This window comes from Carassius carassius, chromosome 31 (assembly GCF_963082965.1).
Source record: "Carassius carassius chromosome 31, fCarCar2.1, whole genome shotgun sequence".
Taxonomy (NCBI): Eukaryota; Metazoa; Chordata; class Actinopteri; order Cypriniformes; family Cyprinidae; genus Carassius; species Carassius carassius.
Window position 1 is genome coordinate 8,261,197 of NC_081785.1, and position 72,089 is coordinate 8,333,285.

At 36.6% G+C, this 72,089-nt stretch overlaps 1 protein-coding gene across 1 annotated transcript; it reads right to left on the minus strand.

The window, feature by feature from the left end:
* Nucleotides 1-5,598: 5,598 nt before the first annotated feature.
* On the minus strand, nucleotides 5,599-57,219 carry LOC132111458 (VPS10 domain-containing receptor SorCS3-like). Its single transcript, XM_059518763.1, has 27 exons — nucleotides 56,557-57,219; nucleotides 39,588-39,655; nucleotides 34,462-34,561; nucleotides 34,214-34,372; nucleotides 33,933-34,006; nucleotides 31,505-31,569; nucleotides 28,533-28,651; nucleotides 26,788-26,877; nucleotides 26,524-26,703; nucleotides 25,543-25,689; nucleotides 24,405-24,507; nucleotides 21,434-21,510; nucleotides 21,176-21,267; nucleotides 18,879-18,986; nucleotides 18,467-18,584; nucleotides 17,502-17,635; nucleotides 16,563-16,676; nucleotides 16,222-16,393; nucleotides 15,053-15,239; nucleotides 14,663-14,796; nucleotides 11,450-11,573; nucleotides 11,186-11,298; nucleotides 10,327-10,458; nucleotides 9,207-9,306; nucleotides 7,239-7,344; nucleotides 6,793-7,028; nucleotides 5,599-5,903 (listed from the first exon to the last, which is right to left on the minus strand). Exons 1-27 carry the CDS (start codon nucleotides 57,133-57,135, stop codon nucleotides 5,842-5,844), a joined length of 3,693 nt encoding a protein of 1,230 aa, XP_059374746.1. The 5' UTR covers nucleotides 57,136-57,219; the 3' UTR covers nucleotides 5,599-5,841.
* Between the last annotated feature and the right edge of the window lie 14,870 nt (nucleotides 57,220-72,089).

Consider the following 72,089-nt stretch of genomic DNA (forward strand, 5'->3'; position numbering starts at 1 on the left):
CATAGATTAAATTCATCTAAATGAACACTAGAAATGTACATCATTTTTCAGCACTAATTAAAGATGATTTATAGCAGTAGAATAAACAATGAGCAGATGTTAGTTTTACAGTTTGATGGCATTGAAATGATTTAGATTGGTAGTTAGTTGTCATTATTATTCAGTATAATTCCATCATAAGTCCACACTGTGGTGTGGGAGTCTGAAAGTCCTCAGTGGAGCGTTAACACATACACACGCACATGCAATCTCATTCATAGTATGTGTAATATATCAGTGGTGACAGGCTGAAATAGTTGTGTCTGCTTCTTTATTAGAATGTGTAATTGATTTACTGACCCTTGTATGGGCCATAAGACACCATCATTAGTCACAGAGTAGGAGTTACCATGTGTGCGTGAGGATATGTGTCTGTGTGTGTGAGAGAGAGAGTGTAACGGGTCCCAGTAGGACGTTAGAGACAGTCATTAGTCAGACTAGACTCCTTCTCAGTAGTTACACACTGGGGAGTCAGTAGAGAAATTCTGTACTAGTGAGATGGATTCACCCCTCTGTCCATGTTTACTGCACTTTTGTGTATGAGACCGCTTTAGTCCACAGATCTGAGAACAGTGCTTTACTGCATTAATCACTGAGCCTTTTCACTTAGCAGATACTCAACATTAAACTCAGACTTAATAAAAACACACGGCGATAACGAGCTGCTTGATGTAATGGAAATGATGATAAAGAGCACGAAGGGCGGCTGTTTATTTCCCAGGGTCCCTGGTTGGCCCTGATCGTTCTGAAGCACCTGGACCCAGAAGTCCTGATTTAAGTCTTTAAACTGTTTCCTGGTCAATAAACACATCCTGATACACTTGACATCATTAGTAGTGCTTGCTAAGGATGGCAGCACTGTTGCTATTACTCAAATATTTAATTTTTTGAGTATTAAAATTGGTAATGTAACTAAACATGCCCTGTGCTATGGCTGTAAACGATACCTCAAATCATCAGATGTGGCTTGTTGAGGAGAGCTGTGTTATTACTGTTCTTATACTATTAGGTACAGTTTGCAAATAAATAAAAATAAAAGAGCAGCATTTATTTAAAATAGAAATCTTTTGTAACATTTTAAAATTTCTTTACTGCACCTACTGCATTTTCTTAATTTAAAAGATCCCAAAAAGTTATGAAGTTATTTCTTTAGGTTAGACTGCAGTAAGTTACACTGTTTACATTACAAAAAGAAGTAACAAAATCACTGATGGTCAGCAGCTCTCATCTGGTTTGTCTTTATCTTTCACTTCACCTGGGAGTGTTTATGAATAACAGACTTTATATGGGTTGGGTAGCTAATTTTTATTTTTTATTTGTATTTCTACAAATTTCATATGTAATACAACCGTATTACAAAGTCACATTGGTTTTTGTGGGATTGTGTGTGTGAATGTGTGTGTTTGTGTTGATTAAAAAAGTTGCTAAGCATAGTTAATTTAACTTTGATGTGGCTGGCTTTATCATGTTCAAACATAATGCATAATTCAGTGCATAATTTACAATTATGGCAAATACAATCACAATATATATTTTATTATTAAAAACACTGATACACAGTGATTGGGAGATCAAACCAGCGCAGCTTGAATATCGAATACAAAATGCACATAGGGAGTTATAGGCTGTTTGCACATGCAACCATTGGCCTCTGTTACATGTTAACAGAACATACTGTTCTTAATCTCTCCATTTTCAATTCCAGATGAGAATCAAGCAAATCTTTGAACTCAGAGGGATTATGCAAGTATAAATTAAAAGAATGGTAAAGCGGATGAAATTATATGTTTTGCACACATTTCCACTTTAATAAAAGATGTACTTGGTAATTTTAATCTCATGAAAACTGTTTTAAACATAAGGAAATAAATAGCATGTTTTATTTGGGCCAGTAAGCAACACACTAGCAACCACCCGAAAAAAACCCTAGCAACTGCATAGCAACACCCTAGCAACCCTGTTATTCAGAAAATCAAATTAACATATGTCCTCAAATTGATTCACTCTTAACAGTAAAATCTCTTAGGGATTCTACTGCATAAAATGCTACAATTTAAATTACACTTCATTGCCCATTAAAAATGGACATTAGGAAAATTCATTGGTCACTAGATGCCTGGTAGTAAAAATTAGGATATGAAATCCTTAAGAATATGGAATCTCACAGCAGATCTGTAGTTATACCGATTAACAGCAATAAATGTGAAACATGGTCACATTAGCAAAAAAAAAAAAAAAAAGGTCATTCTGTAATGTCTAAGGCAAGAGGAGGTTCTTGTAAATATAAGCATAATCATTAGTTTGATATCACTAATGACAACCATCTCGCTTAAAATCCTGTAATGACGCACATAAAACAGAATGCCGTTTCATAAAGTCTTTGCTATTGGAAGGTCACCACATTTCCTATATCAGTCTCTGGCTCTGATTTTATCCAGTTGGGAGGCGAGTTGGCATCCAAATTTGAAGCCTGGCAGTTATATTTGGCACAAGTGAATATATTTCACTTTAATGCCTATATGTTGAATTCATATAGTCAAAATTTCAGGCATTGCAACGTTTCCTGCTGCTCTAATGATATTTTCAACTTCTCTGTGACAACATCTCATTTCATTGTATTTTTTTATTTATTCGTTCATTTTATTATTATTGTTTTTATGTATATATAAATGTATTAAGGTCATGAATAATGATTGTGCATGAAAAAATGAACATGATTGTTTTTCTAACAGTTGCACCAGTCAGAATGGCACTGAAGTGAAACGGATGGAGGAGATGGAAGTACTCGCACCAAAACAGGCCTTTTTAATAATTCATCAGACATTAAATAATCCCTCTGACTTTATCAGTGTTTCTCCATCTCTGAAAGCTCAGGATGACCTTTGGAAAATGTTAAATCTTTTTCACACAAGGCAGTGATGAGCCTGGCAGGAAAGGTTGAAACCTAAGCAGTCCGTCAGCTACAGCAAGTACACACAAGAAATACTCACACGCGTGCACACACATACTCACACGCTGACAGCCGAAGCTCAATCACTCTGACATAGATTCAGTTTTCAGACTAGAGTGACAGCTGTCTGTCTTTTTCCAAAAGTTAACGGAAGTTGAAATACATAAACTTCAGAAAGTCTGAAACCTGAATTTTATAGCACCGCTCCCTGGCTGACAGTATAGTATAATAATGGCTTATTAAATTTTTTAGCAATTAATGTTCACACAGATCCATAAATGCACAAATAGGGAAAATTAAAACTTGCAAAATACATAATTTATTTTAGTTGAACTTGAGCAGAGCAGGACATTTTTTATCATACATTGCAAAACTAGTTTGCACAATAATGTGATGTAAGTGTCATGGGACATGTAGTTTTACAATTGCATATTCATTCATAATGGTAAATGAGATTTTAAAGGAAGCTGAACTGTCCTTGAAGGCAAAAAAAAAAATCACTCAAGTTCTAATCATCCCCTTCTCTCCCTTATCACATAAACATGATCACAAGGGCTCCTTGGACGAGACAAAGCTAACTTTGTTTCATGCAGAGTGCTCTTTTGTCCATGTTACTCAACTTTTTTTTTTAAATGCTACCATATAAACTTTTTAAAAAATGCTTAGAGTCGTCTGCGGTTGTACCTGTGTGTGCGTGGTGTGTATATGTGTGAGAGAGAGCGGGACAGAGAGCTAAAATAATGAAATAATACGACATTCTAAAGGCTACTGTGGTGCAGGATATTTAGACAGCCTTTGTCCAGACCAGCAGCCTGCACATTTATGAGTGGATATTCAATAGATGACTGTTTGTGTTTCCTTTGTGTACAGAGTCTTTAAACAACTTCAGAAGATCTGAGAGTCATAAAACCCAACACTTTTATTTATTTCCTGTTTTGTTCTCCAGATGTACTCTCTGTGTCCTTCTCAAAGTACCGAACTTTACCATTTTGATTTGGAGTTTTCTGTCAAAGCTGGTTATTAATGAATTTGCTCAATTAAATATTTGTCTTGCTGGTTTAGTTCTGGCTACACTACCATTGCTACACTGCATTTATATGATCAAACACTGACACTCCACTTAAGCACTTAAGCTGTAGGGATGTAACGATTAAAATATGTGACGATTCAATTCGGTTGAGATGTTAAACAAATCGCGATTCAATTAGGGGTAGGAGTTTATATGAATGTATGTCTGAGGTTAACTTTCTGTCTTTAGAAAAGTTATGATGGCATTTTTTTTCATCTTGCCTTTGTATAATGCCTATTAAAGTTCATAAGTGCAGCACTGTTTTGTTTATAGCGGAAACCAAGTAAATGCGTTAAGCACTACCTGCTGGCAGAGAGTGTATCTGTGTCTCGTTCACCACCAATGCAGTTTATGTTTCATGCAGATATGTTTTATGCATAGTTTCACAAAACTGAAGTCAAACCTTTTAGTTTTTGCTTCAAATTTAATGCCATTTAGAATAAAAACTGCTCATGTTGCATGCATGCAGCAGCTTTGTTTGGATCATGATTAAAATGCAGTGGTTGCCTGTAACTTTAAATGGAAAGAGCACAGACAAAGCCTTATTTTGTTTATATGAAGAGATTTATTTTATTTGTGTTATTTATTTGATTCAGGGCTTGTTTTAAAATTTGAATTTAGTTTTGTTATTTACGTCGACATTATATGTAAATTTTGTCATTTAGCAGACACTTTTATCCAAAGCATCTTACAAATGAGGACAACGGAAGCAATCAAAACCAACAAAAGAGCAATAATATGCAAGTGCTATATTAGTATATTATTATAATGTTATATTTCAATTTCACAAAGAAACTTGTACCACTTTGTCCAAGCAATAATAAAAAAATTTGTGAAAAAAATAAAATAAAACAATTGTGAATCCAATCGTGAAATCAAAATCGTGAATTGAATCGAATCATGAGTTGGGTGAATCGTTACATCCCGATTAAGTGGAATAATTTATTTCTGTGATGGCAAAGCTGAATGAAAATCCATTGAAAAAAAATCAGTGGGCAATCACTAATGTAAAAATACATTTATTCAGATTAAAGTAACTTTCAGGTAACATTCAAATATAAAACTGGCTGTCAGTTATTAGTAGTGATGAAACATGCGCTCCAAATGAGTATACCCCTAAGAATAGTGTATTGTGAATAGTAACCAAATTAAGAATATGTTGCCAACTTACAATAGTAACACAAATTGCCAAGGCACAAATGGACACATTCAGCAGATGAGGCTTCTACACAGATGAAGATACCAACCTCTATTTGTGCCATGTACATCTACTTGACTCTAAAACCATGCTCCTTATGACCTCTTAACATTGAATTAGATGATGTAAGCATCAGTATAAACATACATAAAGCTATAAGTGTATTTCAAATGATCAAATATTTAATTTTCTGTATGAAAGTGTAACATATGATTTGTGAAGTTGTTTTACAAATGTGAGGCAGTTAATCTTAATATATATACAAGTTAGCATGCGGAGAAACAAAAGGAATTGGGTGCCCCTGCTTAGGATCAGTTTCTCTGATTATCATTTTAAGACTCCTAAAGTGCTGATATAATATATAATTCTAGAAATCTTTTAATTCTAAAAGATTTTTATTTAATTTACGTCTGTAATTAATAATGCCTTGATTAACACTTAAGGAATTGTTCATTTATAGAGCTCAAATGTAAAACACCACAATAATAAAAAAGCGTAAGCACCACAATAACAGGAAAAGATAAGGGAAAAATTTATAATTGTACATGTAATACAGTTGATGTCATCAAATCTTCCTTCATCATTTTAGACATTGGTGCAGTTTGGAATCTGCCTGGTCCTTTGCCGCTCTCCAACCCCAAGTCCTCCTAAACACACACACACACACACACACACACACACACACACACACACACACACACACGAACAAACAAAGCAGAAAATCACTGTAATTGCAACCAGCAGGCAAGGGCAACTCTGTGATCAATGCTTTCCACTTCAGTGTCACAGGATCCGTTTGATTACTGTGAATCAGAAAGTCCCGGGACACACAGAAGACAATCACCTTTTCTGACAGCAGAGTAATAAAAGTGGAATGAATGAATTGGGGTTCATCCACTGACCTCACGCTTACAAACAAAAGATACACACAAAAACAAGCACGTTTCTCTTCATGCTCCTTGAGCGCAAATTGCATCTTTATGAACATTAAAAATTACAGAAAAGGACTTCCCTTGAAAAAAAAGGGCACGTTTTATTGTAGTGAATGTATACTTGTGTACTTAATTTATGTTTAAATAGCTTTAATATGTAGATAGCATATTAATAATGCATTTTAAATTGTTGTTTTAATATTTTGCCATGCTTTAAAGATATACACTTATTTAGATGTGTTGACTAACATACTAAAGCACATGTAAAGTACTTCATTATAATTTTACTGTAGTGTGCTTTGGTATTACATGTAAAGTAATATATTTTAAATGTACTAATTGCAACTTCCACTTAATTAAATGAGTCAAAAAAGCACTCTTAGGTTTAACTTAAACTGCATTTTATATATACTATAGATTTCCATTTAATTGTAAATAACATGCAGTTAAGTGCATAAAAACATTGCATTTAGTTTACACTTTATATATTCTTTAAAATAAAATATTTCCATAAAAAGCATGCCTTTTATAAGTATGCTACACAAGAGTTGTTAAGACCAAGAAAACCTATAAATATTGTGTATGGGATAATCACTTATCTAACCTGTGTTGTGAGCCTCCAGCTCTTTCTCTATGAGTTCTCTTGGAGGTGGCAGATGGCTGAAACTGTCATGTGTTCCGGTGTTGGAGGGAAATGGTGTTTGTCTTGTGTGTGCGTTGCACATTGTGAATGAAGTGGCTGTTGTACGCGTGCCGTTCTTCTCCTGTCCGACAGCACTGATCATCTCGGACTCCTTCTCATGGGTGTCCTCTGTCTCCACATGGATCCATGGGATTTTACTAGTGTTGTGGAAAATAAAAAAATTGGATGGGTTTTTGTTTTTAGTCCAAGTAGACAAGATCAAGAGGAAACAGTCACTGATGCCAATAAAGAAAGCGAGCATCATTTGTTAGCATTAGTTGGTATTTCCAGGGCATATCAAAATGACAGTATATAATTAGCCCAGATTTGTGGAGCAGAACTGGGAGATTTGGAGAGGCAAGGCTTACCGTTTGAACTTGTAGATGAAGAGAATGGCCAAACCCACTAGACCCAGAGAAACCAGTAACAGCATGGCAGAGCCACTGGGGAGAACACTTGAGTCCACCAAAGGTGCTGTGGGTAATAAACAGCATAGCTCAATGTCTCATCTCACAGTCTGTACATATAAAGTGTGCATGTGACCCCCCCCCCCCCCCCCCACACACACACACAAAATACACACAAAAAAATGTCTACGGCTTTGATTAAACAGCAAAATACTGCCAGTGGTGAGTTCCATGGACGAGAATCCATGTAAAACATTATTAGTTGGTTTCTAAGGCTGCATGAAATATTAAAATCATTTAAAAATCTAAATAAATCAAAGAGTTATTGTGAATTTACAAAGGCTGCGATTCAATTAAATAAACATATGCACTGCGGGTTTATTATGCGCTTTATTTATATGCGATTAGCTAACAGCTCCGTTCACAGTAAATGCTGCTCCACACAAACAGTTATTATTTACATGTGCGGACCGTCTCAAACTCCATCTTTGCATATTTCTATTATCTTTTGCTTATAACATTCATCTGAGAAAAATGTGCACCATTCTGTCAGATTTATAAGGTAAATCATTTATAAACCTACGCCAACCCAGAAGAACACATTATTATGCTAAATGTTCACCACAACTTAAAAAATGTAAAACCTCACTCTTGAGTTTGCATGTTTTGATGTCCACATGTTCTTGTTCAAGAAATGACAGCGACTGTAGCATTTCTATCACAAAGAAGAGGCCAAATGTTAAAGATTAAGTGGACATTTGAATTAAAGGGTTAGTTCACCCAAAACAGTTTTGGTCAATAACCAATTATTAATGCCTTATTGCTATTATATATGTATTTTAAGTTATTTTAAAGTCTTTTGTTCGCTTAGGTAAATTTTTGTTACCACAAAAATGATCAGATTACTTGAATAATCATTGGTATAATGGATTAATTATTCGATTAGCAAAATATTTGTTAATGACAGCCCTAGAATATTACTGTAATATAGAATATTTTATTACCAGTATATGCTATTGGTATAACAACAGCTAACTGCGAAAATAAAAAGTCTGTCAACCATGAATGTCTTTGCTGTCTCTCAGAGTGTTTCTGATGTGTGAACCGCATATCCATTTCAGTAATTCTAAAAATTGTCTCACTCGTTCACTGCACACACGCACACACACTACAGTCCATCTTTCAGCCCTTTGAGGGTTGACGCATGATGATTGTGACCTTTTGGCAGAATGCAGGAGGCAATCTAAACCTTTTCCTGTTTGGAGCAATGAAGACAAATGGCTGTGTCGAAAAGGGTAAAATTATATGTGGCAGAGAGACACTCTTTATGATCCTGTAATGTCATTTCAAACTCACTATACTGGTCATGCTCAGACAGGCTCCACATGATCAATATTAATTTAAGTTGGAGTATCTGTTCTCTAGGTTTTCTAGCACCAGGAGAAGGTTGAGGTATTTGACACAATGGATCGTCAGCAAAGTAATCATGTAGTGTATTTTATGTAACCACAGAAGCATAAAAGTCACCTCACATGACCACAGACAGCGCTGTAATTTACCACAAAGAGGCAGCAATGAAATGCAAAACACAATGCGGTAGACCGTTAATAGCCGCTTTCACACATACTATCTTTACTGGTAAATAACTGTTAAGAGATAATGTGTGAACAGGACCTTTTCAGAAATACCTGGTAAATTCATTCTGGCAATTTAACGGTATGAGAAGTTGTAACATTGGCAGTAAATTAGTAAATTTACTTTAGTTTAGTTTAATTAAAAAATTAGTAAATAACTCAACCACAGACAGCAGTACCAAATGAGCCCTATAACCGCAGACAAAGCAGTGCAATGCATTTTGTGTATGCAGTTTGGGTCATCAGAGAACATTGATTAAAATGTTAGGAACAGAAACTTGCGTTCAGGTCTTACCCAGTGTGAGCTGAGACACAGACACTGTGACCCGCGTGTCAGGCTTCAGATCAAACTGGATCAGGTTCTGATTTAAAGCGTTCATGAAGACCTCTGACATCTGAAACAATAGAACGATGATGGTGACCGTAATGATGTGGAATAGGAAAGTTAAAATAGTGAAGATCTAAGTGGTAAAGCCTTGTTTTAATATATCACATTATTTTATCAAATATTTAATATGCAGTGTTACAACATTAAAGCATTAAATGTGTGTGAATAATGATTTATCTTACTAAAATCGTAGTAATTATTTCAACATGTGGACATTTACTACCATTCAGTTTGGGGTTGGTAAGATTTTTTAAATATTTTTTAAAAGAAAGTCTCTTATGCTAACCAAGATGGCATTAATTTGATCAAAAATATAGTAAAAACGTAATATTATTACAATTTAAAATGTATTAATGTGATGTAAATCTGAATTTTCAGCAGCCCTTACTCCAGTCTTCAGTGTCACATAATCCTTCAGCAGTCTTTTTGATTTGGTGCTAAAAATTATTATTATTATTTTTTTCAATGTAGAAAACAGTAGTGTAATATTTTTATTGAATATTTTTGTGAAACTTTTTTGTTTTTCAAGATTCTTTGATGAATTGAACGTTCAAAAGAACAGCATTTATTTGGAACAAAAATCTTACTGAGCCCAAACATTTGAACGGTTGTCTATTTGTTTTGAGTTATTAAAAAATATTTATCAAGGCTGCAAAAAGCTTTATTTGCATAAAGATTGTGAATATGAATCTTTTCTATGCCATTTAAAATGATCATACATTTTTCATTTCGGAAAGCTGTATGTCATAACCCTACATAAACTGAGAATGCAATAAAAAATACTGCTGGAGTTTTAATTTCTCTTTGTGGTTGTGGGGCATTACAATTCAGCCAATGACATTTTTAAAGTAAGTGCTTGTAGTTTGCAGCAGTAATAAAGCCTATTTTTATTGCCACTATAATATATTTAGCCATCAGAGAACCATAATAGGTTATTTTAACAGATTGTATCAATCATCAGACCTTGTCATTTGGGGGATCATAGCCAAGCATTTTGTTTTAATATGTGTGCATGTGTGGTTCTTGCCTTATTAAGCTGTTCCTCTGTGTGTGATCTAAATGCTGACTGGTTTATCTTGGGTAGGATAAAGAGCTCAGCGGCAGTTGGAGATCCAGGAAACACAGAGACCAACAGCTGGTCCTCAGGGAAGCCGCAAACCTGGAGAAAAACACACAGATAAACACACATTTCTCATATGCTAGTAAACATTAAATTAAACAAATTTGATCAGCATTTAACATTCATGACAGGATTTAATTCATGCGTAAAAGCTAGTCATTCATTTCATGCCCATTTGAACATTAATAATATCTCAGTTAATGTTTGCAAATCATAATAAGTCATTCCAGTGAATCTCAAGATAGTTGTAATATTTATGATATGATGTTGTGTAACTGTATTGAAAGCTCTCCGTTCAAGTTGAAAATCCAGAGGTATTGGGAGACCATTATATTTGTGCTTGAGCGTCTCATTGTAATGGAGTTCTGTGGAGCAGTTCTTTGGCTCTGTTCTTTAATTGGCTGACTGGCTTTAGAGTCTCTCTGTTGCCGCATCAATATTCACTCTGAACTCCTATGATTCACTCTCGCCAGTAGCACTATGTTACCCTATCTCTCGCTCTCAGACTGAGGGGAAATCAGTTGGATGCGTGAGAGCACGTAAAGCCTCTCAGCCAAGAACGAACCTCGCTGGAGAGCCCAGAAAGAGCCATCAGGCTTTAAACCAGCAGTGTTTGAGAGAGAGGAAAGAGAATAGCTGAAGAGAGAGGAAGTGTGGAGAGCTATCAGCAGCCTTTCAAGAAATTCAGTGAGTTCTTTTCAGCAGTTCACTGACATGAACAGAGCACTCCAACAGGAACTGATGATAGGCTTTACAGTCAGTATACCTGAGAGAGTGTTGCCCTGACAACGCGCCCCACGTCCTGTCTCCATTCGGCAATGGTCGGGTTGTGCTCTTCCAGGTTAGGAGAGAACGACAGCAGTAAAGAACGGAAGAAGTCTGGGAATGAGAGAATATGGATGGATGGGAACAGAGATGAAACTCTGCCAAACATTCCTCTTAATTCTGAATAGGTCTCTGTGAAACTAAAAATATCACATTCTGTATCTCAAAGAACACTACAATGTTTGTAACAACTGGAGGTCTTTACCTTTGACAGTTATGATTTTCACATCCTGTAGGACTGTGCCTCCTGTCGACACCTGTACTGTGACAGAGTTCGGTCCCTCTCGTGTGAATGTGTGAGAAATACTTCCTTCCAGTGTGATCAGCGGCTGAAAACACACATATACGAGACGTTCGGTTCAGGATTGACTGCACTGGGAAACAGGAAAGCAAATCACAGCACTGACTGATGTGTGAGTGGCAGAATCATTTATAGCAGAAAGCAGTTACAGTGCTACATTACCAAACTCCCGCCGTGTTTCACGGTTCAGTTGTCATGTTTTTGATCTCAGGGCTTTCCGTAGATATATTGGTCTTAAAGATCTTAATCCTATTTCCTAGTATTTCTTAACAAGCTGCTCCTTCCTGAGATTTACTTGTAATTTATGGAGGGCTTGCTGATGTTTTGTATTGTTCTAGCACTAGACGAGCATGTTGGGCAGCATCACTAAATAGACTGCCATTTGTAAGTGACATTTCAACATTAATATTCATCCAAAACAATGCAGTTACATTTTAATGCTGCCTTATTTTTCATAGAAATTAAATTAGTGAATACAAAAACATTGTACTTTCAGTGTATAATGGGATAACCACATCAACTCTGGGGACCCACCGGTGGGTCCAATATTGCATATGCCTAATTCTCAAAAAAAATCAAAATAACAGCTGAAGTGGATAAGTAAATGGACAACTGTTGCTCTGAACCCACATCATGTGGTCAAAGGAGCTCTCCATGCAAGTGGAACACACAATAGTTTGGCTTCAAAAACAAAACAAATTAATCAGAAAGTTAGCAGGAACATCAGGAGTGGCCAAATCAACAGTTTGGTACATTCTGAGAAAAAAATAATGCACTGGTGAGCTCAGCAACATGAAAAAGCCTGGAACATCTATGGGCATGCATGGCTTCCAGTGGCACTGGGTTAGTGGTGTCTAATTCTGAAGTGTACGCACAGTGAGCAGCCATTTATGCTGTGGCGCTTGGGGAGCAGTTGGGGGTTCGATGCCTTGCTCAAGGGCACCTAAGTCATGGTATTGAGGGGGGAGAGAGCACTGTTCATGCACTCCCCCTACCCACAATTCCTGCCGGCCCGAGACTCGAACTCACAACCCTTCGATTGCGAGTCTGACTCTCTAACCATTAGGCCACAACCTCCCCTTAATACAATCACACCGGTGCAAGTATATTCAGCGAGTCATATCATCAGCTACTAAATTCAGATCAGTGATCGCTTGCTGGCGCTGAGCCAGAGATAGATGCGTTTTTACAGCGCTGCGAATTATAACCAATCACACATGATTCTGTTGAGCTTTTGAATGCATTGGCCAATCAGAGGCGTTCAGATGAGTCATCGCAAAAATTCCGGTGCTTCCTTCACTCGCTCACTGACTGGAGACCTCTTTCTGGCGAATTCTCTCATCAGAAACAACAAAGTACAGATTGAGATGTGTGTATGAATCTGTAAATTAAGATATTGATTTCACAGTGTTAACAGGTTCAGTGATTTCAATGGGAGTTTCTGAGAGGGATTGAACTCTAGACTGTCAGTGAAAATTATCTTTGATAATGTAAATGTTATTTGCTCTCTTTCTGAACAATGAAAGATTAGTAGCAATTTTTATATCACATTAACTTTCAATGTAAATTTACATTTAATATAAAATCAGTCGTATTAAAAATATGTTATGGCATGACACCTATATCTGTTACAGACAGGGTTTTATAATAAATTACATAATTAGGCTACTTTGACCACTGCATATTATCATTATTAACATTCTTTGAAATGTGAAAATCGAGATATTTCATTACATAGTTCATGCGTCTGGGAATGTTTCTAATAAAAATGAAAAAATAAATAAATAATGCTTAATAATAATTTGCCAATATGCTGTTGTGGCTGCTGTGTGTCACATGACGACCCCCATATGCCTAGACACAATTAATTATGAAATTTGCACAATATTTACGCTTGCAGAAATATACTTCTGCGTGCAGACAGAAGAAGATCCATCAATGTGCATTTGGTTTGTTATGTTCAGATGTTCGGTAACTTAGCGGTCATGTGAGGAGTTTTCTCTCTTCTCTGTGTCAGAGGTTATTTATACATATATAATACATACTTTAAAATATATTTTATTTTGTGATGCAAATCCAAATTTTCATCAGCTGTTACTCCAGTTTTCAGAGTTATGATCCTTCAAAATATAATTCTAATATATTGATTTATTACCAGTGCTGAAAACAGTTTTGCTGCTTAATATTTTTTTGGAACCAGTGACATTTTGTTTAGGATTATTTGATGTATAGAAAGATAAAAAGAACATCATTGATAGTAAATCAACATATTGGAATTATATGGCATTGAAGACTGGAATAAAGGCTGATGAAATATATATATTTATACACACACATAACATACATTTTATCTATATATCTAAAATAAAATAGGCTCAGTATATATGACCCAAAGTAACTAGTAACTAACTACTTGAGTAGATTTTTTATCCGATACTCTTTTACTCTTACTCAAGTAACTATTCAGACTAGTACTTTTACATTTACTTGAGTAAATATTTCTAGAAGTACTTTTACATCTACTTGAGTACAGTTTTTGGGTACTCTACCCACCTCTGTTCATAGTACAAATGGACAATGACCCAAAACATACAGCAAAAGCAACCCAGGAGTTTTTGAAGGTAAAAAAGTGGAATATTCTGCAATGGTCAAGTCAATCTCCTGATCTCCTCCTGACTGAGCATGCATTTCACTTGCTGAAGAAAAAACTAAAAGCAGAAAGACCCATAAACAAACAACAACTGACATCAGCTGCAGTAAAGGCCTGGCATCACAAATCGGTCAAAATTCTTAATGGTCAGTTAATGGTTAACCGGTTAAAATGAACATCCTTAATCCTAATAACAGGTTTACCTATATGACCCTGGTAACCACAATATCTTTGGCAGAGCCCTTGTTTTGTTACAGGTCAAAAGTAATACTGGAATAGCTGTTTAACAGCCTCTGGGCCATACTCACACACACACACACACGCACACACACGCACACACACGCACACACACACACACACACACACACACACACACACACACACACACACACACACACACACACACACACACACACACACACACACACACACACACACACATATATATATATACACAACAATTGAACCTCTGTGCTGTTACTGAACCACCAGTAGAAAGTAGCAGTCCTGGGCTGACTGGGCCACAGCACTGCTGTCAAGTTGGCCTCTTTTCCTCTGATGACGACCACCGGTGCCGAAAGAAAGATACGCTCCACAGGACCTGACATGACACATCGGACGTGATATCTCATCAGACACAATATAAAGTCAATAATGATCACATTTAGCACTGAACACAATAACAAGCAATTTCTTCTTCTACACATCCTTCATTGAGAACTGGTTCTGAAATAGATTGTCTAGATGTGCAGTCAGTGGTTTAGAGGTAATGTAGTCTGACAGGAAAGAGTTTTTTTATAGTGACGGCAGTGGCTTCTTATATGTATATGTGTATATGTGCGTGCTCATGTACTTACTAGTGATGTGCAGATAGAGCAAGCTGCTGTCAGACCCCTGACTGTTCTGAGCATGTGCGGTGACCCTGAATATCCCAGTGACCCTGTACACGTGTGTGATGCTGTCACCAAGGCGACTTATATTGGAGTATGACACCGAGATGCCATCTCCAAAATCCACATGGAGACTTGTAGACAGTGAGTCTCCCTACAGAAAAAGGCAAAAAAGACAGATATATTCTATGGGTTTGTATGTAAAGGCTTTGAGATACAGAGAAAAACTGGTTCTAAAACTGTAGTAAGCAGATGGCTGGTGGACTGATTTAAAAAAATAGATCTAAATACATAAAATGCAAATTTTAACAGTGAATTGAAATGATTTACTGTTAAAATCAGTTTTATAATAAGTGAATACAGTTAGGTGTCAGTGTACATTACTGTTCAAAAAGTTGGGGTCATTTGATCATTTGCGGGCAGAAAGATTTTATTTTTCGAAATAAGTCTCTTATATCAGTTAAGACTGCATTAGTTTGATCAAAAATACAGTAAAAGAGTAATATTGTGAAATATCATTACAGTTTACAATAATTGTTTTCTGTTGTATTATATTTGTATTTGTATTGTATTATATAAGCTGAATTTTCAGCATCATTACTCAAGTCTTCAGTGTCACATGATAATTTTAATATGCTGATTTGGTGCTCAAGAAAGATTTCTTATTATGATCAATGTTGAAAACATTTGTGCTACTTAATATTTTTGTAGAAACTGTGATGAATTGAACAGAAAGTTCAAAAGAACATATTTGAAATAGAAATTGTTTGTAACAATATAAATGTTTATACTTTAACTTTTGTTCAATTTAATGCTTTTGTGCTATATTAAGTGGGAAAAAAACCTTACTGGCCCCAAACTTTTAAACAATTATGTATGCAAGTTCTTTACTAACCTAGTTATTAAGTTGTGTTAAATTCACTGAAATGAAAAGCAGCAGCCTTGTAAAATTATGGATTGGCGGCACAAGGCAAGATTGATGAAAAGGACATTGACTGAGACCCCCTCATGAAATCAGGGGTTTGGAAATTTGTTTTACTCGCAAAGTTGGTCTGCCATCAAAGTTTGAGTTGAGTTGAGTTGAAAGCACAACACATTATCAATGACTTTGTGTGTTTGTGCACCTGCTGGCTCACTTTTTGCAATGCTACTCTGAAGGTGATGTTGGTTCCCAGTACAGCAGTGAGCTGGGAGTTGATGGTGCTCAGCTGTAGGCCACTGGGTGCTATGAGTTTGCACTGTTGCATTTTGGGACTTAGTGTATCTTTCAGACCCTCTCTACAGTTATTCAACAGCACTTGCCTGTACCTGCACCGACACACACAAAGACTTTAGAAAAAGCCCTCTGTTACCAGCAGAAACAGAAAAAGAGACATGTAGTTAATACACAAACACTCTTATGAAGACTATCACAAAGAGATTAATTTTGCAAGTATGGATCATGCAGTGTGTGTGTGCATCTGTGAGTGTGTGTTACCCTGTGCTGTTGCGGTAGCGCTGTCCATGGCTGCAGGTGTGTGCTGGTAAATTGACATCATACCAGAATGCAGGTGCACACTTTCCACTGGCCTGTCTCTCAAACCCATAATCACTGCAGGGAAAATCATAAAAACACATCAATTATTCAGTTTGGTTGAGCTCCTCTCTATGATACCATAGCAGTCTATAGAGAGAAGTGGTTTATATTTTCAGTTTTAGTTATTGTTTTAATAATTTAGGTTTTAATTTATTTTTATTTCAGTTTTAGTAATTTTAATACTTCAACTTAAACACCAGCTTTTGTTTCAGTAACATTTTAGCAGCACGGAAGCCTTAAGTTGTGATTGGTTAGTGCGTTTACAAGGTATAAACTGCAGTTGGGGATCAGGGCTAAACTCAGTAACAACAGCTCCTTCAGGCTAATCAGATTACTGCCACATTTAAATAATCCTTACTTATTCATTTGGAGATGATTAATCATTTGACATTATGCTACTTTTACATGCCTCTCATTCAAACCTGCAATTTGCCTAAGAGCAGACGACTAATGGAGCCTGTGTGTGGTACAAGTGAGATTTATGTCATCGTTTTGATCAGCGCAGGAGTGTGTCTCCATGTGCATCGGGTGGGTTTGTCAAATCTCCATCAGTATAGCGATATGATTACGATGTAAATCCAGGTTTTTACCTTGCTGCCTCAAGAGCAATTGATTTAAGTGACTGCATGAAGGGAAAACCCTTGTTTTGTTTTTTTTTCATTCAAATGCCACTTGATTGATCTGTATAATTGGTTGGATCCCTGCAGCTTTCGTACTGTACATGCAACACTGAGTCCTTTGATCTGCAAGAGTTACTGTCATTCATTTCCTCTATTGGAGAAGCAGCTGCTCTGCTTTTCCATGTGTGTGCACGTATGCATATGCTTGCATGTGACTCACCACTCAAAGTCATAGAGGGTGCAGATGCAGGGCTCAGCTGAAACAACTCGAGAATACTCCCGACCCAGAGTGCAACGTGTGCCAGGTTTCCTCTTCATATACACCTGTCTCTCTCCCATCACACACACCTCACCCTGAAATACACATTAATACCTAAATAAATAACTAGCAGAGTCACCAAACTGCTCATGGAACAGTGTTATTTTAGTATTAGTATACTATTAAAATATTAATTAATATTATTTTTATATTTTTCTAAATTTGTAAATTTATATCTAGCTTAAATTTATTTATATTTCAGTTTTAGTTTTTGTCATTTTAATACTTAACTTATAACTTTAATATTTCAGTAACATTTCTAGCTTCCATAAGTTTTTTTTTATTTGTTAGTAATTTTTTTATTTTATTATTGCAGCTATATTTCAATTATCAAAAAATATTTTGCAATAGTTTTATTTACTAATAGTTGATGCTGCTTGAAATCAGGCCGTCAAAGCTTTCTGTTTTTTTATTATTATTATTTTTTTTTATTAAAGCTATTTTAGTAAATGTAGTTTAGAATATGGCAAAGGAATAGTGACAAAAATGTTTTCTAGTTACGTCTGCCTAGATACAGTAGTTAGTACGAATTATAGAAAATGTATTGTGCTTTCCAGGAAACAGATTTGACAAGCAATAGATGCTGACTCTGAAACTCTGTAAAACCACAAGTGAGAGTCAAGGCTGATGGACAACATGTCACCAATATTATGTGCTGAGATCTGTTGCAAAAATTCATTACGACTCCATTAATTTCCATTTTGCTTGGGCATGTTACCCCTGAGGTGAAAATAATCTCCCTTGCCACCCTAATCACTAACGCATTTAGTGCCAAAAGAAACTCATGTTGAATGCTGAGAGAGTGAATTACTGTTTTGCTGTTGAGACCGAACAGTAAGGCGTGCTGATAAATGTGAGGTGACAACCTTGTTATGCAGGTGCCATGTCTGAAAGTCTCCTTCTGTGCATTTCCGCCCAAACAGTGAGCTGTAGTCAATCTTTATCAGCTGCCAGTCGGAGTGGTAATTAAAGTGCCCGAAGAATCTACGAGGATAGAGATGCTTAAGCACAACAGTATAGGTTTATTTTTACATTCTTTACAATTGCTTAAAGGACACATATTGCTATGGAAAATCCATAAATGACTAACAAGAAGAAAGTGTCAGTGTTATCAGTACAAGAAAGTGTGAGGATCATAGTACAGGCATGCTGACATGCAAATGAAAAGATTTAATCTGATAATAATGATCACAAGTTAGTGAAGGTTCATTACTGACACCTCCTGGGCTATTTGGATGAGTGTGACTTAGAAGACGAAATGATTGAAATGATTCTTACGTAATGATGTGATTCTCAGTCTCTGGAGTCATCAAAACTCCATCAACAAATAGGGGTGTAGACGAAAAACTGAGTTTGTCCCATTGCCGGCCTTCATCCAAACTAATCCTAGACACACATACATTTCACAAATCATTTCACTGGCGAAGCAGATTCGGTTCATATTCTGATTAATATACTGTACAGTGCACATTTGACAAAGACATAAAAATAGAAGATGCATTTGTTCAGTCATCTGAGAATATTTATCGGATCCACAGAAACAAGTCATTGTGGAGTCACTGCATTAACATTCAGTGTGGGTTACATCTGCATAATGACATTAAAACCAAATCTAAAATATGCTCAATGAAAAATATCAAGACAAAATTATTCACCATACCCCCACTTGTGTTTACATTACCCTCTAATCATTATTAGTCATGTAAAATGCATATTATGTCTCATTACACATTCAGTCCACTTTGCATTTCATTGTTCTTTTATGTTGCATCACTTCTTTCTACTTTTTTCTGTCCTTTGTATTATTTGTATTATTTTTCTTTGGGTAACTGGCTCCTCAGTGTGTTTTATTTTCAGATTTTGGTCTTCCTATGAATGCCTTGTATTTTAAAGCACCTGATTGTGTTCGTGACATCTATTATTGTGTATTTAGAGCCCTCCTGTTTGCTTTTTTATGTGAGCATTAAATGTTTAGCCTAATCTTAGTGGTTATTCATCTTAGTTTAGATTAAGTTAATTTCAGCATTTTTTTTTCTTACTTTCAATAACCAAAACAACTCTCACATTGCTGAGTCTGCAGAATTCTGCATAAATCCCATAAAATCAGCACACATTCTGTGTGGAATTGGTATGCTTTTAATACACACAGTTAGTTCAGAAGTTTGGGAAATAAAAAAAACAAAACCTTTCATTCAGCAAGGATGCAATAAATTGATCAACAGTGACAGTAAAATCATTTATGCTACAAATGACTTTCTTCAAATAAATGCTGTTTTTTGAACTTTCTAATCAATTAATCCTGAAAAAAAAGTTAAGCAGCACAGATGTTTTCACCATAAATATATATATATATATATATATATATATATATATGGGTCAAAGTCACCCGAGTTGATGGCTAAACACCCGTACACACATCTGACTTCTGTTCTAACAGCAACCCACAGGAGGATACAAATTATCTTCGGCAGCCTAATTGATCCTGACAACATTTCAGAGCTTAACACATCAAAGCTGGGTATGTGATGTGGCAGGAACAATATGAGAATGGAAGCCCACTGAATCCCACCTCTGCTTCAAACCTTAAACCCCCAACATGAGCATAAAAGCCCTGGCAAACACGGCCACCTGCACTACAAAGCCATGACAGACACTTTCACTGAAAGGATTCCAAATGTTTGATATGATAAGACCTATTGCCTGCTGCTTATATCTACCAGTCCTCATATCAAAGCTGACGTTTAAGGATGTGGGAACTTCAAAAACTTAGTCTGAATAAAACATATCCCAAAAGTTAGAGCAATAAACTGCAATGAACTCAAAAATCTTTCTAGTGCTTTGTTTTATATACATATAATGTGTCAAGTCACTTTTATTTTAATAGCACTTTATACAACAGAGATTGTTTCAAAGCAGCTTCACAGTATTAAACAGGAAAGTAACCAAATCAGTGACACAGACTTTAAAAATGAGGCAAATCCAAATTCTGCTTTACAGCTGCTGTAACAAGACAAGTGTCATTATTCAGCTCCAGTCATTTTAGTGTCTATACAGTTCAGTTCAATAACTGTATAAAAGTTCAATTCAGTGATAAGCAGCTCTGCTGAAGTATAGTGTATAATGTATACACTATATAATTTAGTGTAGTTATTCAATTCGATTCAGTAACTGATTAAATTTAATTTAATAACAGTGTCAATGTTGCAAAATATGTCAATTATGAACATTTATTTCAGCTATAAAGCAGCTCTAAAGAAGAAAATAGTGGAATTAATCAGCTAAGTTCAGTTCACGTTTTGTTCTTATCTTTGTTAGTTCCATCAAATCTATACTGTTTTTGAATATTAAGTGTCTTTTAAACCTCAACTAAGTGAACCAAAGGCAAGAGGTGACAGAAATGAAGAAAATATCTTGGGAGAAAGTTAACCAGGCTCAGTCAGGTGACTAGTTATCCTCTGGTCTAAATGTATGAACATGGAGTAAAATAGAATTCAGGCTGCATCACAAATCAGATTTGTGTATTGATGTTATTCAATAAAATTTGTAAGGCACTGCATTTATGTGCATTGTCTTACCATAAATGGCGTGTTGGTACAGCAGATTGTGTAACAGCTAATAAAGCCCCTCCATGGTCCAAAAACCAGACACCGTGCTCCTCCTCAAAAATCTAAAGACAGTGTTTACAGAGTCAAAATCCAGCAAGTTATTTCGGCATTCTGTCTCTGTGTTTCTCACATTTCTTTTAGTTTCAGTTAGTTTGAGTGGTGATCAGGGTCTATAATTACAGTATGTCTATAATTAAGGAGGTGATTGTCAGCATGTGACTGGTTTACCTGTCTCCATGTGTTTCCAGCATCAGAGGAAATGAACATTCCTGTATTAGAGAAGGAAAGCTCGGGCCCAATGTTACCTGAGAAACAAAATACTGCTGTAACTCTGACAGACAGATTATTCACCATGCATATGATGGAGATGTATAAGTGGATGAGATTTGATTCTATTTTAGTTTATTAAAATAGAAAATAATCCCTACTGGTAAAAAAAAAAAATAATTAAAAAAAGATAAAATCAAATACAATAAAAAATAAACAAAATCAAACAAAACAAATAAACTAAACCAAGCATATCTGGGTAATTACTGTATGCACTACAAAGGCAAAACTATTGAATTTCAATTGATCAGATTTTACACATTTAATCATAGATAGAGTAATTAAACATAGATAATCAAAATATGTCTTTTACAGATCATTTCATGGTCTAAGCTCCATGTATTATATGAAGGGTGACATTGTAAAGACCAAAAAAAAAAAAATTATAATAAAGAAATTGTTTCCATCAGTAGCTGTTTAAATGATTATCATTTATATTGTCACTGAACAAAAGCAAATTGTATCTTAAAAAAAAAAAAGTTTGATAGCATACAAGCAGTCCAACGGCACCCCCAAAGTAGATAAAACGCCTTACAGGATAGGCAATAGACAGGGCCGGCTCATCGCATAATTTAAATAGGCAAATGCTAGGGACGCTGTCCATCAATTGTGGCACCCAAATGAGGTAAGTTTTTTGTATAATTATTATTATTTTAATTAGGGGCGCAATATATATTGACATAGAATTTATATCACATTATGGCTTAATGCCATAGTAATACTGTGAAGGTTGCCATTTAATTAAATAAAAATAACGTGGTAATGTAAAGTGGTAATGTGTTAGAGTGACACGCATCGCTTCACTCTGAAACATGCAGAATGTTCACTTATTTGATGGCAAACCACCAAAATAAAACAAGTTTAATATCTGAATTTGGGCAGAGATGCACCGATAGACCATCAGCCATAAATTGGAACCGGTTGTTTTTTAGTCTGTAAACAGGGTTAACAGAGGCCAGGGACGCAAAGAGGAGAAAATACATGAGCAGGCAGAGCAAGCTACTGTTCACGATGCACAAAGTATGAATGTATGTATCTCTGAGGGGAACTGACTGTATTAAGAAACAGTTTAGATTGCATTTTCCTTTCATTTTTCCTCTGTATGTGCGTTTACAGCAGTAATCAAGAAAACAATGCATCACTGCTGTTCCTTAAGCGCCACCTGCTGACAGAGAGTAAATTTGCATTTTCATTCAGCCCATCTGCTGTTTGTTATGTTTTATGTAGCCTAATTTCACAAGGCTAAAGCCAGACCACTCTGTTTTTGCTTCAGGTTTTGAAATTATACAGTCAAATTTAGATCAAAATAATAAATAATAAAGCAACTATCGATATTCTTCATATACTCAAATTTCAATTTTTTCTTGTCTTTGGCTTAAATAAAATACATAAAAAATCAGTATTGGATTCTGCCATGAAAAATTCATGAAAAGATCAGTGCAGCCCTAAATTAATGAATGTCTGAAATGAAGATATTAAGATTTAAATGTTAGTATTTTAGCTGCCTTTGGACAATAAAGTTCTCTAATTTAAATAGCTAACTGAGTTAATGTCAGTTTATTTATTTATTTACTGTGCAACTGTCTTATTTCATATGTATTTTGCTTTATATCATACAGCTATGCAGTTTCTGTGTCAATGATCGGTGGTGGATTTGGCTGTTATACAAGGGGCACCAGTTAAAATCTTGCCTAAGGCTCCAAATTGCCGGCCCTGGCAATAGGACACAGGGATTCTGCTGCTGCTGCTACTATTGCAGCTACTAGTGACAGCTGACACTGTTGTATGAAGGATGCATCATTCTGTACTTGCATTCTCAAATTAAATGCAGCGATGCAAAACAATCATGTATCTAATGTATCTAATCATCATTCAGTAAAAACTTTGATTCAAGAATGACCATTAGAATGAGTCATTAGTCTTATTGGCAAGCCATAACAGCATAATTTTTCATATCGGGCCATGCCGATATTTACTTTTTAAGCAATTATCAGCCAATTCCAATAACGTACCTATAATATTGTGCATCCCTAATAAAATTAAAATATTATAAACTTTGGTGAATACAAAAATTGTGTTTTGCATTAATATTTACATTTAAAAAATGTTTCCCCTAATTTTTTGTGCCCCTTTGCAGCCCCCATAAGGTGACCTTGGATTTCTATTAATCAAATAATTAAGGAAGTCCAGTTTGAAAACCCCTGGTCGATGAGACCTGAATGAAGTCATTAAGGGTTAACAATTTTTTTTTTTAATTATTTTAACACAATTTTTGCAACTGCACTTAAGTATATTTTTAAATCTATAATATATGATTTTACAATAAATTCTTGGTGCATATTGCCTGGTGGGTATGAGTGCACTCATGGCACCTGATGAATTACGTTTGGTAAAGCTGCTTCCAGTAACAAAACAAAACAAACAAACAAACAAACAAAAAAAAAAACATATTTTTCAAATCCCATATTTATACACTCCGAGCATGGGAAAGTGATTGCAGAACAGCTGTTGGACATGACAGGCAATTATGAATGTGGAAGACACTGGTCATATTTTCTGCGTGCTCTGCATGGCTTACTTTTTGAGTGAGCATCTATCTAGTCTCATGCAGGAAGCTATTTGGGTTTGAGTTTTGAAGATTTATAATGAGTCTGACAAGCAAAATAACATGTTTTTTTTTCCAATCATGCCAAACTCTGCAGGTGAAAAAAACACAGAGGTGTAACAACTTGAAAGCCGTGATTTGGCTACTCAAACTATATCTGCATTTAAAAGCATTTTTCACTCTAATTTGTCAAAAACGCCCGGTGGACTCAAGATGCCACAAGCATAACAACAATAAAGGAAGTGGGACAGTTAAACACACACACACCTGTGGCTACTATAATCCCTGGAGTGGAGTGTTTGGTGGAGATGGTGTCAGGTGTGTAGGGGTTTTCAGACATCTGCAGGAGAAGGTGCAAGGAGCACGAGGGCTGAAAATTAGAACATTACACAGCTTTAAATTTTATTTCAATACATTTAAATATATCTACATAATCTCAACTTTATCAACCAACTGGAGCATCAGCTTTCAAAAGTCATGCAAATGAATCTGCTTTGGATCTCTGCTGCTTTTGTCCATATTTTTGGTATCCCTTACAATTAGTGTGACCCATTTCTTTTATTTCAGAGCTTCAGAAAATATATTATCTATTATGGCAATTAGAATACAGTGTCAAAAATCAGTACATTTAAATGCAATCAACCACCTAGTGATTCAAAACTAATTTCATATGCAAGTAAGCAACACACTTTTATTCTGTGTGTACAAGTGTCTGAATTCTTGTACCAGCAGTTGTTTAAATTGGGTAATAAGTCCCAAAATACCCTAAGCACAAGGAATGAAAAAAAAAAAAAAAACCTTGTTTTCTAAAGAATGACAACACGTGTGCAAACACTGAACCCACTGTTTTGGTGCAGCAGAAAAAAAGTAATTAAGACTTTTCTGAGATCTGCTGATAAATTGACTCCAGCTGTTCAATGTATGTCTTAATTGAAATCACCAATCTTCCAGAACAGTGTAAAACATCAGTGAAAGTCATTACAAAGATACAGAGAAGGTAGTGTGTCTTAATCAAGCCATCAGAAAGCACTGAATTCAGAGCTATTGTTTGGTAGCTGGTGGTTCACCCTCATTTCACTGTGAAACTAAAGGAGTTCTTCTCTGCAGGGCTCCACTGTAAACGTATCAAATGAAAAAGTGTCAACACTGTAATGTCTTGTTTTCATCTGACCATAGGTTAAGTAGGTGGCTCTGAGTGTAATTTAATGAATATAGTGGGTGTGACTGGCTCTGATGAATTGCTTGTTTTCAATAAACGTTGGCGTGTCACTATAATAGGATCAACATTAATAATAGTTTTATGATAAATAGTATTTTGCCTACTTTTATGTTGGTGACCTATGCTTTTTTCGGCAATGTCTTCATGTTTAGTAGGAAATATGTGGATGAATTCATTGGGTCTCACCAGGTTGCAGTTGATGTCATGTCCTGTGGTGTCTTTTGCTGGAGGCTTTAGTAAGCTCCATGTCTGGCCTTTGTTGAAGGTGATGTACGTTCTCATCTGTGTGTCTTCTTTCTTATTGGCTATGATCAGTCCACTAACACCCGCCACCTTTACAGGACAGGACAAAAGTGATCTGAACTCAGATATTTGTATTTCCTCTTTGTGATGATGATGATGACGATGATGGTAATAATAATAATAATAATAAAATATATTATTGTTATTATTAACAACAAAATACTAATTTATTAGTATTATTACTGTTATATATTATTATAAAAAATATTTTAAGTATTGTGTTCAATTACAGACATTAGTTTATGTTCTACTAAATTATTATGAAATAACTTATATAAATAATAATAATAATAATAATAATAAATCAGTACAGTAATTTTCTGTTATTATTATGATTATTAATAGTAGTAGTAGTAGTAGTAGTAATAAAATAATAATAATAATATTCTTATGAATTTTACTGTTTATTGTTATTTACTGATTATTATTATCAGTTCTATTTTTTTTTTTCCTTTTTTTTTTTTTTTTTTTACAATTATAGATATTAGTTAGTGTTTTTTGCCTAGAAGTGAAGGAAAAGAGAAGAATGAAAAAATATCAGGTTCTACATTATTGCAGATAAGCCTAGTTTCTCTGTGCATTTTTGCTTACACTTCAGTTTCTATATGTTTTGAGTTGTTCTCATTAGCAGATTTTCTTCTTCTCTTTGTATTCATTGCGATTAATTGCATAACTTCAAACACTACTGTTTTGTGCTGCATTGCACTGTTCCCTGTTCTACTTTCAAAAATTCCTGGCGAAAACCATGTTAATTACTGAAGTTTTCCTAATTGCACACAACCTTCATATGTGAACATTCAAGGTGGTTGACTTCTTCAACTTAATTGAGAAGCACCATCAGGCTATACGATCATATTTGCAGACCTTGTAGACATCCACAATGAGGTTTCCTGTGAGACTGCGGAAGGTATGGAGGTTTGGGAGCGAGCGAGTGAAGTAGACCCCAGGGGTGTCAGAGATGTACAGACTGTAGGTGTCATTTTCGTTCCACTCCTGCACTGCTGCCAGCACTTGTCCCTCATCTGTACTGACAATGTGCATGTCCTGCATGAAGAACAGCTGTTAGAGCCACATACATTTCATCTTACAACTTATTTGTGACAGCTAGTGCTGTGTCATGTATCTTACTTTGGGTAGACAGTATTTAGGGAGCTGTATGGTCCTGAAGGGCCCTCGCTGATAGGACACAAAGTACGTAGTTCTTCCTGCTGTGGTTAACTGATACACACACACACAGTCAGAGAAAGCACAGCTACAAGGATTTACAACAGATCAGGAGTTCACACCAGTCAGAACCCACGTTTCTTGTTTATCAGAGAGGAGACTTTCCGTTGCTCGTGATCCAATGTTTTCAGCGTCTCAGATCTTGGTATATGCAATGAATTCTATCACTGTAGGTGCTGCTAGCATTTGGGTACACAGTGGCCATTCATAATTTTTTTATACAGATAAATACAACATTTCACTAGATTTGTAATGAAACATGTTCGTAAACCTGTTTTCACAAAACGTCAGTTTCCTCCAAAATAAAAGCCAGAGGGTTTAACTTTTTGTTTAACTAAAAAAAAATTACTTTAACTTTTAGTAATTTAACAGTCTAGTGTGAAGTAACTATATATATATATATATATATATATATATATATATATATATATATATATATATATATATATATATATATATATAATATATATAATTAAATATTTTTTTGTTCAATTGACAGAATAATAATAATAATTAATTTTGGCTGAGGAATCCCATAACCTTTTCTCATCAACTTAAAAGTAAATTATTTTAACTACTAATCAAATTTAGTCTTTTTTTTTGCATGTAATTTAATACAAATATTAAATATAAATATATATATATATTATTAAGCTATTGTTAGATTTAGAAATTCCAGTATTGTGAAAACACTACCTCACACAATCTTTTTTATTTACATTTTTACATTTTATTATTATTATTATTATTATTTTATGTTTTTTTTTTTTTTTTTACTTTTTTTTGTTTGGAGAAAAGGGGGAGATAAGTAGGTATGAAGGTATACAATGCAAGTATAAATACACAGTGTTTATTTAAATATTTTAAGGATTAAATACATAATTGCAAGGCAAATTGTAATCCAATTAACATGTAGACATGTTGGCCGAAGCCAAGATACAGTCACATAATCTAATTCTCGTAGTCCGAATTCACAAAAACCTAAAAAACATTTTGGTAGCAAACTCAGTTTTGGTCATACTAAAATCGAACTTTCAAAGTGCAGTGTAAATGTACTGAATTTTAGAAAAACCTGACCTAGACACACATGTTGTACACCCTCTTATCAAGTAGATTGTAGCTATTAGGCTATAAATACAGTGCATTAAAGTTCTAATGCTTCGATTGATCCAGTGTCAATAGAGCTTAGATGTCCAAAGAATGAGGCAGTGTTTCTGTGTGTGTGTGTCCACTTTACAGGGTGAGGATGGTGCTACACTGTGTTTTTCCTGCGAGAGGTGTGGGGTGTCAGACCGTCTCTTGTTCCTGTGCTTTTTGAATCAATAACCTCATTAATCTCTGTCAGCTCAAATCCAACAGCTTCAAGCAACAAAAGTCAACCGAAAGTTGCTTGTATTGACAGAGGAGGGTCCAGGTTTGGGATTCTCGCTCAAAACCATGTCCTGTCCTACCCTGGCCTGCTGTTAAAGATGGAGAGGCTGGTTTCAATGGTTATCACTCACTTACACGGCAATGACAGAGATAAAAGGAGGGCTATAAAAAGAGTCAGACAGAGATTATTGTGACACACACACACATTTTTGATATCTCCCACACCAGTCTAAATCACAAACGCTTATGTACTTAATGAAATGCACACACATCTGTACCTGTAAGAAGATGTATTGGTCCTGCACTACGAGTGAGTTGGTGTCAATTCGGCCACTGAATGGATACTGCCTACCCTCCTCTGAACACTTTTGTGCTCGGCAGGTGATATACTGCATGTCTGTGAGACACACACACAGATTTATCAACGCAGGATACGCTCGTGCACAAGAACGCCTTGATCTACACCAAACAAAAAACAGATGATCAATATCTCTCTCACTCTCGCTGGCACACACACACCAACACAACAAACACAATCAAGAACCTACACACATCTCTGTGTCTAGCCAAATTAATCAGTCCTCTCCATTATCAGTCTCTCTACTAGCTATCCATCCTCACTCAGAAGGGAGAGAAAGAGGGGGTGCGAGTAAAAGTACAGAGAAAGACTGAAGGGAGAGAGTAAAGACAGAAAGAAAATAAGAGCCCAACAAAGAAACAACAGATAAGGAATAACTTTTTTCAGGTATCTCTGAACAAAATGAAAAGTAGGAGATATGATGCCTTTCATAACAATTTTAGATATTTTTTGTTATACGTTTTGAGATCAAATTTAAGGAAGGAGTTATTTTTACATGGATTAAAGGGTTAGTTCTTCCGAAAAAGAAAATTACACACACACCGGAGCAGTGGGCAGCCATTTATGCTGCGGCGCCCGGGGAGCAGTTGGGGGTTCAGTGCCTTGCTCAAGGGCACCTAAGTTGTGTTATTGCCGGCCCGAGACTCGAACCCACAACCATAGGCGTCAAACTCTCTTACCACTAGGCCACGACTTCCCACACGTAAATGTATGTACCGCATACTGTCCATGTCCAGAAAGGTAATAAAAACATCATCAAAGCAGTCCATGTGACATTAGAGGGTCAGTTAGAATTTGACGTGTTTTCTGGCGCTCCCAATATCAGAGATAACACGTCAGCAGCGTCGTGAACACACTCACAACAGACCCCGAAGAGAAGAAAATGCTGAATAAAGTCGTAATTATTATTTTTTTGGACCAAAATGTATTTTCGATGCTTCAACCAATTCTAACTGACTCTCTGATGTCACATGGACTGCTTTGATTATGTTTTTATTACATTTCTGGACATGGACAGTACATACATTTTCAATGGAGGGACAGAAAGCTCTCGGACTAAATCTAAAATATCTTAAACTGTGTTCCGAAGATGAACGGAGGTATTACGGGTTTGGAACGACATGAGGAAGAGTCATTAATGACATAATTTTCATTTTTGGATGAACTAATCCTTTAATAGCTTTAAATATCTTTAAGTTCATAAAGAACTTAAAAATCCATTACAAATCCCTTTGACTTTGCAATACCAATAAATCATGTTTCTATAGCAGTGATCCTCAAAATTGGCCCGCGATGTCCACTTTCCTGCAGATTTTAGCTCCAACCCTTTAACACCTGTTATCAGTTTTATTTGTTTTAGCTGTTGCACATCATGCCAATATTTTTAACTTTCAATGATTTTAACACTAACAGTAGCAAACCCACAAGAGTGGTCAGGTGTTAATTTGCATTTTAACATTCAAGGTCTTACCTAAGTGGCCTACTCAATGTGGTGTACTGAAAAATAGCTAAATAAACCAGCAGACAATGCATTTACAGAACAGAATGTTATTTTAACAACAAATGATTATACACAGCAGCCGGCCATCTGTACAAAACAACTCTTAATCTAAAACTAGTTAATTGAGGCATAATGATATTGGAATATAATAGCAAAGACCTCAAAGCTAGGCTAAGGTTGGCTAAATAATGTTAAGCGGTCATAAGTACCAAGTTTATGAAACATAATTGTTTTATTACAAAAATATCTACCCAGGAAAGCTTTTTTTACTCAGAAGACTTGAAAAACTTAAGTCTAAAACTAGCTAAGTAAAATATAATATAGTAATATATCAGGGTTGCCAACATTGGTTGCCTGGCTGGCATAAGATACATGAATATTACCCTTTACCCACTTTCCGTCTATAGTGTACATTTTTTAAACACTTGAAATATTTTAAAGCCTATATTATTTTTTAATACAGTTGTGCAGTAATATTCACTATAACGATTCTCAAAGATGAAAAAATTTGCAAAAATGTATCTTCTTGTGGAAAACAAAGAGTTTTAAGATTAGAATGACATATATTTTTTTTACACACGCGTCATTCCTGAAACAGTATATGTGAACGTAGAAAACTTTTCATCAAATTTTAAATGGATTATGTGAGAAACCACTGCAGAGAGAATGGCCTGAATGAATCAAACTGAATCACAAACAGTTTCTGGCCTTTTTCCAAACCTGTTTGACTGATTAGATAAAAGGAGTCATTCATTTACAAATCTGGCTAGCTCTGATTCTAAACAGCTGATTGAAATCACACGACATATAAGGATTTAGCAATAATATTTACAGGCGCACAGCTGTATTTTAAGGGTCTAGCGACACCTCAGCTTGTTTGTCTTTGAAATACAGTTTACTAAATTCCTCTTCCTGTCATTCCAAATCAACTTCCTTCAGGGTGTGGCCAATTTAATTCAATTTGCCACAGTCTCAATTTCCCTGTGCTTCAAATTTAGTTTGGTGTAAGCACTGCATCACTCATTACACATTTAAATGTTGTTGTTAGACTGTCCATAGCTGAGGACCTGTTGTGTTGCGTCAGGCTCATATCAATAGACTTTAATGCACAACACTGTCCCACAAGGATAAAACACAAGCACAACAGTCTGCCAGAACCAAGCCAGAACCATTTACTATTGAATTTACTCTTGTCCTCAATTCATCTATTAATTTTTCACTGCGACACAGAAAAAAAAAAAAAAAAAAAAGCATAGGCGGCTGGGGAGAAAGTAAGAAAGACATGGTGAGAGCGCAAGGAGGGGAGGAAGAGAGAAACTAAAAAAGCAGGAGAAAGAAAGACAAAATTTGAAAGGGAATGGAGAGAAAAGAAGGAAAAGAAAGAGACTAACGTCCACTGTCAGTTCGAGCCTCAATGTGCACCAGGTCTGCCTCTTTATCCAGACCACTCAGCGCCCTAAAAATGAAAAAAGAAAAAGTCAGAAAACAAAAATAACAGAATAGAAGAAAACTATCAGGAAGGGCTCCAGTGGAGAGGAGATGAAGAAGGAAAGAAAGAAAAGGAGGTGCCAGCAGGGGATGGACGGATGAGTACAGTAATAACATGAGAGGGATGGAATGATGGAAGAGGAGAGGGGAGGGATGGAGGGGCAGTGATAGACAGCATAATTCCACTGCTCCAGTAAACAGTCTGTCTCCAGTGAATCCTTATTGTTGCTCTGATAGCAATTAATCATACAAACACACAGTGAGAGTTCACTCCCACAAACCATTCTCTATCACATACACACTTTCATTTCTTACCTATTTTCACCTGTGATGCACACACACACTCACCATCATATCCTCTTTCTCAGGTTTTTAATCATCTTAAAGTCTTGCCTTTTGTCATCCATATTTTCTTCTGAGACAGTTTGAACACAGTCACAATCTGATATTAAGTCATTCTTACAATCCAAAATTAAACCTTTCAGTAAAAAGCTGATATTCAACCTCTACAGAGCCCTAGTTTAATATTAAATCCTATTTATAGTCTCAATCTCAGATTAATATTAATCTCGGTCTGAATTAACATCTCTCTCATTACATCAAACCCCTTCTAAACTTCTTTATCAGTTAAAGTCAAGACATTAAATCCCCTTAAAATTTTGTTTTCTTGAGATCACAATGTAATTTTCTTGCCATCTCAACTTTACAAAAGTTTTCATGTCTTGACTTGATCTTGACTTGAAAATGATCTTGACTTGAAAATGGCATGTTGTTCACCATATGGTCAGCCACAAACTGCTGAAGTCCCGGTCCCTTGAGTTGGCAGGCAATGAAATTAAATATAAGTTGTAGCCTCAATCTCAAGTGTCAGACTGTGATTTGGAAGTGGTCCATCACTGACAGAAATTGAGATATGAGTTCCTGATGAAAGTAAAACTAATTTGCTCATATATGATGCAGCATTACTGTATATGTACACTACCATTTAAAGAAATTAAAACATTTTAATGCAGGGATGCATTAAATGTATCAAAAGTGACAGTAAATATATTTATAATATTTTAAAAGATGTATATTTCAAATTAAAATTTTATTCGTCAAAGAATCCTATAAACATTTTTTCCAAATGTTTTTCAAAATGAGTACTTAAAAGAAAAAAAAGCTTTAAGACAAGAGAATTAAGAAAAAAAACGTTTTACAAGGTTTAATTCATTAACATTAATTAATGCATTAAGTATAATGAAGTAACAGCCTTTTTCAGACCATTTATTAATCCAGATTATTATTAATTTATAATTTATTTGAACCTTAAATGTCACAAATGTATTAGTATGTGTAGAAATGCACATTATTCAAGATTAATAAATGCTGTAAATATTGTTCATTGTTAGTTCATGATATCTAATGCATTATCCGATGTTAACAAACTAAACCTTATTGAGAGTTTTACCAAAATAATACCGTATTTTTCAGACTATAAGTTTAAACACCTTCAATAATCTCAGTTGGAGTTTAAATATCTCTTTCAGTCCCAGTCTAAGATTAAAGCACTTCTCAAAATTACTCTCTCTCCTTCAATTATCTGTCTGAGATTCAACATCTCGCTCAATCCCATCTAGACAATAATTGAACGGGGGTTAAACATTCCTCTCAAACCCAGTCTGATACCGAGACCCATTCAAGTCTGAGGCTAAACTTCTTCATTTTCCATTTTTGTAGTCACCAAACCTGACACAGCAGGGCTTCAGTGACACAAACACAATCAGAACAGTCTTCAGTATGTGTGTGTGTTGCAGTACAAAGCAGCAAAGAAAAGATGTACTATATATTTTTAAAAGGATGTAGAGAAATGTGTGTGTGCATATGGATGTTAAACCTAGGGTTGAAGACCTGTTGTTGGCTGTTTCCACAGCTCATCAAGCACGTGACAGGCAACCAGTCATTTTTACTACACCCCACACAAACACACACTGATTGGATTAAAATATAAAACCTGATCAAAAGTCCACACTTACGCTAATGTGACGCACAGGGGAGAGAGGAGTGACATGACAATGAGATGGAGGTAGATAGAGAAAGAGAGAAGGGAAAGAGACATTAAAAGTGTATGTAAGTTTATTAGTGTCAGTGTATTGGATGTAGTCGAGAGTGGGTTTAATTTTGGATTACTTTCCAGTGTGTGATTCTGTGTGTGTGCATGCAGGTATATTCTTTTTCAGTGTGAAATTGCACTGTAGGCAAACTATATGAATATGAGCCACAGTGTTATATGAGATTGATGATCAGTAAAAAAAATTACTCCATCTGTGTGTATGTGTGAGAGAGTCGTACCAGTAGAATCGCCCCGGAGTTACTCTCTCGTGAACAAGAATCCACTTTTTACCGAAGTCCACCGAGCCATAAAGCTACAGCCAAAAGAGAAATAGACACATTCACTGTAAGATCCCTAACTGCAGCCAACAAAGGTAATTATCTTGCTCACATTTAATTATCCACATTATCTGCTTTTAATTGTTCAGTAGAAGTAGAACCTCTTGAGGCAGTGTGTGTGTGTGTGTGTGTGTGTGTGTGTGTGTGTGTGTGTGTGTGTGTGTGTGTTTGTGTTTATATACCCTCTGATCATGGCTATAGGCCAGTATCCAATTCTCCTGAGTAGGGTGAAACAGAAGACTCATGATATATAAGTTAATATTGAACTTTTGAAAAGTGGCTCCTTCATCAGAACTGATAAGTAAACTACTCTCCACCTCCGGATCAGATAAAATCAGGATCTAAGGAAGAGGAAGAATTATATTAGCTTGATATTTTCTATCTGACAGTTTTGTACATCTGTATCTCTGATGCATTTCAACACACTCACCTTCCTCTTATTGGTCGGACAGACGTACAGATAGCTCAGCATCGTTCTGATCATCACTTTATCCGTCAGCTTCTCATATGTTGTCCCAAAATTTACTGACCTACAAATATATACAAAGCCCACTGATGTGATGTCCATATTTTTTATCTATTAATTTATTTTAAATATGGAAACACTTTACATTTGTTAACATTAGCTAATTACATTAGTTAACATGAAATAACAAAAATACTTCTAAATAATTTATTAATCTTAGTTCATGTTCCTTTCAACTTTTATTAATACAATATTAAAAGTTGTATCTGTTAATATTATTTAATGGAACTGTAAGTATTTTCATTGCTAGTTCATGTTAATTAATATAGTTAACAAGTAATGGAACCTTATTAGTGTTACATTAAAATCCAATTCATACAATGACTTGAATACACCCCTTTTATGATTTCTTTTTGACTTTTTTTTTTTTACTCCTCCAAAACTATGACATTAATATTTAGTAATTTTTTTGTCTGGAAGAAAAATTTATATATATGTATATATGCCAAAATAATGATTTGTCATGTACACTGACACAAGAAACATGCACAAGAAAAATGTTATTTGATGATTACACCACAAGTCATTAAACTGAAACTTTTCTTAAATGGGGTAGAAGTTTTTCCAAACTATATGAAAGCAATAAAACGATAATATTTTTAGGCACTAGATTTTCCTTATTTTAATGATGTTTCCTTTTCTTTATAGTTGAAACAAGTGTGTCATTGACCCACACAGACATTTGATTTCAAACAAAGCACAAACCAAAGTAAACAATACAAAAGAAGAGCTGAGGATTTTTTTTAAAGCATTCAGCTTGTCCTAACCAGGAGTGACACAATAGGTTTTCTGCATCCTGTAATTTTTCTGTCCTGACTAAAAGTGCAAAAGCAACAAAAAGAGCCATTAAGAACATATGTGATGTTGAATATACTGCTATGTGGATCAAGATTTTGGACAAGTTCGATTTCACAAACTGTTACCTAGAAGGACAGAGACAGAAACCACATGACCAAAACCTTTCTTTATGCTTCCCTTGTTGCCATCACAGCTGGTTAGTACAAAAACTCAAAATAAAATGGGCATATGGACACAGTTGTTGGCTTTTTATAAGACGGACAAAATAAAGAGTGACAGGAAACATCATGGGCCACGTTAGAACCAGCATATCCCACACGAGCACTGTAACTCGTCGTGTCAGGAGCACGGTGCGCCACATCTGCAGCAAAACTGAGTAATTTAGAAGTCATTGGCGTAATTGACTGAAACTGTTGTGTGTGTGCACGTCTCCATTCCATCAGGACTCATTAACACCATCTCTTCTCCAGCAGGAACGACAGCAGTCAGGAGATACCGCTGAACTCTTATAAGTGTAACATTGCTAATGGTTTTAAGCCAGATAGTTACACGTTGCTGTGCCGGAGAAGCACATGTGTATGTGTCGTCTGAAGCATTATCTCCTCGAGTGCTCATCTCTGAATGCACTAAGAGTGCTCATATTGTGACACTTTTACCATTGGATACAATTACACTGCCGTTCTGAGCTGTTGAGGTAATTTGGGTTGTGTAAGCTGTAGCGGCACAGGTGAAGAGGAAGATTGTTCTCTGAGCGCCCTCGAACAGTGCTGAGTGCCTGCTCTAAAAAGCTCCTCTGACGTTTCTGGTCTGGTCAAGTTTCCCTCTCTCTCTCTCTCTCTCTCTCTCTCATCCAGCAGATCTGCACTGTACTCAAGGGGATATTACTCCTCCTCTCAGGACAAATACACCTGGGTACGTGTGTGATTTTAACAATTGCATGGGCATGCTGGATACTTTAAGAGCATGCATCTTTATTTTAAAACACAGGAGAGTGTGATTTAACTAGCTCCTCTGAATGAGCCGTGATTTGTCTTCTTATTTTTTTTTGCTCCTTTTATGCTGCCAACAGCAACATTCATTAATCATTCATACTGTTATTACCGACATAATTTACTACAGCCTGAAAGCTGAGCTTTACCATTCACCTCTTTTAATAACATGATGCCACATCCCTCCCCCCACTACTGTCTATCTCTCTCTCTCTCTCACTCTTTCTTCCATTCGCTCTTACTTTGTTCCACTTTCTTCTTCCTCATTTCCTGTTTATGCCATTTCTGTTTGTGGAAGTTTGATGATGGCTCTCTGTTTTTTTCTCTCGGTAAAACCCTCAGCTAACTTCCCTCTGTGTGACACACACCAGGAGAGGAAATCTCATCAGGGCTTGCAGCCAAAAAGAAATTAAACAAAGGCTTCCTTCAAGGTGATTGCAGTGTGTATGTGTGTGGGAGCATGTGAATTTGTGTCTATGCACATGTTTGAAGTGATGGCTTGTTGATAAAGGATGATGTCATATTGCATATCTCCCAAAACATATCAAGTAGTCTGTTTAATTAATGCAACATTGTTTGCATTATTCTTTTAATTAAAATGGACAAAGGTCCATCCAACTATCAGTTGTACTGATGATGATGATCACGCTGTGCTTGTGGATACAATTACGCTTTAGTTCAATTCCATTTACATTCATGTGTTATTCATAGAGTCATTTTGTGTAAATCACAACTTTAATAAGTGGATGAAAATCAAGCACATAACTATAATAAACAGAGTAAATGAAAATGAATTTAAGATTCAGAGAGGTGGTTATAAAACTGATAATAACATTTTGAATTACTATTTAGGTTGACTTATAAAAGCACTTATCATTTTAGTTTTGTCCCAAAAACTATTTAAATTAAATTAAGATCAAAAGAATTGTCAATTCAACATCTTTGAAACCCCAATTCCACTGCAATCTTAACAGGTCTGAGCAGTACAGTACAGAAGCATAAAAGTAAAGGGACTATACTAGTTCACACAGAACCAGTTAGCCATTAAATAATTGAGGGTCTAGGGTTTTTACATTTAATTAAAGGTACTTTAATCGCAGTGAACTGCAGATTTCACTGGGAGCCATTTTAATGGATAAAATAGCTTGGAAATGCTCAAGTGAGAAACGCCTCAGTTAAGCAGGGATTTTTAAACAGACCCTTTTAGACAGCCAGAGAGAAATATACCACAGCAGTCTAATCTGAAACTTAAAAAAGCATACTAAAGTACAACGAGCTTCTCAGCAGCTGGTAAAGAGCCAGAAAAAAAGGTGTTTTGTGAATAGTGAGGGTTTATAAATGAGTAAATGATTGTTCTCTGTGATGTGAAGTCGAAATTAATGGGGAAAATTTTCAAAAAGTAAGGTGACAGAATCTACAGTCAGTGCTTTCTTTCTCTATGTACAAGCCTGGCTTACACAGCTACCTTGTAGTTCTTTTCTTTCCATTGTCTATGCACTATGACAGAAAGAGAGAGAGAGTTGGGTCATGGTACAGAGCGTCCCAGGAGAAGACAGGGATTAAGTACTTCACCCAGGGGCATATCAGCAGTAGTCAGTGAAAGTGTTTCTGAGCAGAATTTTATCCCAGATCTTTGCCATTCATATAGTCTGGTGTACTTGCCACTAACGCACTTGTGGCTAATGTAAGAATGTGTGTTGATTTGTAATGGGCTAGAAGCGTAATACTAAAACCACAGTTTTATCCGATCATTTCATTCAGACTGGTTCAGCAGTGCTGTAGCGGTTAAAAGGTTCATACCAGATAAAATTGGAAGAATGCAAGCTTAATGTTCCTGCCCTTTTCCTAGTACTGTTGCAAAATGGTCCCTGTGCTCTCACTATAAAATATTGAGTCCTAAACACACACCCATGAGGAACAGCAAAATTTACTTACAGAAGGTTTACAACAGAGGATTCTGTATTTGCATGAATTTACGATGAAAAAGAGGTACGCTTAATTCTACTGAATGTGCTTCAAAACTTAAAAGTATATTTAAAAAACAGTGTCTTAACACACCTATGTATACTTTTAAAACCTGCACTGTAATAGTGTTAAATTAAATGTTTTAAGTAAATTTTAATAATTGTTTAAATGATAATTTGTCATGCTTTAAAGTTCATTCCATTTGATTGTGTTACTAACATACTAAAGCACATGTAACGTATTTGATTAAAATACCGTTTTATTGTAATATAAATGGTTAAAACTGTAGGTGTCTTTTTTGATATTATGTTTAATATTTAATTTAAAGTTAATATATTACATAAATTGCAACTTCACATCACAACAAAACATTCGATAGTATGACGTAGGCATAGCGGAAGGAGCAACATTTTTAAATATAACTGCGATTTTGTTCATCTGAAAGAGGAATGTCAGATACACCTAGGATGCCCTGAGGGTGAGTAAATCATGGGCTAATTTTCATTTTTGGGTGAACTATCCCTTTAAGTCATGAGCCAAGAAGGGCAAATTAACATAATTGTGTGTGTATTTGACCATTGAAGTGCAATAACTTTTGAAAGAGATCTCAATTCTGTCTGAGAGAGGCGGTGTCAATAATAAATGTTTAACTTATTAACTCCTTCACTTAAAACTTATTAAGTCCTGTGCCACGTGGATATATAAAGTTTGGCACTGCGCAGTGTGCATACAAGAAAAGGAAGCAGAGCACTGCAAACACACTGCCCTACTGTTGTAGATCAATGCAACTCGGGAAACATGGATCTTATTAAAACAATGCCATTCTTAAAGTACTGGTACTAGTAAAATTAGGAATCTTACTGTTTTTAAAAACAGTGGGTATCGTGATACCATTTTAGGAAAGGTATATTGTGTAACACTAATATGAAAATGTATTTCCATTGCTTTGACTCTTTTCTGGAGATCTCACCTTCTCACATGCCATGATTGGTCAGCACACTATTGGTTGAAATACTTTTCCATCATTACCTTCAGCAAGTATGAAAAAAAAACAGGAAAACCAAGCCAAAACCTGGACAATTTAGGCAATTTAGAAATCCCGACATGTCTGGGAAAAAGAGGACATTTGGCCACCCAGTAATTACATCCAAAAAGTTTACTTTTAATAAATTAAATATGCTAAAGTGTACTTTGTTTTCACAAGGGGTACCAGAGCACTGATGCTTAAAAGACTTTGAATAGACTCCATGGTGTTTCCATTCAAAGAAGTGGGTTTACCTCCAGAGCGAACTCTCCGTCACAGTTCCCAGGTTAAAGTCGAACAGTTTTGTCAAAATCAAGATCACCTGAAAGAAAAACATGCAGACAGTTAACAAATCACCCAGTAATCTCCATTTACACATTTCCCCAGATACAGCACTCTTAATGTGCTAAGCTAAATGATAAAATGTCTGTCAGGCAGCCTTGCAGTGATGGATGAGAGTAAATATCAGGTGTGAATTTTATTATCTTGAGATGACAGCAAAATAAGAGGCAATGCACTCAGAGCCAGGACAGCCTGATGGAGGTAATGATGATCATTGGGGAAGAAGAGAAAGAGAGAGAGAGAGAGAGAGAGAGAGAGAGAGAACAAAAAAAACATGATGCTGTACACACATACGCTAAAACACAAACACACTCAAGCTGTCAAATGTCACACTGAAATGTGTCAGGTAAAACACTTTGCTCTTCCCACGACAAAACATTCTGAGCACACACTCATAAACAACAGACACAAAAAAACACACAAAAAAGAAAGGGATAGAGAGAGACTTTGAATCAAAAGCAGACAGTAAGTGGTCCCTTTGCGACCGTGTCTGTGTGAGAACACAGTATTCAGTATCGCCTCTACACACTAATGAAATATTAGTCTAAAAGGTCCAATATTTCATTTCACACTCCATGATTGTTCCCTAATGAGAGTTCAGTCAACAGGAGTATTGTCATTAACCTGAAAGAAAATCGAGTAATGATTTCCGAAACGGATGCAGATACAAACACAGCCTTTATAGGAAAACCTATTCCAGCATAGTCTGTGACTTTACTAATGCTGCTATACCGGGTCCTGTGTTTGCATATGCATGTGTGCGCAACCTTCACTCCTCACAGTGATGGGAAATTTTCATCTGAGGTTAATTAACCAATCAGAAGAGGACAAACTATTAGCATATCCAAATACAGCATATCTAAAAGACCAGGACCCCAGTCAAACTCACTCAGTTTCCTGAACCAGCAAAACCACCGTGATACTGGAACTAATTACATTTCCTGAAAGAGCGAAAGAGCGACAGTGAGATGGGAGTCCATGGGGCTGAAAATGAATATTAATGTCAAAGTCAAGGTTCCTATTGTACGTTTCTATGAGGTCAATAATATGTGCAGGGATGTTATGCAGATTTAATCACATTTGCATATGAATGGTGGGTTTGATCAGTTCATGTTCTAGCTAAGATCATATTCAGTTTAAACATGAATGACTTACTGTCATTTTACAGTCAATATGCTGAGGTCTGTTCAGTCGCTTTATTCTTCTAACCTCAAATACATGAAAAAGCTTCACCATTTCATTCGTATTTTCATTCCTCTACCTTTTGTTCTCTCTGAAATAAATGTTTCATTACAGTACATGCAAAACATGTCAACATTGTTGAAGACTCAACATTCCTGTCTTTTTCAGCTGGAGCCAGTATGTCATAAAAGCCGTATTATCTGAATCCTACAACTGAACATTTCCATTTCCATAATTCCCATATCTATTTCATATACTTTATTGCATTTGCCCATGAAATATGATTATCTAAATTGCAGCTTATAGTGCTGTGTATGGCCAATTTGTTGTGCTCTGTGATACCATGGAAACAACTCCAGCTAAGACCAATCAGTATCTACTGAAGGCTGCTAACTTGACAGTGACAACAAGTAGCAGTAAAATCAAAAACGATAACCGGAGTAAGAACAGATGGCATAGTACTACTAACATAGCTGATGTTTCTTCCAAAGGAAGCTGACAACACTTTATAAAGCTTTTGCAACTGAACCGGCAAGACATATAACTTTAGGATCTGTTCCAAACTGGACATTTACTCTGGTGCCTATGAGCATAAAAAAAACAACAGCAGGAATGACTAAGAGTGTACTACATGCATGTATATTTTCATATTGCACAAAAAGACATCAGGTGTACATAGTAAAAAAAAAAAGAAAAGCACATGCAACATGAACAGCATTAACTAGCTTATTGTTTTGAACTGAATATAAACCAGTTTTTGCCTTTAAGTTACCTGCAAATGCATGTAGTCACATCTGTTACATTAAAATTACATAAACAGTGTCTACTGAACCTTTATTCTGGGGCCCAGTACTTAAAAATGATGCAATGTAATTAAACATATGATTATATTAAACTATAATTTAATAATTTACAATATTAATATAAATGAAGGTAAACTATGGGTTTTAGCCCTATTCAATAAGATCAGAAATCAATTCTGTTTAAGTCATTTGCATTTAGCCAAAATAATGTACCCAGTGGCTTGAATAACAATGTTTGAATTAATTAGTCTTTTTAATCATAATTGAATCAGTGCAGAATATGTGCCTGCAAAATTCTATAGAAACATTAACAGAATTACAACATACAGGTGCATCTAAAAAAAATTGAATATCATGGAAAAGTTCTTTATTTTTGTAACTGAATTCAAAAAAGCAAACTTTCTTATATTCTAGATTCATTGCACACAAACTGAAATATTTCAAGAGTTTTTTGTTTTAATTCTAATTTTTAATTCAGTATCTCAGAAAATTTGAATATTTGCTCAAAGAATTTACAAAACAGAAATGTTCAAGATCTCCAAAGCAGGTTTAATTATGTTTCAATACTTGGTTGGGGCTCCTTTTGTATGAATTACTGCTTCAATGCAGCGTGGCATGGAGGCGATCAGCCTGTGGCACTGCTGAGTTATTGAAGCCCAGGTTGCTTTGAAAGCAGCCTTCAGCTCCTCTGTATTGTTTGTCAGATGTTACTTATCTTCTTCTTCACAATACACCATAGATTCTCTGTGAGGTTCAGGTCAGGTGAGTTGGCTGGCCAATCAAGCACAGTATGGTCATCAAACCACTTGGAAGTGGTTTTGGCACTGTGGGCAGGTGCTAAAGTCCTGCTGCAAAATGAAATCAGCATCTCCATAAAGCTTGTAGATGGCTGCATTGACTTTGGACTTGATAAATCACAATGGACCAGCACCAGACCAGATGTCACGCCACCCCAAATCATCACTGACTTCAGAAACTTTACACTGGACTTTTGGACTCTGTGCCTCTCCAGTCTTCCTCCAGACTCCAGACCTTGATTTACAAATGAAATGCTAAATTTATTTTCATCTGAAAAGAGGACTTTGGACCACTGGCCAACAGTCCAGTTCTTTTTCTCCTTACCCAACGCTACATGCTTCTGACGTTTTTTCTGGTTCAGGAGTGGCTTGGTTCTTGGAATGTGACAGCTGTAGCCCTTTTCCTGAAGATGTCTGAGTGTGGTGACTCTTGATGTGCTAACTCTGGCTTTTGTCCTCTCCTTGTGAAGCTCTCCCAAGTTCTTGAATTGGCTTTTCCTGACAATCTTCCCAAGATTGTGGTCATCCCTGTTGCTTGTGCACCCTTTCCTACCACACTTTTTCCTTTCAGTCAAATTTCTATGAATATATTTTGATACAGCACTCTGTGAACAGCCAGCCCTTTCAGCAATGACCTTCTGTGGCTTTCCCTCCTTGTGGAGGGTGCTGATGATTGTCTTCTGGACAACTGTCAAGTCAGTAGTCTTTCTCATAATTGTGGTTGCATGTTCTAAACTAGCCCAAGAGCTACCCAGTATTTATACTCAAAATTAATCAAACTCAATAAAGTTCAATAAAAAAAGCTCAATAAAGCTCAAAATGGAATATTATCAGTTTTTGAGATAATACATTTTTAATTTTCCTAAGTTGTAAGTCGTAACCATCAGAATAATAACAAAATATTTGAGTTTGTTTGCTATAAATCTAGAATACAAGAAGTTTTCTTTTTTAATTAAATTAAAAAAAAAACCTTTTCCATGAAATTCCATTTTTTTAAATGTACCTGTACACATTGCATGCTCATTTATTGAAGGTATAGTTCACCCAAAAATGAAAATTTTATGTTTATCTGCTTGCCCAAAGGGCATCCAAGATGTAGGTGACTTTGTTTCTTCATTAGAACACAAACCAAGATTTTTAACTCACACCGTTGTAGTCTATCCCTTTTATAATGTAAGTCGATGGGAATCACGGCTAAAACATACAATAAAACAATAAAACATAAACAAATAAAAGCCAAAGTAAACACTACAGCTCATGATGATACATTGATGTGTAAAGACACAAAACGATCGGCATGTGCAAGAAACTGAACAGTTTTTATATAGTTTTTTTTTTACCTCTGATTCATGCAATGTCTTAACTGTTAGAACTCTCCTGAGCGCGTTCTCAAGTAGGTGCATGAAGCGTCGTCTTCTTCTTGCTTTATGGTGGATCGCAGACTTATAAGTGCATTACTGCGACCTATCTCTCAAGTGGACCATTGACACTCCTAATTGAGATTGTAGATAGGTAGGTAGGTAGGTAGGTGGCAGTAATGCACTTATAAGTCTGCGATCCGCCATAATGCCAGAAGAAGATGCCTCAGCACCTGCTTGAGAACCAGGGGGGCAGGGTTTCATATTTTATTGAAGCATCCCTGGGCGCCACCATTGGCTAGCGGACCCCCACCTGCTGTTAGCATTCCACTGACTTCCATTCATTTTGGCGTCACTTTGACAGTGAATAACTTTACATCTGAGGCATTTAAAGACTCCATTTGTCCATTCATTGTTTCTAAAGAAACACGAAAAAATGTATAAAAGGCCCCATTACCTTGTATCTTACGTTGTGGCCCCGTAGAAGCAGTTTTTGTAAAAATAGGCTAACGATTGCATAATAACCTGCTACTCTCTGCCGAATAGTAGAGAAATTACCGTATGGACATGAGGAGAAGCTCGCAGGCAATCTTTTACTGTCTATGAGGCAATTGGGGGGACGTGGAGGCATGAAGTCAAGGGAGAAGCTCATAGAGAGTCCATAAAAGCAACAGGACAAAATTATTCAACAACGTCTGCAAGATTCGGTGGGTGATTCAGATTTCTCTTGGCACAGTGATTAGAAGACTTACAATTGTCAGACAGGTTGCTCACGTGACATCTACATCATCAAGCTCAGTTTGAGTCTGCGTATTTCGCTCGACCCACAGGAAGTGAGTGCTTCTAATCGACTTCATTTGTCTCCATTGGGGTCGCTGTGTCCATTTCTTTTACTGCCTATGTTGAGAAATGCACATAGGAGGGCATGCTCAGGAAGCGCTTTTAACAGTTTGGACATTGCGTGAATCAGAGGTAAAAAAAAAAACCTATATAAATACTGTTCAGTTTCTTGCACAGATCGATCTTTTTTAATGTCTTTACACATCGTATATCATCACGAGCAGCAGGGTTAAATTTTTTGTTTTGTTTAATTGTATGTTTTAGACGTGATTCCCATTTAATATATTTTGCCATATTTATATCAATTCATTAGAGGTGTACAATCTGCAAGTTTACCCCCTAAATAAGTACGGAAAACATGAAAAAAACAAAAATTAGAAGATTTCTAAGTTTGTCCAATTCACAATAATATTCTAACTATTCGTAGTAAGTGCCTTTTGGCACAAATAAGCATAACAAATTATTTGATAATTTTTTCCCCATTGATTTCTATTTTACATTTACATTTATGCATTTAGCAGATGCTTTTATCCTAAGCATTCAGGCCATACATTTTTTTTTCAAGTGACAACCCTACTAAAATTATTCTGTTTTATTTATGTTGTTGTGGACCATGGCATTTTGAAGAAGACTCAAGGCTATTCTCAAAGTGGACCATAAGCCTTTTAAAATCCACTCATGGGAAATCATGATACACTTGTAAACTTCAGCTTTTAAGCTATAACTTTTTATAAGTGAAATAATATATAGAGTGGGACAGGTTGACATTTTAAATCAATTTGTTGACTGAAAGTCTTACTTTCTTCATCTTTCTTTTGAACTTATTATAGAATGTTGTTGCCTAATATTTCTTTTTTTCTAAGGCAAGAATAAGACCTGTGAGGTTTTCTAGTTTACTAGCCACAGAACATAAATGACACCCTTCTTTTGGCTTAACTCCATGCAACTTGAACTGGGGAGTATTGTTGCATCAATACCAACATTTTGGTATCAGTACAATACCAGCCTCTGGCACCTCAACTAAATCAACATTAAAGAGCATTCAGTTCTTTAATAATGTGTAAATGTTGGATACAATTCTACAATTTGTCAAAATGCACAGGAAACGCAAATTCTGAACCAATTTTAATACATTTTATAAAAAGTAATAATTTTTTTTTACATACATTTACAAATGAAAAAGATGTTTTGCTGATTGTCTTCAGTAATGTTTCTACAATAGTACAACATTTCATTTTTTTAGCTTTGAAGAAAAAAAAAAAAAGATACAGAGAATGCATATGATTTAACTTTTGTTAATCCCATCTAGATTTGATTTATATATTTTTGTAAAGTACAGAACAACAGCTATAACATCAAAAAATGCCAAAAGATAAATCTGTTAAAAAACATAACACATTTAATGAATCTCTCATATAAACACATGCACTTTTATGCTTCAAGTCACAATGCCTGAAATGCCAAACTATGCTAAAGACTGGAACATTATTGACTAGGCCAAGTAATGATATTTTGCCAAATTACTTTTTTAGTGCCAGTATACCAATCAACCTTATCAGAGAGTAAAACAGATGCTTATGATTCCCCAGCAGGTTGTTTGAGGCGAAAATAACCTAGCAAAACTATGCATGTATCTGAGAGCAAACAGCGGCAATCTGGGACCGCAAGCACAAACAATCAAGAAAACATGAAGACCCATTTTTAAGTGGTAATTTTACTGCAAATGATGAAGCCCATAATTAAAACTGTTTCCGAAACTCTACACAACAAAATCACATTAACATGGGTAGGTGATTTAAAAAGTCTATATGTTCTGAGTCAGTTTTCGGTCAGAGACTTTGTTTTCAAACACTCAGATGAATTCAATTAAAATGGTGAAATTAAATGGAACTCCCTGCTCATTGTTCCAGAGGCATTCCTACAGCAACGTTCTACAGAACCCAAAGAACAACACTGAATTCTCCATTGCAATACTTTTTCTATGAGAGCAGAGAAACGTTCATTGCAGTTCTGCTCTCAAAGGAGACATGCAGCACATTGTGACTTTTGTTTCTCCCTGGTGGACTTTGCAGCTCATATCTCAGTGTTTTTGGCACAAATTTTTTTTTCTGTGTACTGTAATACACCCCCTGAGTTAGCGGCAAACTGAAATTTATGCTCACAATTTGAATAAAAATACAAAGAACGGAGGAATCCTTATTCTCTCAATCCAGCGATCATAAACAGACTGGACATAATATATCAGTTTAACTCTAGTGGAATTAAAAGAATCAGTTTCAGTGTGTGCATTGAGTGTGTGGAATATTAATCCAACATTTCTTACTTTTTAATTCCCTTTTATATTGTTTCCCTCTCAATCTGTCTTCTAGTGCTCTCTGAGTATCATGTTTAGGCACTGCCGTATGAATAAATAAACCTCAAACCATTAAAATATGGAACAAAATGGAGGGAGGGGTCAGGATGAAAAAGTAGTTCAGTACAGTAGTTCACTGTAATGATAAACCATCAAGGTAAATGAAAGACTTTCTGTGTTATGTGTTTGCAAGTATATCAGAGCTCTCACAGCATGATTTGAAATGCAAACACTCATAGCATGAAATAGAGTTTATGGGGATAATACACACAATAGAGGAATTTCAAGAACGAGTTTGTGCTTTGGGGCGAGAGACGTTTTCTCATCAGTCAAAAAAGCAAAAGATGTGCGCTGTCACACACATACACACACCTAGAAAAGGAGAATACTTATTCATATTTATGTTTTATTAATGCTCACTGCTTTGCCTTAGGAAAATCCACAAATCATCGCATTGCTCGATTCTGCCTTGCTGAAAATTTCAATCATTTTCACACACTTCTGGATCTTATTTTGTGTTTATTCACCAGAAAGCCTGGGGGCCACACAGGGCCATAATAAAAACTCTGTACATTTTCCAGCTCCTTAAACATATTCCTCAAGGACACATCTGTATATAAATATACATGTGTGAATATAAATTACCTTCATATTCATCGCTCTAAGATGATCCCCAGTTAGAGCGTGAGTAGGTGAACATTTACGGTCATACACAACACACATACACACGCAGTGCATAAAGTTTCTACAGAGAGCAGCAGCCTTCATAACACTGCCAACAGCTGAGAGGTTTATTTTACTGAGAGGTTACTATTTTACTTTAACTGGCTACTTAAAGGTTAAGCTAAGCTTTTCATATTTTAAAAGCCTAAGTTGAACAATATAGCTTATCATTATAATTCATAATTTATTTGATGGAAAACAAAACAAGAAAAAATGAGAAATGCTTTGTTTTTTGCCTTTGAAATAATAATAATAATACAAATTGTTAAGTGTTAGATGAACAATGAGCTGTTTACCTCCCTGAAAAACCTGCTGTGAGATTATTGGCCCATATAAAGCGGTAAATATTCATGGCCCCTTCTCCATACAATGTTAAACAGAGGTGTTAGTCATTTTTTAAAAGGATGTAGCCTTTTAGAGGAGATTTATTTTTCAGACCTGCCACAGAACATTAGCGCAAGCTGTCACTGGGGTTAAAGGGCTAGAAATATGAGCGAAAGTTATGCCATTGAGGTAAAAATAGATTGAACTGAGCTGTCATCTGAACAAAGTCAAAATAAAGAGAGTCAGACTAAAACAAAAAGGTTGCATCATTAACATTTAAAGACACTCAAGGGTTTTAACTTTGACTTGAACGTATCTTTGCTCCCTCTAAACACAGATTCTGTGATGTCACTTCCTTTCTGGGTTATAATAGCTTGCTTTCTAAATTTTGAGTGACCTCTTATGTTATGCTATTTTAATTTGATCTGACTTCCTTTGTTTCTTGTTCCCTGGATTCCTTTGCTCTTCTCTTTCACCACGGTTCTCTGGAGTCTGGATACCCACTCGACCTCTGCTGCCTCTGCCTTTAATTAAAAAGACAAGCTGACTCTCTACAGACCAATAATTAGACACACATAGGTTTCAAAGACATTCACAGGCATACACACACACATCAGTGCCAAACACATATACACACTTATGCACACACACTCTCTAAAGACCAATGACAAATACTCTCATCTCTCATCTCCAGGTCACATCTGACACTTGCTCCCTACATCCCTGGAAAGTGTACAATAACCACAATTAATCTGCATGCTCATTAATATTCAGTACTGTTACAAAGCATGGATAGCAGCTCATAATGAATAAATCCGTCACCACAAATCCCATTGGAAGGAAAATCAGGTCACTGGTCTGCATAAATTTGAATGTGAAAGGTGCATGGCCGCTCTCACATATTTTGTTATTACTGAGCACAATTTATTATTGAGTAATATTTGGACACTTTATCCTATATAATATTCATAAATTATATATTTATTTTTTCTTGAATTTAATTTGTTACTTTGATTTTTTGCATTTATTATAATGAAATACAGCCCAGCTTAGGCAAAACATTCCACAAACAGAAATTTGTTACATTTCACATTTAAAACAATAAATATAGAATACGGGACATACGGGTGCATCTCAATAAATTAGAATGTCATGGAAAGGTTCATTTATTTCAGTAATTCAAATCAAATTGTGAAACTCATGTATTAAATAAATTTAATGCACACAGAGTTTAAGTCTTTGGTTTTTAACTTCATAAGACCAATAATAATAATAATAATAATAATAATAATAATAATAATAATAATAATTTTAGTGAATTGTTGGCCTTCTGGGAAGTATGTTCATTTACTGTACATGTACTCAATACTTGGTAGGGGCTCCTTTTGCTTTAATTTGGATAAGCGAGGAGCATTTTTCTTGAAACCCTCCCAAACAACCTGTGGTGATATAGGGGCTGTTTCTTAAGGCATACTGACCCCAAGACTCAACAAATCTCTGCCGTTCTCCAGCTGTGAGTTTTGGCCACTCAAACTCTCCTCCTCACTGTGCATTAAGACAATATAGACACGCCTCTTTCAGGCAGATTTGTAACATCTTTAGTTAATTGGAATCTCTTAATTATTTCCATGATGGTGGAAATGGGGATTTTCAATGCTTTAGCTATTTTATTACAGCCACTTTCTATTTTGTGAAGCTCTACAATCTTGTTCCACACATCAGATCAATATTTGGTTTTGCTCCTTGTGATGGATGATTATGGGAATTTGGCATTTGTGTTGCTTATATTTATAATGCTGTGGAAAAGAAAGACATAGCTGGACAATTTCATGCTCCAAGTCGCCCTGGTGTGCTATATATATATATATATATATATATATATATATATGTGTGTGTGTGTGTGTGTGTGTTTGAATGGGAATATACTTATATAATTATTTTACTCATTTTTCTAGGGATGCTAATAATCTTGGCCAACATGCATTAAAGAATTTATTTTATATTGTGAGTTTACCCCACTTTCAGTTGTTTTACTTCAATGAAAGGTAGAAGTTTGTGATTTGTGAAAGATCAAAAAGATAAATGATGCAGATTTATTTTCAGTTCAATTCAATTAATCTTTTATTGTCATTGTAAATAGACATACAACGAAATTATAGACTTCCCAACGTATACAGCAAAAGAAAAATAGAAATAAGTGATAAATATAAAGTAAAGTGCACAGATGTTATTGTCATTAATGCATGCTCTTGAATATCAAGAATGTGTTGTAGTGTGTTTTTTTCATCTCAGAGTTCAGTAAGGGTAACAGCTTTTGGATAAAAAACTGTTCATGAATCTTGTGGTGCGTGTTTTAATGGACCTATAGCGTTTTCCAGAGAGTAGCATTTCACACAGAAGAAGCTGCTCTGTTTGCTCATATTTACCAAGGGTGCCATATTAGTGGAGGGTACAGTAAATCTATCATCATTAACTATATATTCTTATTTTTACTTTTACTTTAATTTTGATTATATAATCATCAGGTGTTTAAATTAAACTCAGAGCATGCCAGAGAAGTGCAAGTATGTGGAAATGTGCCCTGTCAGCACATACTACTTCATCTGGGAAAAAGAAATCATAAATCTCCATCAGTCTTTATAGTCTAATATTATTAGTGTTGCAGAATTATTTATATAAAAGACATGATGCATGGACATGATTTATATTAGCATTGGGTTGCTCATGTTCACGTTGACAGATGAAAAAAGGTAAGAAAATGAAGCAAAAACAGCTTAAATGACATCTACAATGTATATTATTGGATGTCATTATACTGTATACACATTTAAACGACTGAATTGACAAAGTTGTTCTGCATTTCCCTTTACAGAAGTGACAGTCGGAAATATGAACTTTACTGAACTAACCATCTCTACCACATTTCTGTCAGCAAATATTTGAGTAATGGAGCTTGGAAAATGTGCACATATATCTGGATAAACTGAAAAGGTCAGGATTATAAAAAGAAATTTAATTTTTAGGTTTAAGGATGACTCTAAGGAACCACTACTAGATTTGTATACATGTAATTCTCTCATTTAAGATGGCTAAGCTTTACAACTACATTTTTTACAATGACAAGAGAAATATTTTTTTTATTCCAGATATGTATAATCCTCTGCTGTGGAAATGCTGAGAGTAGGGCTGTTTGTTTCATTTTCCTTTCAAATTGTACATAAATCTCTGCTGAGCAAATGACAAATTATTTCAGTTTCAAACTTTTATTTGTACTGGATATTCTTATATTTTAACAATGGCTGTGTCTCATAAATCATGTGATTTTAAAATTAGTTAGTGGCACAAAACATGAATCTGTAAAACAGGGAGTTTAACTAAATATACAGTATTCACATTGCTCTGGTAGATTCTAATAATGAATATGAGATTTCAGGGTTTGAGAGAATAAATCCTGAGGTTATGCAAGCAGCTCTGCACATTAATGTTAGTGATAAATTATAGAAGACAGAATGTGCACAGATTCAGTTTTAAAGGGTAATGCAGGTAAACGGATATGACTTGCTGTCCATAACAGAGGGAATGGAGCTCTAAAATGCCCCACTACACTACTTAAGTACATTTTAGGAAGTTAGTTATTGTATAGCTAATATCAGAAGGTTGATTTCTGTATTAAAGCATAGTTTGCTGAAACTTTTTACATCTTTCATCATCTTTGTGCAAACTACAGAAAAAGGAAGAAAGGAACAAAAAATTCTAATAAATGCTGTTCCTTTGAACCTTCTATTCATCAAAGAATCCTGAAAAAAATATTTCACAGTTTCTTGACCACCAAATCAGCATATTTAAATGATTTCTTAAGGACCACGTGACACTCAAGACTGGAGTAATTAATAAAGAATTTTCAGCTTACATCAAAGGATTAAATTACATTTTAAAAATACTATCATAGAAAAACTATTTTATATTATATCAATATTATTGGTTGGTCCTTATCTTTTTCAAGCATTTACATAATTGTTTATCCTTTTTAATTCCTATAGGTGGGCTGTTAACCTTTAAACATTTTAAGACATCCTCTCAAACTGCCCTGATATCGAAAGGTCCTTTAAAACTAACCAGGCTTGATGTTTCCCCAACTCAGAGTGTTTACTGCTACAAGCTCTGTCACTCTGCTGCCCTGAGATAGAGAGGACACGCACACATACACACACACGAGTGAACATACACTCACTCACTCACACACACACACACACACACACACAATCACTTTGGCTGTCACTCCAGAATGAATCTGTTGGAGGATTGTGTAGACATTTGGATGGACAGCCAAACTCTTCAAGGACATCCCTCATGCTCTCCGCAGGCCATGAATACCCACACGAAATACATGCGCACACACCCTTGAAAGTTTCATATGAATGCACGCACAAGCCCACACTTGGATGTACTTGACTGCCATCTTCCTGTAGGGCATCAACAGAGCATCAACATGAAACTTGAGCGTGACAGACAGAAAAACAAAATAAACCCTGCGCAAACTATGATTGTACAGCCATAATCTGTGATTCTCTCACAGCAGGTCGGAGAGTTTTTTAGAACGCTAAAATCACTGCTCGATCACAATCAAACTCCTGTGGAGTGACTTCCCATTGGGAATGTGCTTCCTTAGCCACATTTGCATAAGATCTGTTTTGTCTAGACAACAAAACATACAAACCCCACCTTCACAATGAGTTCTCCATGGGGGCTCCTCTCAGAGAAAATGTCATCGTGGACTTTGAAGGGCAAACTATGGATCAGGACCCAAGGGCAAACGCAGCAGGGGCCGCAGAATGATTCTCTTGCATTTCCATCATCTTTATGGATTTTCATTGATTGTTTTTACAATTGAAAAAGCGGCCAAACAGCCTCTCCATTGCTGTGAATCAAAAGTGAAAGCTTTCAGCTTTCAGAAACATTAGGCCTAAGAGAGTATGCTTTCAGCAGAACACACAGTTTCTTGCTCTCTCTTACACACACACACTCACTCTGCTTCAGGAACACTGCTGAATGTGACGGATCAGTTTGGTCACTAAAGCCGCTGACACCAAAATATAGCAAATGCTTCAAACATGCAAATGTTACTCTAGTTGAAAGCCGTACAGCATAAGGCAAATGAGTATCATCATAAAAATGTAAACTGTACAGTAGCTGCGTTCCAATTGGTAGGGTCCCTATGCAGCGTTCACTTCTCTTTACTTACCTACTATTGAAGTTCACTTAACTTGACAAAATGCGTTAATTCGGAACATCTTGCAACATCATCACAGATGAACAAAACTTGGGTCGCACAGACTAGATCCATGTATATTTATTTAAATATAAATGTATTATTCATTTAATCAATATAAATTTTAATATTTTAAAGCACTAAACTGAGTGACAAATATCTGTGACTTTGTTTAATATGACAATTTGGCAACACAATTTGATTATATTGACATTTAATTAAATTTGTTCATCATACAATGTAATTAAAACGACTACATATTTTACAGTTTATGAAACCTTTTGAATCTTAAATTCTAAGAAATTTAATTTTCTACATGAACTACATGAAAACTCATGTCAGACCAACAGAGTTCCCCCAAGTGTTTCCCCAGGGAATGTGATATTGATGAAATGTTAAGGGTTTGTGAGTTCCCAGCATGCATTGCAGCAAGAATAAATTGTTTACATAAAATTGTTGTTTTGCTGTTTGCTGACTGTATTTAAACATTTCTTTTTATATTGTCAATTTATGTTTATTTTTTTTACTAGTTGAAAAATTGCTGAACATGGAATCTGTTGCCTTGACAAACTTATTGGCTAAATTAGGCATTTTGCATTTAATGAACAAACAAATTCAAAGTAATGTTACATAGTATAATTATTAAGACAATCATTGGGACAACTTATCTGAATGCATCTTGTTGCCTTGGACTTTTTCAACAATTTATTTACTCTTCATAAGACTTGGATTAAACAGCTTGATTAATATGGATTCATTTGACAATGACTTTATGATTTTATAACCTTTTTGAATGTTTTGGTTGCATGGACTTTCAATGGAGAGACAGAAACCATGTCTCATTAAAAAATATATATTCTTCAAAGATTAACCAAATTCTTGTGGATTGACATGATGACAGAATTGTAATTTTTAGGTGAACTATCCCCTTAAGATGGTGAAATAACATGTAAAGTCCACTTTTCAGTGCACTTACAATAGAATGGAACACCTTGTATCTAATTCTTCCGTGATGTCATCACACACACATGAATGGCCTTTGAGTGTAGCTGTATCCTGGTACTATACTCTACAGGTATCTGTCCATCTGCTCTCACCTTCTGGAGCAAAGAAGTGTATTTAAGATAGGCTGCACTATAATAACAGTAAAATTAGCATCATTATAATTGCCTTTGCATCTAAGTGTGTAAATAGCACTTGTATTTTTGCATGTCAGTGATTGAGCGAGGTACAACAGAGGTGCGAAAGGCCAGACAATAGCTTTATCAATTGTGTGGTAATAAGACAGAAGTGTCGACAGGAAGCAATGGGAAAGGTTTCACATTATATGAAAACTGGCATGACATAGGGCTTCATTTGGTGCTTGCCGCTGAGGCTACTGGTGTCATCTCTTCTCGTGCTAACATCATTTCCTAAACGGATCTTTTGAAAATACCATATGGGTCTCATTTTTCATTTAATGTCATGATTGTGTATGATGCTTTTTAAATATATTATTAAGAGTTATACTTTAAACAATTTGGTGCTTCATTATGTATAGCAGTGTTACATGTGTCAAATCAATACAGTGAATGTCTATGTGTCATAAAATAAATGTGAGTATGCCAAGGCGAGATAGAGACAAAAAGAGTTTGTGGGGATGCTATCTGTTCTCTGATGTTCAGTGTGCATCTGTGGCATCGCAAAACATCACTCATGCGGTTTGGTGAAAGATACACCAATGGCATCAGCAGTACTGCAGAAACATGCACGCACACATAAATTCTGCAGCTATTACTCTGCCAATCTAAAAGTCTGCTGTCAGTCATTTATATTTCAGATGAGGCACAGAAATTGTGAAGGAAAAGGAATGAGCTTTGATTTAAAAAAAATTGTGTCATTCACACTCAAAACAAAGCAGCATATGGAGAAATACAAGCTGTGCATCTTGGGCACTAGAGATGTAGATATCTAGCAGATGCAGCAAGTAGATTACTGATTAAAGAAATTAATTGTTTGTAAAGTAAAGTGGTGCAGGCAGGTAACTGACAGTCAAATTAAAGTAGTATCAATTTATTCTTCTGAACTTTGCACTGAACCATGTTCTTATTGGCAGATTCTTCTGACACATTCTGCATTCCTCAAACAGATGCCCCAATGAAGTATGCATCAAACCACAGGTGATGGAAAATGAGACAAAGCTGTGTCCAAAATCCTGTAAGTTTTTAGTATGTGCTGGATTCGAACAAACTGCTTCTCCACACTTTATCCACCATGTTGACACTTACAACTACTGACAATGTACTAAATATTTAGTCAAAAGAAATTACTTTCTTACCAAAAGCACTTGGCTCACAATTCTTTTCTTTTTTTTTCTACTTCTCTCAGCTACCATGGCCTTATGGGACAGAAAAGTGTACACTAGCTGCACACTTCATTATCCCAGAAGATGCAGTACTGTAGGTCATTGGGGTATTGTTAGCCTACAGTTTCATAAATACTACATATTCGGACATTATACTTTTTTTGCATAATGCGTAGCAAGGAAGTACACTAGAAACAAGAAGCCTTGTATGAAATATGATGCTCATAAAATAAATACAAATAAAGGCACAGTAACAAAAAATCTTTCATACAATCATTCTATATAAGTAAACAGTTGAAGAGAAATTTCAGAGAAAGTTACAAAATGAGACAAAAAAAGAGAAAGACTATTATGCTCACACATACTTAGAAATCATCAGAATAAGAGATAAATTGTTATATGGGTATTATGAAAACTGGAGGCTTTCAATAATCAATATAATCCTTTATGGAAAGTACACATTTATTAAAGAAATGCTAATATTTAGAGGAAACAGATTTACTTTGAATTGTTTTCATTTATGGATTATGTTCTCAATGCCTATTAATTAGGTGTCTGCCAAATGCTTGAGCAGGGAATTAGTGCGGGTTCTTTACCGATGCTTTAGATTATACGCTTTGATTGCTGTCTCTGTTCATAAAAAAAATAACATTTTTGTTTTTGCTATAAAGAAACAAAAAGGTGACGCACGCGTGCGCGCTCTGGTGTTGCAGCTGCCGCGCGCCAGTCCTGAATGTGAACTACTCCAGAATATCAAAGCCATCACAATACAAAACTACCGATAAGATGAACCACTTGTTCCATTTTAACTTTACAAGTATATATGATTAACAATTACCAAAGTAGGGCTCTTTCAAGCGAAATACGTTGGATAAACTTTACACTCACGCTGCTGTTGGGTCCGGACCACAGCACCATGGCCTGATTATGAGCCGAATCTGCGGACAGAGCGAACGTGGACGTGATCAGTTGTGGCACATTCTGCCTCGGGCTCTTCCCGGTACCATCAACCCCTCCGGTACGCCTGAACTCGAACCGAGAACCGGCCGCGCTGTCAGAGGGAAACAGGCTGCGCTTTTCTCTCCTGTTTACTTTCGTTTCCTCTGGAGACGATGTTGGATAAACTTTTGCGTCTTTTTCTTCAGCTGGGCTCGTCCGTTCCGCTTTGGAGATGTGCGCATTCTGCAGTTTCTCTCTCCAGGACAGGGGAGGAGATTTTTCGTGCGCTTCGGGGTAAAGTTGAGCTCCATCAAGTCTCCATGTCCAGTTTTTATCAGTACTGCCATCCGGTGCACTTCCAAAATCACGGCTCACAAAAGCTGTCCGACGTATTGGTGCGAAGCACGAGGCGCAAGTGATTTCTGCGCGCACTGGGAGCGGCACGAGAGCGCAGAGAAAAAACAGCTTCCAGAACGTACAGCTCGACTCGAACCACAAGACATCCTTAACTATCCTCCCTCTCCTCATTTTTACCTTTTAGACCCTACCAAGCCCACGTAAGTTCCCCTAAAACCCCAGCATAAACAACTAAAATAACTTTTCGCCACGGTAGTGACGCACGATCTCACTCACTCACTCACTCCGGCTTGGATCGAGCTCGGGAGCAGAGTGTGTGACAGGTGCGCGCGCGTGGTATAGCGCGTGGTATAGCGGTGGCCCCGAGGGTATCCGCGAGCAGAGACATCTGGAGCAGTCGAGACTGCATCTTTTCATATTAATATCTAAGCAGGAAAACAGATAACCTCGTCTGGCGTCACATCAGTGAGAGACAGATTTTAAATACGGAAACAAAATGAAAACCAGTGATAAGTCTAAAGGGAAGGGAAGGAGGGAATTTTTAGCAGCTTACATTTTAGTTTGTTCCTTACACAAAGATACAAAAGTTTAAAAGAATCTCAGAAATAAACATTTACACAATGTACCAAAATATAAACTGTTTTCTTTTTAATAAAATTTAGTAACTTTAAAATAAGAGTAAACTCACATTTTGAGAAATACATTTGCAGCTGTGCACCATAATGTCACAACTTTGATAAATATTGTGAGATCTTATTTGTTTTCTCAGTGGAAGAATCTGGCTTCTGTACACTGGAAGAAACAAAAAGGTAAAAAAAAAAATACTTGTAAGTTTCTGCCAGGACATTATCTGTTACGTTTACAGACATTTCATTAACCCTAAAACTTAACCAATGCACTGTGTGATCCAAAATACAGTTTAAACATCTGTGAAAAATCAATACAGAAAATTCTTTTATATTAACACAGTACACTGGGCCCTAGTTTTATGGACTTTTCCTAGAGTGCACAGTATGTTCGAATGACACCAGAGTAAGTAAATAATGACAGAAATTTCATTTTCCATGAGCTATTCTTTTAATTTCATACTTAAAACCTGAAAACAAGAGGTTTAGTATTGAACCGTTGCAAGACACAACAAACAGTAATCTATATATAAGTTTAAAGAATTTAAACTTATATAGATTATCTGTATAAACATCCTAATCAATTTGGGAAAGATTAAAAAAGGGGAAAGCAAGCATGAAGAAGATTTGCATTCATTGTTAATTTAAAACAAACTGTTGATTGCATGATTAGAGACAGAAACAGACACTGAGAAAGAGAGGTAGAGAGGGAGAGAGGGCAAGATATTTCTTTCCTCTCTTTTGGGAAGGGAATGGCATGTGTTTAAAGCAGGAGGGGGTAAAGAAAATGCAGCAGTGTTAAAATATGCACAATTAAAACTGTCTCTCTGTATGAACACATGACACATGGACACACACATAAAAACATGCATGTTCAGTCTGACATGATAAAGGACAGAAATATCTGGTCCCCTTTTTTCACCACAGTTAATGTAATCTGGAAATTTCCTAGCTCTGTCCATCATAGAAAATCCCAGAGGATTTACAAAAGATATCTTTATTTTCCAGCACTCAGCTGAACTCTAACCCTTGCTAACAGCTAGAATGATTTATTGAACTGTATCCCACTCACTGTCTTAACTCAACAAATGACCTACCTGTTAAGTTGAGCTGATTTAATTTATTAGCACATTGAAGTTAAATAGTGTTACTGAGTATGTGAGACAAACATTATTTGAATAAAACTTTTTTTCTCAACAAAGCTTAGTTGGATAGTTCACCCTATCCAAAAAAAGGATTATCTACCGTATTTTCAGGATTATAAGTCGCACTTTTTTTCATAGTTTGGCCGGTCCTGCGACTTATAGTCAGGTGCGACTTATTTATCAAAATTATCTAAACTGTATTAAAATTACCTGTCTGTCTGTCTGTCCATCCGTCCGTCCGTCTGTTCATCCATCCATCCAAACTTTAAGCTTTTCACAGTTGTGCAGAGGAATGGTGTAGTTACTAATTTACCAGAGTGTTCAATATAATAACCAGACTGTGTACCTCTTAACAAAATCAATAAAGTGTAAAAAAAAAAAAAAAACACGGAACCTTTAAAATGCACTAAAGTTGTGTCATTTGGAGCCTGTCCTCCCACAAAAAACGACCATATAGGTTGTTTGTGCAAGCACCTTATTACGATCTATATTTAAAGTTAAGCGCCCTCTAGCCGGCGTAAAAATAATGACAGTATCGCGTTGCGTCTGTCGTCATGAAATGACGTATCACGTCATAACCAATCAAAACCTACTTCCCCTTGTTCAGTTCATAAATCATTTGCGGAATGCCTGGTGTAGTCACAATGGGAAAGTGACTGACGGGAATGGTTTGCATGTAATGGATTATTGGCATTTCACTAATCACTTATTGCTTTGTCAGATTTTCTGACAGTTTCAAAAGTAATAAATCAATAACCTCTTCCTCTGTGACACTTTTACTTTAGGGCAGACTCTGTCAGGTTTTCCCTATGAATCCAGCCTTGAATACTCCAGTGGTTTGCCGGCAGCAATGGTATGACTATATACATGCGGCTGATGGCTCTTAGTCCACTCACATCCCCTAGTATATCAGACTTCTGTCATGCTCAGACAAAAACAGACTCTCTGCAGTTTATGATATACTGCTGCAAAATATAGACACTTACTGTCATATTCTTCAGACTGACATATGTTCATGCACATTCAAACACATGCGTGTGCAAAGACTCGCTGCCTCCAGGTAGTGTCTCATTTGTAGTGTTCTCAGTCCATGCAGGAGCTTGTTAGCTCTGTAACTCCGGAATGAGATCTGACAGACACTGAAATGGCCTCCTCCTGCACACACACACACACACACAAACACGTTTGTTTTTGTGAAAAGTGGGGACATCCCATAGGCATAATGGTTTTTATACTGTACAAACTGTATATTCTATGGCCCTACACCAACCCTACACCTAACCCTAACCCTCACAGGAAACTTTGTGCATTTTTACTTTCTCAAAAAAAGGTTTATATGTATGGTTTGTATGGTTTATAAGCGTTTTGAAAAATGAGGACATGGGTCATGTCCTCATAAGTCACCCTCTCCTTGTAATACCTGTGTCATACCCATGTCATTATACAGAGTTGTGTCCTGATATGTCACAAAAACAAGAACACACACACACACACACACACACACACACACTTATGCAGACATGTGAAAGAGACTGCTGCAGAGCTTTTATCACTGCAGTTGCCATTGTGCATAGCGAAAAAACACACGCACAAGTGCACTTTCATTGGTCCTAGTGGATGGTTTCTCTGTTGCACAGAAACATTCAACTGAAAGAAAGAAAGAAAGACCAGAAACTGACATAATGAAGCAGCTATACAGTGCATTCTCACTGGTTGGATTTATAAAAAAAATAACAAAGGAAATGGAGAGAAGAGCAATGAAATTCCTAAAACTGAATAATCCATATTAGATTAATTGTTTTTACGAAGACAATGCTCTTCTGTTTATTACGGCTCATTATGTGTGCAGTTTTTTTCTCATCATTATTGCTAATTATCTGGGCAATGTTCACAGTCAGAATAAATCTCTGGATTTCAAAAACAATTCAAATACAGTCTCAAACTACTGACGTGATGCATTCTTAAACTGCAGAGCCTGGATCTTTTTGGTAAACACATGGGTATGAGTCTCCAGCAAGGTCAGGAAAGGTCTGTCCTGATCAACAAGCATGTCAGTGGCAACATTATAGACTGAACTTTTAAAAGCATTTTCTCTTGGCTGTTATAGGGCTCAAGTGAAAGTCTGAAGCTTAAAGTGTTAGTTCACCCACCTGTCATTATTTACTCATCCTCATGTCATTCCAAACGTATGACTTTTTTTCTTCTGTGGTGCATAAAGTTTTGAAACGTTCATGCAATCTTTTTCCTTATAAAGGGGATTCATGCTATCAAGTCCTAAAATGCATGGTAAAAGTTTCATAAATTCCATACAACTCTAGTACTATATTTCAAATCTTCTGAAGCCATATGATATTTGTGTGATGAAAGGACAGAAATGAACAATGCTTAAAATATTACACCCTGATGTGCTTAAATCTAATTCATGTGTCAGTTTGACATCAGTGATGCTCACGTGTCTTGTAACTACAGTAGTTGTTGTGTGACAAGATTTAAAATGCTGTGAGAGATTTTTCAGTGAATAATGGTTTAAATAATAAATCAAAAAGCCATTCACAAAGCTTCAGAACATTTAGCCACAGAGTCCATTTGAAAATGCTCCCTAACATCTTGATTCTTTCTGTTTCACAGAAGAAAAAAATGCATGTTGGATTGTAATTACATGAGGGTGAGTAAATGATGACAGAATTTTTATTTTTGGGTGAGCTATTCCTTGAACTATTCCGGAGCCATTCCTTTATGTAAAAACTTTAACAAATCAGACCAATTTATAAGGTCACAGAGCAGTAGTGAAAACATGAGACACAAAACAAATCACTGCAAAATATATTTTGGAACAGCTGTAATGTGTAAAAGTCAAACTGATTTGAAACAACATGAGAGTGTGGAAATTATGACAGATTTTTCATTTTAGGTGAACTATCCCATTAAATTGCTAGACATAAATATGGAGAGAAACAATTTAGAAGTGTTCTATGAGAGTCCGTCAAATAGTAAGATTGGAGATTTTATGTACTGTACCATTTTGCTCAATCAAGTGCTCAAAAAATAAATAAGTAAATAAAATAATAATAATAATAATTCACAATCGAGAAGAGTTAAATACAGTATGCTCTATTTACACATTGTTTTGATGGCTTATCGACCTGTCGTCATGGCAATTATGTGATTTATGAATATATTGTCTATTTTTTATGTAACAAAATTATAGTCAACAGGATTTGGAATATGAGTAACTCATTGGTACCTCTTACAATAAATCTTCTGTTAAACTTGCTAAATATGAAAACAGTGACACACGTCTTGAGGGCAATAAACACAATCAGTTTGAGACCAGGCTATCAGTTACAATTACACTGGCAAATTAGCTATTAATGAATAATGAAGACCACTGCACATGAGATGTGGTTTGTCTTTCTTGGGTTTTGGAATCATTCTCTCTGTGTTTTAATGTTGACTCTCTTTCTCTCTCTCACTCTTTTTCCTCACTCTCCAATTACGCTGCAGCTTCACCATTCAAAATCTTAATCAGCAAGCAGCCTATTCATTTATATACGGGCATCCATGCATATTAGCAATACAAACACATGCAGGCTCACATATATTCTCAGGTCTTTATGGTTATGCTGAGTGCATTTGTTTATTGCCACTGGAAATCAAACATCATCAGTTAATGAACAAACTCTCTGACCCACTTAGCTTTATTTATTTAGTCTCTCTTAGCCTTAAACATGCACATGCTCCAGACAGACAGAAGTGCATACGTGTGTCATTTGAGCCAAAAAAGAATACTATTCTTCAGATACATAGAACAAACTGAATCAGTTTGTGCCATGTAATGTTTTTCCAAGGCACTGCATGAATCAATACTATCAGATTGACTTTGGCTCTCTGGGAAAACAAATCAATAAATAAGTTGTTTTCTATATGAGTTCCTTAATGGATATAAATCAAAAGAAGAGCCTATAAGATGTGCAATGGATTAAAAGAGATCCAGAGAGAGACAGAGAGAGTGATGTATGCCTCTCTTTTATTGAAAAGTTTGAAAAATAATATGTGTAAGATCCATAAGTGTATAAAAAACACATAAGTGTATATTCGCACCATAACCATACATTCAAATAATGACAAGTAGACTAAAAAGGGGGTTTATAAGATGCATTTTGTATTGTATTTACTCAACAGTGTTGGGTTGGGTGTTCTGGCCGGGATTTCTGAATTGCTTAAAATGTCCGGGTTATGACTTTGTTTGTTTTCATACTTAATGCCTGAAGGTAATGACTGAAAAGTAAAATAAATAAAAAAATAAAAAAAGCAATGGCAAACATAGCTTAATAAATCTAACTAATGGACTAACAAGAAAACTGTCCAACACCATCAGATAAAGAGGTAACATTTTATTTTGATGGTCCCTTTTGAACAATCTGTTGACAATGAATAATGTTGCACCTAAAGTCTACCAACTCATCAACTCGACTTTGTTTAATATCCGCTAACTCTTTATTGTGATGGTCTCCCAAAAGACATTCTAATGACTATAAATAATTTAGCAAGTACATATCAACTTATTCTAACCCTAACCCTACCAGTTTACTAATAATCTACTAACACTCTAATGTAGGTGCAACGTTACCTATAGTCAAAAGAATGTGTTAAAGGGACCATCAAAATAAAGTGAAACCGATAAGGATGCTAGGACAACAGCCAGACACCTAGAAGGCAAGAACAGGACCTCTGGTACCAAACCTGGAAATACAGTTTCTGCCCTTCACCCACATAGAGACTGATTCTTAAGGGTTGGACTGTGACCACCATAAAAATTCCTTAGGACATCTGGATGCAGAAGCAGTGGGTGAAACAAAGAGCGATCACACAGATCCATCCAAAATCCACACACACATCTTATACTTATTCAGAGAAATAAGTATTCTGAGTGACAGTGATGTGTAGTGCAACATCTTAACGCAAACTGGTCTGTTAATGGACAAATTAATGCATGACAGTTCAAACTTTTTCCATCATGTTTGGACTTAATGCGTTCGTAACATTGCCAAAGGTATTCTAGTTGTTTTTGGAAAGTGAGAAATTTCCTGGTAAAACTTTAGTGGCACTTTTCTAACTTTGTGTTTGGACTATGCAAGTAAGTTCCACATGAGGAAAGAAGGGTGAGCCCCGCTCTGATGGAAACGGAAATGGAAGCACCCAATTTCGATCTCCTCCTCATCAGAAAGGGATAAAGGTACCTTTCCAAAACACACTCAGTTTCTGAGTCTCTGGCCCGTTAGTGTGAGACGTCAACAGACCACATTCTGAGTCTCCAGCATTTGAGGCAGTAACAGATACAACCACATTCTGAGCCTCCAGCCTGTGAGGAAAAAATACCCTATATGTATCTTCAAGATAATGAAGATAATGCTGGATGTGCTGCATCTGTTGTTTAGGTTGGTGAAAGCAAATTCACTACAATATTCATAAGCACATTGAATTGTAACACAAGCAGTTTTTTTTTTTTTTGATTGGTTGAAAAATGTTTTTACTTGTAGTGCAGAGTAATTCTTCACAAGGCGCACATGCAGGTGTTGAACCTAAATGAAGACAATCTTAATCTCTGCCAAAGGATAGGATGCATTTGTAGGTTTAAAAGGATTGTGGGTAAATATCCACTTCATGCAGTGTTTATTTTGTTCTCTCTCTCTCTCTCTCTCTCTCTCTCTCTCTCTCTCTGTGTGTGTGTGTGTGTGTGTGTGTGTTTAGGTATCCCATTACTTTGAGTGTGAGCTGTCTGAATGATTCACATTTGTTAATTCTGATTCAAAACAGCTGACAGAAAATACTGGACAAGCAACTTCACTGCTGAAATATTGTCAGTGAAAATGTGATGTTATAGTGTTTGTCAGCAGTACACCGCTGCTTCATCAATAAAGTAAAGCTCCCTGCTCAGAAATGTAGTTACACTAATTGTACTGATGCTATTGCACAACACTGATTCCCTTAAATCTGAATCGTTGATATATGTAAAAATGTAAATTTTGCCCAATGTATGAGATTGTAAGTCCGTAGCGAAAATGTTGTTTTAGCACAAAGCAAAGCACTGCTCAAGATCTTTTGGAAGAGCTCCTGGCCATGTAATGTGTCCTGGTAAAAGTCCTCATTCTGCCTGCCCTGAAAAAAAAAATCGATACATTCTGGCCCTAGAGTCCAAATCATTTTAATCCAGTGCATGGAGGGAGAGATAGCACAGAGCAAATGTCTGGCTTTTAGTAGCTATTTTCCTCTCTAGATTTTGGAGCAAAATGAATAGAAGAGTGTCTTTTGACTTCACAGGGCCTGAGAGGCTGATAAAAACCCTAATGATTTTTAAAACAACAGGGTGCTGAAAAGACAGACTCGTCTGTGTTGCCTCAGTCTTTAATCAGTGTAATCCAGTCTTGAAATCAGTTTAATCCTGTTTTAAAACTTGAGATTGAGTTGAAAAACAGTTTTGAAGGAAAACGCCATTGTTTTGATTCTACTTTGTTCTTCCCTCAATTTAGACGAGTTGATGTGTGCCATGTTCCTTAGGAAGTTGTACTGTATACCTTAGGCTTAGCAAAAAATAAATAAATAAATAAATAAAAATCACTCTGAGAAAAGCTGAATTAATGTTTTTTCCCCCAACATTAGTCTGGTATACATAGGTATGTTGCCTTCAGAAGATGTTGATGTTCACCCTGGCATCAAATTATTATATGTGTGTTTTATTTTCTATGTATTTTAGAGGTTTATTGTTTTTTTTTGGGGACATGTTTTACAGTTAAACCGTGAACTATATATTTATATTAAAGAAAAATATTCTAGAATGGGTATAAGAGTTTCTGTGTAAGGAGATCTGAGATCTCTCGAGGATGTCTGAGGTCTTACAACAGCTATATGAGAGAATATGTTGTGTAGAAATATTTCTCTTTTCATTTTCCTTTTCAACTTTGTCTCTTCTTCTTTCTCCTGTGAATATGTGAATATTAAGTTAATACAAGAGCGTCTCATATATATGTGCGTGCTGTGGGGGAGATAATTTATTTTGCACAGACCATATAACATGTGGGTCAAGATGTTGTCTAAAGACTCATCTTTTTCGACAGCACTTAACCAACTAACACTAGCACTTTTCCTTTTCTTGTCTTTTCATTTATTAGAAAAAAAACTGAGTATGCGTTCTATATTTGACTAACTGAGACTTGTCATGGCACTTGTATACTGTTGTTTTTCTCTTGTTGACCTGACTGCTTCTATTGTTCTCATTTGTAAGTCGCTTTGGATAAAAGCGTCTGCTAAATGATTAAATGTAAATGTAAATGTCAAGATCTGTTGATTTAAAATCCCACAATATTTCCCAATTGGGTTTTTATCTCCTGATGCTGTTGTTGTAATGTTAACTGTGACCCCATGCCATGTTCTGCAGGGCTATTGCTCAGTCGGGATTTAATATTCCTGGGATAACAGACACTACACTTACTAGTGTCTATGTATGCAGGTGTGTGTACAGCATTTGTATGTGTTCATGTAAGTGAAAGTGTATTTTGATCCTTTAGAGTAATTATTGATGTGAAGATGCTTTAAGAGAGCAGATGAGTGGGCAACTAGATTGCAGATTTATCTTAAATTGATATGTCACTAATTAGGAGCTAGATAGCTTGGTACTAAAATGTTAGTTTTAATTACTGGTAAAGGTATTTTTTTCCCATACATTACATTATATATTTGTCTGATAATTTTTTTAAGAATAATTTTAGGATGAGGTTGAATGCAATCTCACACAAAAATGTGTGTAAAAATCGAGGAAAATAAATAATATTAGTGCTTGAGAAAGGGTCTTAAATAATGATAATCCTTACTCAGTGTCAAAATTTTAAGGAAAAAAGTTAATTGGGGAGAAATACCTAAACTTTGTATCAAATTATTTTATTATAATGAAATGAATATAATTTCAGGAGATTATGGAAAAATATGACATGACATTAAATTATTTTATATTTTTAGATTCAGTCGAGAAGGTAAATATATTTTTATATATTCTGTATATACGTTATATATATTTGCACTATTTGCAATACGTAGTAAAATTTTAACATAGTGTAAATAGAATCTATAGCTATTTTGCACTTAGTGTAAATAACATATCACTAAAAAATGCTGCTATTTGCAATTAGTGTAAATAGGATATCACTAAAAAACTTCTATTTTTACTTAGTGTAAATAGCATATCACTAAAATGCTGCTATTTGCACTTAGTGTAAATAGCATCTATCGCTAAGAAAATATGCTATTTACACTGCAAAATACACAGTGCAAATAGCCGCTGTCTAAACATAAATGCCATGTTGAAGCTTCAGTTCCACCTTTGCAGTTTAAACATGGCATTTGTTGATGTTGATAAAATTCTATTGGTAATTAATTGGTTCAATTTAAATATTTGGCACTAAAGATGACACAGATACATTAATTACAAACATAAATTAGTAAATGCTATAATTAAGATATTTTTTCAACTAAACAAAACAATGGTACAGTGAAATACACTACCTGTATACAACCTGTAGATGAGGTTAAGTGCTTTAAAAAAGGTCTCAGTGTTGATTGAACTGGACTCTAGCAGTCGCTGCTCATTTCTAAGGTCAGCCACACTTGAGTTTGCACCTGCACTGCTTGTTTCTGAGCCACATTCCTATCAGCCCATTATAGCCTTTGCCCTATCCTAACTATAACCCTTGCCCAACAGTCAGAGGTTAATGACGTGTACATGAAGAGTAATAGTTGTTGACCAAGAAACAAGTCATGTCGAGCACTCTGGGTGCATATAGACTCGGATCCCCTCTCCCTTTTCACTAGAGTTCATCCTCGAAACTCTTGTAAAAGTCACTCCGTGCAGCGCTGCAGGTGCCACATTAGAGCCAAGAAAAAGCCCCATCCTGCAGATGGCCACATCCCAGTATCTTAATTTAGACAGTTCTTCTTAAATTCTCCGCTGTGGACGTACGGCATTACATAAGGAGACTGCTGGCAAGATGCAGCTTTAGTTCAGGGCATGTGTAATAGAAGCCTCAGACAGACAACATTAGACAGTAACATGAATAACAGATGGAGTAGAGTGCTGTTATGTTCTCTTGTCTAAATTCCCAAAACACCTTATACTATTCTCTATCTCTCTCTCTCCCTCTGCTTTTCTCTTTCCTTTACTCTCACTTTCTCTCCATGTAAAGGAGATTGGCACCTTGCTGCTTGAGGATGTCTGAAATATTACAACAGCTATATGAGAGAATGTTGTGCAGAAATAATTCTCTTTCATTTTATCCCCTGACTTTGTCTCTTCCTTTCACTCCTGTGAATATGAGAGTGACTCGTGTATGTGTGTGCTGTGGGGGAGATCGTTATTTTGCACACCGTACTGTATTATATGTGGGTCAAGATCTGTTGATTTCAAATCTTTTTTTTTTGTGCATAACTTTATTGTAATGTTTACTGTGACCCTGGGTGCATGGGTCACAGTAGGGCTATTGGCTTGTCAGGATTTAATATGTCTTTGATAACAGACTCTATACATTGTAGAAAGATAGATCTACTGAAGAGTGTTTATTAATATGTGTGTATGAATGTGAACATGAATAAGTTTGTCTTGGGACCCTTCGAGGAATTATTGATGTGTAGATGCTTTTAGGAGGCAGATGAGACCAATCATGCATAATTACACACTGTCGCATACACACAAACACCATTATAAGTCACCCTTATACAGAGGCTCTTGAGTCAGTTCATATATAATTACCCTCATTAAAATGACCAAATGTTCAAGTGCAGCCTGACACTCATCTGACGTGACGTGTCCACACACACACACACACACACACTCACACACTTAGATCCCTCAAGGGATTTCAGAGTACCTTTGCCTCATCTGAACTCTTTGAACAGATGAGTCAGGACATTCAGCAATATATGCTCATTAAACACTACCATAGATCCAGGAGATCTATGATTTGTTTTAATTTAAAATATCAAGTATCAAAATATAAGTATTATTTATATTCTATTCAAATTTATTAATACTTTGAATGAACTCTTATTTTTACATTTTATTTTAAGCAGTAATTTTGTTAAAGAGATACTCCACATGTAATTCCAAACCCTTAAAATCTTTGTTTGTCTTCAGAAAACAATTAAGATATTTTGGATGAAAACGTACTCGGTTACTAAACGTAACCTCGGTTCTCTCTAGAAGAGCGAACGAGTACTGCGTCTTAGCTAAGACGCTACGGGAAAAGTCTCTTTTCACGAAATACTGAAGCAAAAAATTATCCTTAATTTTGTATTTTTGTAAAGCGCATTTGCAGCAGTACACAGCCATAGGCGAGACGGCTCGTTCGCTCATTCGCTTCGCGCCCTTCTTGCCACTTCCCGCCGAAACGGGTGTGGCCCAACCTATAAAAGGAGCTCGAAAAGGCTGACTCACCTGATTTATTTCATCGCCGAAGCGAACCAGAGTGAATCGTGCGCACGGCAGAGAACGCAGTACTCGTTCGCTCTTCTAGAGAGAACCGAGGTTACGTTTAGTAACCGAGTACGTTCTCTTACGAGAGCTCTCTCGTACTGCGTCTTAGCTAAGACGCTACGGGAACCCAATGTAAAACGCCGTGCGCGCAGGGATCACACACCAATAAACCTGAAGCAATGCCCAGGATTTACAGTGCACAGTCACCTGAGGGACTCACAGAGAGTCCAGGACAGAAAAGGGAAAAAGCCCTCCGTCCCATATCTAGCAGCATCCGTAGATGCGGCAATATGACGTCACACAGCCGAGGCAAGGCCTGACCAATGTGGCAATGCGGGTCTTACGCAATACTGCCCATATAACAGTCGGCAGCGCATAGCGCTCGTGAACTCAGAATTCCCCTCAGGGCCCTGATTCGCCTATACCGACAGCAGCCTTGCTTGCAAGGTGGGAACCTCCAGGTTATAGAACCTGATAAATGTAGACGGCGAGGCCCAACCTGCCGCCATACATATATCCTGCAAGGAGATCCCAGTAGACCACGCCCACGACGAGGCGATGCCTCTTGTGGAGTGTGCTCTGACGCCCAACGGGCACTGAAGGCCCCTGGAAGCGTAAGCTAACGCTATGGCGTCAACTATCCATCTGGATAGAGTCTGTCTCGAAACAGCCATTCCCTTGGAACGCCCACCGAACGAGACAAATAGCTGCTCCATCTGCCGAAAGGCAGCAGAGCGAGACACATAAGCTCTTAAAACCCTGACAGGGCAAAGAAGACTCGAGTCTCCATCCTCCCCTGACACCGGCAGGGCAGACAGGGCAATAACCTGAGCCCGAAACGGTGTGTTGAGGGATTTCGGCACATAACCGTGCCTAGGTTTGAGTATGACTCTTGAGTCATTGGGCCCAAACTCCAAGCACGACTGGCTCACCGAGAGCGCGTGCAAATCACCCACACGCTTCACAGAAGCGAGAGCCAACAAGAATACTGTCTTGAACGACAGATGCTGAAGGCTAATCGATTGGATAGGCTTGAAAGGGGGACCTTTCAAGGCCTCCAAAACCGCCGCGAGGTCCCACATAGGGACTGACGGAGGTCTGGGAGGATTCAGCCTCCTAGCTCCTCTGAGGAACCGGATGACTAAATCATTCCTTCCTATTGACTGACCGGACGCCGTTTCAGAAAACGCCGCGATGGCAGCCACATAAACTTTGAGCGTGGATGGGGCTCTGCCCTTATCCAACAGCTCCTGAAGGAAGGAGAGGACCTCCGTCACCTCACAACTAAGGGGTGAATAACCTCGAGCTGTGCACCAGCTGGAGAACACCGACCACTTCGAGGCATACAGACGTCGTGTCGACGGAGCTCTAGCCTGAGTGATGGTATTTAGCACTCCCACTGCGAGATCAGCGGGTAACCATTGAGTGCCCATACATAGAGGGACCACAACTCCGGTTGAGGGTGCCAAATCGAGCCCCTGGCCTGCGAGAGGAGGTCTCTCCTCAACGGTACCGGCCACGGGGCGACATCTGCTAACTGCATCAAATCTGGGAACCATGGTTGGTTCTTCCAAAGAGGTGCTACAAGCAGTATTGAACATCTCATTTCTCTCACCCGTTCTATCACCTGCGGAAGGAGGGAGACGGGAGGGAACGCATAAAGCGGGCAGCACGGCCATCTCCGTGACAGCGCGCTTTCGTTCTTGGAAAAGAACGCGGGGCAGTGAGCGTTTTCGTGGGACACAAAGAGGTCCACCTCCGCCATGCCAAATCTCTCCCACAACAGCCGGACTGTTTGCGGGTGTAGAGACCATTCGCCCGTAGGAACATTGCCTCTGGACAGCCTGTCTGGACCCAGATTCTGCAGTCCAGGCACATGCACTGCTCTCAGCGAGTGCACGTTGCGCTGAGCCCAAATCAGGAGGCGTTCCGTCAGCCTGCACAGGTTTCGGGACCCGAGACCGACCTGGCGATTTATGTAGGACACCACGGACATGTTGTCCGAACGGACTATGACGTGGTGATCCTTGATATGGGGACAAAAGCGCGTCAGCCCGTTCTCCACTGCCAGCATTTCCAGGCAGTTGATATGATGGAGCTTTTCCCGTTCTGACCATAGGCCAAAGGACGGTCTGCCTTCGAGCAGCGCTCCCCATCCCGAAGTGGAGGCGTCCGTCGACACCATTTTCACACTCGGGGAAGTCCCCAGGCTTACACCTGATCGGTACCAGCCGTTCGCTGTCCAAGGTGCTAGAGCCGCAACACAGCTCTGATCGACCTTGAAATGCAGCCGGCCAGACGCCCACGCTCTGCGCGGCACCCGAGCCTTCAGCCAGAACTGCAGGGGGCGCATGCGGAGCAGGCCCAGCCGCAGAACCGGAGATGCTGAGGCCATGAAACCCAGCATCTTTTGACAGTGTTTGAGCGCCACAGTCGCGCCACAGCGGAAAGAACTCGCTGCACGCTGAATGCCCATCGCGCGCTGTGGTGACAGCCGCGCCGTCATGGAACACGAGTTCAGAACTATACCCAGAAACAGGATCGTCTGACTGGGGTTCAGCGAACTCTTCACCCAATTGACACTGAGGCCGAGCTTCTCGAGGTGATCGAGTAAAACGGCTCTGTGGTCCATGAGCTCCGCTCATGATCGGGCCAGAACCAGCCAGTCGTCCAAATAATTCAGCACTCGTGTGCCTCTGAGTCTAAGAGGAGCGAGCGCTGCATCCATGCACCTCGTAAACGTACGAGGAGCTTACGGACAAGCCGAATGGCAGGACTGCAAACTGGTATGCCTGGCCCTCGAAGGCGAATCTCAAATATAGCCTGTGGTTTGAC

Excerpts from the sequence above, each read along its gene's own strand:
- LOC132111458 (XM_059518763.1), bottom strand. The coding sequence starts at position 57,135 with ATGAGGAGAGGGAGGATAGTTAAGGATGTCTTGTGGTTCGAGTCGAGC. Across the intron at positions 26,704-26,787 it reads CTAAATACTGTCTACCCAAA|GACATGCACATTGTCAGTAC; the intron begins GTAAGATACATG and ends TTCTTCATGCAG. Across the intron at positions 9,307-10,326 it reads CAGAGGAACAGCTTAATAAG|ATGTCAGAGGTCTTCATGAA; the intron begins GCAAGAACCACA and ends CTATTGTTTCAG.